The sequence below is a fragment of the Chlorocebus sabaeus genome, chromosome 22 (assembly GCF_047675955.1).
Source record: "Chlorocebus sabaeus isolate Y175 chromosome 22, mChlSab1.0.hap1, whole genome shotgun sequence".
In the NCBI taxonomy this organism is placed as follows: Eukaryota; Metazoa; Chordata; class Mammalia; order Primates; family Cercopithecidae; genus Chlorocebus; species Chlorocebus sabaeus.
In genome coordinates this window covers 100,424,435-100,488,078 of record NC_132925.1, presented here as the reverse complement: position 1 = coordinate 100,488,078, position 63,644 = coordinate 100,424,435, and the positions used below count along the sequence as shown (strand labels likewise).

At 49.2% G+C, this 63,644-nt stretch overlaps 2 long non-coding RNA genes and 1 pseudogene across 2 annotated transcripts in view; 1 reads left to right on the top strand and 2 right to left on the bottom strand.

Moving 5' to 3' along the window:
- The window catches only part of LOC140709870 (uncharacterized), a 1,889-nt gene extending 1,852 nt beyond the window's left edge, over window positions 1-37 (bottom strand). Inside the window, exon 1 of the long non-coding RNA XR_012090661.1 lies at window positions 1-37. This exon is cut by the window's left edge and continues 838 nt beyond it. This is a non-coding gene — a long non-coding RNA (uncharacterized lncRNA).
- A 25,715-nt stretch (window positions 38-25,752) lies between these two features.
- Window positions 25,753-53,336, top strand: LOC119618205 (SH3 domain and tetratricopeptide repeat-containing protein 1-like; annotated as a pseudogene).
- LOC140709869 (uncharacterized) lies at window positions 41,079-42,042 on the bottom strand. Its single transcript, XR_012090660.1, has 2 exons — window positions 41,943-42,042; window positions 41,079-41,902 (listed from the first exon to the last, which is right to left on the bottom strand). It is a non-coding gene; the product is annotated as an uncharacterized lncRNA (long non-coding RNA).
- Window positions 53,337-63,644: the final 10,308 nt, after the last annotated feature.

The following is a 63,644-nucleotide window of genomic DNA, read 5'->3' as shown; positions in this document are numbered from 1 at the left end:
AATAATTGATATTTGGTAATACTGCCACAATTTTAAAAATTTCTATTGCACAATATCAAGGTAGAAAGGAATAAGAGGAAATGCGACACCTGTTTTTTAAAATGACATTTATATCACCACTTCCAGATGTTATTCCTATGAAATCACATAAATTCCCAACTCAGGTTGTTTTTGGGCAAGAAAAACTACTTTTTCTTACGTAGTGAAAATGACAAATGTCTAATGATTTTTAGTCATCTAAAAAAAGAGTGATGGCTTGTCTAACATACTTCTAAGATTTTCAAACGAAAATATTCAGGACAGCACCGTATTAGCAGAGAGATGAGCAAGCAGATCAAAGGGAAAAAAAAGTGTTAATGACCCACATTTATATGGAAAGTTGAGGAATGATAGAGTAGGCACTGTAGAAGAGAAAAAGAAATCACATGCATTTTAAAATATGAGACAAACCAGGCTGGCATCTACTTGGGAAAATGCATTGTATTCTTCTCTATTCCATGAACCATAATCAACTTATTATATATTCAAATGTGAAAGATAAAACCAGAACACTTTCAGAAGTCACAGGAAGATTTTTTTTTTTTACGAAGGATTAGGCAGAATTTCTTTTATGTAAGAAAACAGTAATAAAGGAACAGACAAATTCAAACATATTAAAATTTAGGGAATAAAAAGAAAATAGAGTGCGCAGGGCATGGTGGCTCACGCCTGTAATCCCAGCAGCTTGGGAGGTTGAGGAGGGCGATCACCTGCGGTCAGGAGTTTGAGACCAGCCTGATCAACATATCAAAACCCTGTCGTTTTGTTGTTTGTTTGTTTGTTTGTTTGTTTTTTGAGACAGAGTCTCACATTGTCGCTTGGGCTGGGGTGCAGTGGCAACATCTTGGCTCACTGCAACCTCTACCTCCCGGGTTCAAGCAATTCTCTTGCCTCAGCCTCCCGAGTAGCTGGGATTACAGGTGCCTGCCACCAGGCTCAGCTAATTTTTTTGTATTTTTAATAGAGACAGGTTTTCATCATGTTGGTCAGGCTGCTGTGGAACTCCTGACCTCATGATCCGCCCACCTTGGCCTCCCAAAATGCTGGGATTACAGGCCTGAGCCACTGTGCCAGGCCTAATACCCCATGTTTACTAAAAACACAAAAATTAGCTGGGTGTGGTGGTGGCTGCCTATAATCCCAGTTACTCAGGAGGCTGACACAGGAGAATCACTTGAACCCGGGAGGCGGAGGTTGCAGTAAGCAGAGATGGCGCCACTGCACTCCAGTCGGGCTACAGAGCAAGACAGTGTCTCCACCAAAAAAAAAAAAAAAAAAAAAAAAAAAAAAAAAAAAAAACCCTTAGGTATCCAGATAAGAGGATACAGATGTGTCCACTGTCATAAATTCTTCACCATGCTACAAGAGGGAAATTGACATTTTGGTGAATCTTTGTAAATCACCAATTTATCGATCACACTTTTATTTCAGCGGTAGCATTGACAAAGCTAAGTCCTACAATTCCATTTGAAATTACCCTTGAAAAGAATAGACCTTTAAAACTTACCACACTCACTCTGGGGAAGAAATAAATACGAATTTTTAGCAAATAAAATACATCATTTTACTTTGCCTCTTTGGAAATAGTATGTTTATCTTTCAAGCTGTACAGATAAAATGTATCTTATAGTCAATGAAAAAATGAAACTCAAATAAGTGGAGAAGCCTTTTCAAGGTAACAAATTCAGGGAGAGGCAGTGCTGACTCCAACACCTTTCTAAGTGTCACAGCAGGCCATTCTATCCCTCGGGATACCCATCCTGTTCAGTAAAGTACTCAGTGACCACCTAGGAGGCACTGGCACTGCTCTTTGTCCTCCTGTGTGCCTTAAGTGCATTTTCATATTCAGGTTCTTGCACATCCTCTCTGGGGTGGGTTTTCCTTGTCCTTTGGGACAGTTTTTCTCTCTTCACAAGTCTGAGACAATCTAGAGAGCAGAAATCATTTCTGCCTTTTCCTCTCAATATCACCATCCCATTGGCAGACCATCAATGTGTCTCCGAGGAATAAAAACTCTGGCTGGAGGAACAGTTTTCATGACCTAGCTGTAATCACATTACGTTGTATTGTCCATTCATTTTAATGTCCTAAAATTTTAATAACCCTAAGGGGTCACCATTTTAGATGAAACTATACCAGGAGATTCCTCTAAGGCCAAGAGCATCCAGCTGCTCCCCTGAGAGACTCTACCCCCTACCTCAGGCTGTCCTTGGCGATGAGATGACCCCGGGGCTGATACTCACTAGACCCTCCAATAGACATGGCCACTGTGGGTATCCTGGGTCATTCCCAGACAGTTCTAAAATACCAGGACTAGGAAAAGACAGGAGGGTGGCTGAGAACTCAACACCCTGTAAAGTTTTCAAGTGGGGACCTCAACCTAAAGACATTTTGGTAATATGTACACTTAGGAAAGATGAAAAGAAGAGAGGCACAAAGATTTTTTTTTAACAGTAGAGTGTCAGATGATTTATTCTCCACTTTCCTCTCATGTAAAGTGCTTGGAAACAGAAAATATTTTGACCAGCACTGTATTCCCAGCACTTTACAAGGCCGAGGCGGGAGATAAATTAAAGTCAGGAGTTCGAAACCCACCTAGCCAACATGGCAAAACCCTGTCTCTACTAAAAATACAAAAATTAGTTGGACGTGGTGCTGGGAGCCTATAAGCCCAGCTACTTGGGTAGCTGAGGCAGGAGAATCACTTGAATCCGGGAGTCAGAGGTTGCAGTGATCTGAGACTGCATCATTGCACTCCAGCCTGGCTACAGGATGAGACTCCGTCTCAATATATATATATGTGTGTGTGTGTGTGTGTGTGTGTGTGTGTGTATATAATATACATTTAAAATTATTACATGTAGAGAGTATTTGAAGTCATGGGACTGACTGTAGGTAGAAACAAGAGAAGGCAAGGAAAGTTTTTATATTTATATATAATTATATAAAATTAATATATATAATTATAATATATAAATATAGCATATAGGCTGGGCACAGTGGCTTACACCTGTAATCCCAGCAATTTGGGAGGCCGAGGTGGGCAGATCACTTGAGGTCAGGAGTTCAAGACTAGCCTGACCAACATGGAGAAACCCCATCTCTACTAAAGATACAAAAATTAGCCAGGTGTAGTGGTGCGTGCCTGTAATCCCAGCTACTCAGGAGACTGAGGCAGGAAAATCACTTGAACCCCAGAGGTGGAGGTTGCGGTGAGCCCAGATTGCATCATTGCACTCCAGCCTGGGTGACAAGGGTTAAACTCCGTCTCAAAATAAATAAAGAAATAAATAAATAAAGCAAGAAATATATAGTTATATCTAAATATATAATTGTAATACATAAATGTGTATATAAATATACATTTATTATAAATTTATTGATATATGAAATATGTTTATTTCTGAGACAGGGTCTGGCTCTGTCACCCAGGCTGGAGTGCAGTGGCACTATCATAGCTCATTGGAGCCTTGAACAGATGGCTCAAGCGATCCTCCCACCTCAGCCTCCTGAGTGGCTAGGATTGCAGGCACACACCACCATGCCTGGTTAATTTTAAAATTTTTTGTGGAGACAGGTCTTCCTTTTTTGCCTAAGCTGGTCTTGAACTCCTGGGTTCAAGTGATCTTCCTGCCTCAGGCTTCCAATGTGTTAGACGTGGGCCACTGCGTCTGGTCTAATGCATTTTTTAATTTGCGAGTTTATATTATTTAATATTTTGAAGTACTGAATGTGTTGAACAACCAACTTGCAGAATTTCCGAACAATGGATGGTCAGCTCTCATGTCCTGGTTCAGATCGCCCCAGCACACCATGGCTAGAAACCTTTCAGCCAATTTCCACTTATGTCTCCCAGGGCAGGACAATGTCACTTGGCCAATCCCCACTAAGAGGGACTCCGGAAAGGCAAGAAACTATTCTGTTCTCTATAATGGAACCTGACCAGGGAGAAGGCAGCTGGGAGGGCCAGCTGGGCCCTCCAACCGGCAGCGTCCACCATCGACCAACTGCCCTAGAACTACACCGTGCTGGGCATTTGGGACACTGTTATGAGCAAGAGTTTCCATTTTTCTTCTCATGGGACCTTCATGCTAGTGGCAAGAGACAATTTTTTTTTTTTTTTTTTGAGACAGAGTTTTGTTTTTGTCACTCAGGCTGGAGTGCAATGGTGTCATCTCGGCTCACTGCAACATCTGCCTTCTGGATTCAAGCAATTCTCCTGCCTCAGCCTTCCGAGTAGCTGGGATTACAGGATTGCACCGCCATGTCTAGCTAATTTTTGTATTTTTAGTAGAGATGGGGTTTCACCACGTTGGCCAGGCTGGTCTGGAACTCCTGAGCCACTGTACCCAGTCAAGAGGGAGATTTTCAATCAATAAGTATAATTGTGATGAATACCAGAAAGAGGAATGTGTGTGATGGGGAGGGGACCTAAGTTACTGTCTCATATTTTAAGGCTTTCATAGGTAATAACTAAAAACTTAGAAGCTTAAAACAACACACACTTTTAAGCCAATTTTGGCAAACTAGGAGTTGAGCACATTTTAGCGGGTCCTGTGCTTGGGATCTCACGCTAAGCAGCTGGGCTGCATCCTCATCTGAGGCTCCACCAGGGCAGAATCCATTTCCAGGTCCGCTGAAGTTACTGGCAGAATTCATTTCCTCGGACCCGCTTGGCAAGGGCCCAGCTTTTTGCTTTCTTGCCTACGGGGCCCCTCCAAAGGTCTTTTCTCAGCACATCATCTCCCTCTGGCAGCGCCTGCAGGCAGAACCTTTCTCTCAAGTGTGCGAAGGTGATGCACTGTGACAGTGACATCCCATTGCTTTTGCTTGGCTCTATGGGTTAGAAGCCAGTCACCGGTTTTGCTCGTACCCAAGGTCAGGAAGACTATGCAAGGGCATAGGTCATTGGGGCGTCAGTCACTTTAGGGTGTGGCTGCCACCACAGAACTTGGTGAGAATTTAAGGGTTGGTAGGAGCTGGCCAGGTACAGGGGTGAGGGTGTGTCAGGCAGGGGTGAGGGCATGGAGGGGGATGTAGAGGCCTGCACCCTGGAATGTCCTTTCGCTCCCTGAGGTTTTGTTCTTCTGATCCCTGAGTACATTCCAGAACACGGTGGGGCCCTAGCAGGGGAGAGGTAGGGAAGCATGTGTTGTTCATCCGGGGACCTTGTTAGGCAAATCAGATTAGGGGCCAGGCTTTCAGTGGTGGGTGCGAGCGTGGGAGTGATGAGTGTGCAGGTGTGTGTGGGAAGAGCGATGAGGATGGGGTCAGCCCCAGCCACCATGAAGACCTTAACTGTGCATCCACCCATCCAAGCAGCCTCCCTGAGCGAGTGCCTTCAGGGTGCAGGTCCTGTTTTGCACATGGAAGTGATTCAGAATGAGACCCTGCCTTGCCTTAGAGAGGTCACACTTCTCCTTCTTCTTCTTCTACTTCGTTTTTTTGTTTTTTTTTTTTTTTTTTAAATTTGCAACAGAGTCTCACTCTGTTGCCCAGCCTGGAATGCAGTGGCGTGACCTTGGCTCACTGCAACCACTGCTTCCCAGGTTCAAGTAATTTTCCTGCCTCAGCCTCTTGTGTAGGGTAGCTGAGATGATAGGCACGCATTACCATGCCTGGCTAATTGTTGTATTTTAATTTCACCATATTGACCAGGCTGGTCCCAGTCTCCTGGCCTCAAGCGATCTGCCGGCCTAGTCTCCCAAAATGTTGTGACTACAGGCGTAAGCCACCACACCGGGCGAGAGGTCACACTTCATGCCACGTGGGTGGCAGCGACTCAGACAGCACCCCAGCTGGTGCTGGGAGTGAGGGGTGCTCAGCGTCCTAGGAAGGCAGAGGGCTACATGAGAGGTTCGGGGTGGAAGGACTGGAGGAGGATTTGAGATTTTCACCTGAGCAGCTGGGTGGATGGAGGGGCTGTTTACAGAGAATCACAAGAATGTGGATGAGCAGATTAAGGCACCAATAAAGCACTCTGTTTTGGCCCGCGGAAAATTTGAGATGCTTCCCTGTGTCCAGCCGGGGCTTTGGGAAAGGTCCCGACTGAGCATCTGACTGGGATGGATGTCTCCGACAGGGCACAGAGCATGTGGATGGTTTGTGAAGCCCGGAACGGCATGAGATTTCCTGTGGCAGTGCCCACTGCAAATAGAAGGACATTTGGCCTGAGCCCAGATAAACACAAGTTTGGCAGAGCAGCTATGGAGGTATAGGAAAACCAAGGGTGTGGGGGCCCATGAAGCAGGAAGCTCAAATAAGATGAGGAAAGAGGTTTTAAAGATGATCAGGGCTGGGGACAGTGGTTCATGCCTGTAATCCCAACACTTTGGGAGGCTGAGACGAGAGGATAGCTTGAGGCCAGGAGTTTGAGACCAGCCTGGGCAACATAGGGAGACCCCATTTCTATAAATAAATAAATACCATTTGTACTTGGCATTTCAGGCAGGGAACAGCAAACACATGAAAGCTCTGAGGCAGGAAAGGGAAGTGATTAGTGCTTGCTCCTGGTTCCTTTATCAGACCTTAAAGAGATGCAGAGATATTTCAGGTACTCCTTGGCCGAGCTCCTTCAGGGAAGGCCTAAGTTCGCTTCTACTTCCCATCTATTAATTTTTTTTTTGGAGACAGAGTCTCACTCTGTCACCCAGGTTGGAGCACATGCAGTGACACCATCTCAGCTCACTGCAACCTCCACCTCCCGGGTTCAAACAATTCTCCTGCCTCAGCCTTCCCAGGAGCTGGGACCACAGGTACGCGCCACCACGATCGGCCAAGTTTTTGTATTTTTAGCAGAGATGGGATTTCATCTTGTTGGCCAGGCTGGTTTCGAACTCCTGGCCTCAAGTGATCCACCTGCCTCGGCCCCTCAAAGTGCTGGGATTACAGGCGCGAGCCACCGCGCCCGACCCTACTTCAGTCCTAACGCCCACCATTCGTGCTTCCAAATGTTCGCTGAATGAGAAGGTGAACGAGTGAATGGCACTACGTGACTTCGGGCAGCAGGCAATCCTATTCCTTGGACCTCAGTTTCCCTTTTTGTAAAACAAGCCTGTCTCTCACTCTCTGCCCTAAAAGCCTGAGTTCTGGGCTTGAGATGAGCGCGTCTTGTAGAGCAGACTGCAGGTGGACGTTAAGCTGGGTCTTCTAGGAGGCCAGGATCCGGCCAGCTTTTGGGTCCCGTCCTCTCGCGGAACTCTGTACGCCCAATCCCAGCGCCACCCCGCTCAACCTCCATTTGTTCCCCCAGGCCCCGCCCTCTCCACGCTACGCGCTCCCCATTGGCCGAGGGGCGGGCCCTGGGCGCCCGGCTCCGCTGGGGGCGGGGCGGCGGGCGGCGGGCGGGGCTGTGTATACCTGCACTGTGTGCGTCCCGGCCGCAACCCCGCGCCAGCTGCAGCTCCTTGATCCGAGCCGGATCGTGAGCGTGGAACACGGGCCGAAGCGGCGGCAGTGGCCCCGCCCCGCGGAGACCTTGTTGAGGCTGCCGCGGCTCTGTCGGCTGCTCAGCTGCGCTCCAGTCGGTCCAGGCGCCGCAGCGAGGAGCGAGCGTTCTGAGGCGGGGGCCTGAGGTGAGACCGGGCGACGGGGTCTCTGGATCGGGCGGGGTCTCTGCCCCGGGCGTGGCGGCTTCTAGCTGGGTTCCGCAGGGTCCGAGGTCGGGATCCGGGGTCCTTTCGCCTGGGCTTTGTCTCGGCCTCGAGTGGCACCGGGGGCTTCGCTCCGGCTGCGATACCACGTGGGCCTGCGCGGGGGTCACGGTCGCCCTACGTGTGGGGTCCGGTCCCCACTGCTCCCCGGCTCCCCGCGTCTACGGCGGAGGGGACTGCATGGACCCGAGCGCTGGCTTCTGAGCCTAGATGACGTCACTGCACTCCAGCGTGGGCGACCGAGTGAAACTCCGTCTCGAAAAATAAAAACCTGGTAAAGTGTTTTACCCAGCCTAGGTACGTGTGGTAGAGCCGAATGAAAGCTTAGAAAAAGATGACTTGAGAACTAGCCCAGCAGAGGAATCAGGCGGGATGTGTTGTTACTAAGTGAAATTTGCACCTGCTTTCTCCCAGGCCTGGGCTGAGTTGTGTACAACAGAGAACTCAGGTGTTGGGGGCAGTTGACCGGTTGAAGAATGCATTGCTATTATGTGAGGAACATTGGGCTTTGAAAAAGCAGAACTGGATCCACGTTCTTGCCTGGTAACTCTAACTATCATCTAGTTTGTAAAGGAGAATGCAGTTCACTGAAAAATTCTTATGACAGTGTGGAAAGGATTGGGGAGTCTGCATTGTTTTGTGTAATATAGGTCATATGAAAGAGCATTTAGGCTGGAGGGAGACTTTTCATCTCTATAACTTTACTTTCACAAGACAATTCCATCATGATTTGAAGATTTTTGAGTCAAAATTACATTATTCCGCTATGTGTTTCGGGGTAAATTTATACATACAATTTGCTTAAATATTTCAGATGATACAAGAATGTATGTGTGGGGTAAAAGGCTGAAATTTGTATTCCCCCTTCTCTAGAAGTAACCATTGTGAATAGTTAACTCTGTATTCCAGCTATTTTTATACCATAAATACAATGTGAATATTTGAGTGTATATAGACATGTATGTTACACACAGTTTTAGAGATGGAATATTGCTGTGTTGCCCATGCTAGTCTCAAACTCCTGGGCTCAAGTGACCCTCTCGCCTCAGCCTCCCAAAATTTTGGAATTACAGGCGTGAGCCACCGCGCCTGGCCTGCATGAGTATATTTACTAATTGCTAAGTTACTCTGTTCAATACGTGTCTATTGAACTCCCCATGTGCCAAGCATTGTTCTGAATATCTTATATGCACTAATTCCCTTAATTTTTAGAGCAGCTCTATTATTGTGGCCCTTTTACAGTGAGGAAACTGAACCACAGAGAGGCTGGGGACATCGTCTAACATCACACAGCCAGTGCTGTTGGAATTGAGGTTTGAACCCAGACAGCTGGCTTCAAATCTCTTAGCTGTTATCATAGATGGCACACCCAAACCTTAGGGCCGCCTCCCAAGCCTTGCCTCCGATACGGGCTCGCCTGAGCTCTGTGACAGCCGTGTATGTGAGGTTTCTTTCCTCTTTAAGAACACAAGTCTTGGAATTGTCCCAGACCCTGGTAGGACCTCTTGAGGACCAAAAACAGGGATTCTTCAAGCCTGCCCCAAGGGCCAGATCTCTGATTTAGGTACTTGGAAGGTAGATGTAGAAGAGAGTAATTTTGCCAGAACAAAATGTCAGGATGGCTGGGCTGACCGCCAGACGCAGTGGCTCATGCCTGTAATCCCAGCACTTTGGGAGGCCAAAGCAGGTGGATCACCTGAGGTCGGGAGTTCGAGAGCAGCCTGGCCAACAAGTTGAAACTCTGTCTCTACTAAAAATATAAAAATTAGCTGGGCGTTGTAGCGGGTGCCTGTAATCAAAGGTACTTGGGAGACTGAGGCAGGAGAATTGCTTGAACACGGTTGACAGAGGTGGCAGTGAGCTAAGATTATGCCACTGCACTCCAGCTTGGGTGACAGAGCGAGACTCCGTCTCAGAAAAAAAAAAAAAAAAGAAGAAGAAGGGGGAAGGGGAATGGCTATGGCTGGGCTGACTCACAGGGAAGAGGCCCTACAGCAGCCGTAGGACCTCGGCCACTTGGGTGGAAAAGAAGGAAGGAAGAGCTTCACCCATGGCGGTGACCTGGACTGCAGAAACCACACTAAACCGTCCACATCCTGGAGCCTGGCCACCCCATTTGCTTCTCTTCTCCTTGGGTAGAGGGTGTGGGGAGCTTTATACCCTGAAGGCTGAGCAGTACAATTTCTAACCAGGGTAGGCGTTTGTCTGTCCCTGGGAATATAGACAGCATTCTCATAAGCAGCCCAAATACTCCTGAATAGCTTTTTGTAGGGTGGGGCGGGGCAGGGCAGAGGGTCATTTTGACTCATAGGTACCTTTTCCACTTTCACTGTTGATAACTGTGTTACAGATTAAAGTTTTTTTTTTGATACTGAAGAGGGCTTAAGAGAGTGAGCTATTATGGCACATCCAAATCTCTTCTAAATTATGGATCATATATGGTGAACGTTAGAAGCCATGTGTACCTAAGTTGAAAAATGAAAACATGTCTTGTATTTGGGTGACCCCGCTAAGTCTGGATGCCACTGCGCCTTGTGTGAACACAGGATGCTGAGGTGTAGGGATCAACAGGCTTTTTCTGGACATCTTGCGCTTCTCCCTTGGGGTAAAGTGGGGTGGCAGTAGGAGCGCACAGCTGTTGGGCCCCTAATATTTGTTTTACATGTGGGATTCCATTTAATGCAATCTTGGAGGTAAAATTATTTTATTGAAGATGAAGATAGAGGCTTAGAGAAGTTAAGAAAATTGTTCAAGGTCACGTCATTTGTTTTGTTTTGTTTTGAGACAGTTTTGCTCTTCTTGCCCAGGCTGGAGTGCAGTGGCGTGATCTCGGCTCACCACAACCTCTGCTTCCCAGGTTCAAGTGGTTCTCCTGCCTCAGCCTCCCGAGTAGCTGGGAAGACAGGCATGCACCACTATGCCAGGCTGATTTTGTATTTTAGTAGGGAAGGGGTTTTCCCATGTTGGTTAGGCTGGCCTTGAACTCCTAACCTTGGGTGATCCGCCCAACTCGGCCTCCCTAAGTGCTGGGATTACAGGTGTGAGCCACCACGCCCGGCCAAGGCCATGTAATTTGTTAAGTGCAAAGATGAAGTACTTGGTGAACTCAGAAGTTTGACTTCAAGGCCCTTGATCTTTCCATAACACGTGGTTCCTTCCCTGGTTGGTGGGAGTGACTGAAGAACTCAAGGAAGCTGTGTTTTGTGGAAAGAGGACCTGAGGGGTGTATGGTCTTTCCAGGCTTGGAATCTGCCATGCTGGGCTTCTGAATTGTATAGCGTGGCCATATAGAGAGAAGCCCCTCATTTAAGACTTATTCTTTGGGGGAAATAAAGGAAGGCCGCCCACATGAGACAGGCGGAGGTGACTTTCTCAGAGCTGCTGTGGCAAGGGAGTTGGCACTGTCACTTGCGTGTGGCAGAGACTGACATGCAAGTGAGTGGCGGATGAGGAGTGGGGAAACTTCAGGATGGAAAAGAATGGCTCCCAGTGGGGGCTGGAGGTGGCTCTGCAGAAGTGGGGTGTCCTATGTGATTGGTTAGGGGCATATCTGGCTTTCCCTGAATGATCCTAATTGGAAACAGGGGCCAAAATTAGGGTGGCTCTCAGTTTTGAGTCAAGTCCTGGCCACGTGGGACATAGTCGTGGTTTAGTCTCTGGGTTGTGGAGAGAGAGCAGTCTGGCTTCCTGTCTGATGTGGTAGCCTGGCTGGCCTCCTGGCTGTTGACTGTAGATAGGGGATTGGTTTCCTGAGTTGGCAGCTACAGGCTGTGGTCTGAGTTCTGTCTTTATACACATGATCAGGCATGGTCTGTTTGTATATTCAGTCCCTCATTTTTCTTGTCAGTGAAAATATCAAGTGACAAACTGGATACATTGGGAAGATTTTAGATATCTGTGTCCCCTGGAGGAAGTTTTCACATTCACATTGAATCAGAATGAATATAAACAATTGGACCATTTATCTTGAAGATTTAAAATAGGAAATCTTCAACAATACTACCTCGGCGCCATTGCCTGTCTGTCCATTGTTAGGGAATGTGTTTTATCCACCGCCGGCTCATCGTCCACCAGTTTGTGGTTGATCCAGTTCTCTATACATCTTACCTTGTGTGTATCTCATTGTTTGCTAGTGTTAGCTTTCCCCTTCCTCAGTGTAGTTTATTTGTGTAGCCTCTGTTGGTAGGAAGTTATTTGTGGAATTTGTGAATGGAAGGGACCTTGGAGGTCTGCTAGGTTGACCCAGTGATTTCAGAGATAAACAGAAATACAGGGAAATGTTCCAGCTTTTTTGGTGGCAAAACGAGGAATAGAAAGCAGTGTTCTTTGTGCCACAATGTCATTGGAAGACAGCTCAATGTGGACCTAAAATACAGAGTAACTAACTTTCATTTATCTCTGCTTCTGACTCTTGTTATCAGACATTTTAAATTGACCTAAATGTGTTAGCAGAAATATGAAAAGTCCTGACTTGTTTACATATAAGGTACTTTGTCGCCTACTCATTTGGTTGTTTTTTTCAACAGGATTGAAAAGACATTGTTATAAACTGAATGTTTATGTCTCCCCCAGATTCTTGTACTGGAGACCTAACTGCCAGTGTGATGGTATTAGGGGATAGGACATTTGAGAGGTGATTAGGGTTAGATGAGGTCATGAGCGTGGGCCCTGGTCTGACAGGATTAGTGCCCTTAGAAGAAGAGAAACCAGGCCGTGTGTGGTGGCTCACACCTGTAATCCCAGCACTTTGGGAGTCCAAGGTGGGCAGATCACTAGGTCAGGAGATTGAGACCATCCTGAAACCCTGTTTCTACTAAAAATATGAAAATTAGTTGGGTGTGGTGGCACGTGCCTGTAATCCCAGCTACTCGGGAGGCTGAGGCAGGAGAGTTGCTTGAACCAGGGAGTTGGAGGTTGCAGTGAGCTGAGATTGTGCCACTGCACTCCAGCCTGGTGACAGAGCGAGAGTCTGTCTCAAAAAAAAAAAAAAAAGAGGAGAAAGCAGAGAGCTCGCACTGCCCTGGTGTGAGGAAACAAGAAGAAAGGTGGCTGTCTGCAAGCCAGGAAGAGGTGCCTGTCCCGGAACTGTGTTGGCCGATACTTTGATCTTGGACTTCCAGCCTCCAGAGCTGTGAGAAATAAACTAATGATTAAACCACACAGCCCATGGTGTTTTTGATGGTATTTGCCGATGGTATTATGGCCATCTGATTTGACTGATACAGAAATGCTTCTAGAATACTGTATCCTGTATCTAAGTTGGTGATGCCATGAAAATAAATGTGGTAGTTCATTCCTTTATATAAAGATAGCGCTGTGAGCCCAAGGCCTTTGCTCGTGTCTTAGTTGAGCCTTGTTTTCTTATAATAGCTTCCTAATTTCTCTTTTCCCCCTCTAATTTATATTATATATCTGGATTAAATCATATATGGTATGATTTTATACTTTATGTCTATACAAACTTTTAGTGATTTTATTTCATTTTATTTGATTTTTGAGACATGCCCTTGCTCTGTTGCTCAGGCTGGAATGCAGGCGTGCCATGACAGCTCACTGTAACCCTAAATTCCTGGGCTCAAGTGATCCTCCCGCCTCAGCCTCCTGAGTAGCTGGGACTACAGGTGTGCTATCCTGCCTAGCTAGTTTTTAAATTTTTTGTAAGGACAGAGTCTTGCTGTGTTGTCCAGAGTGGTTTCAAACTCCTGGCCTCAAGCAGTCCTCTCGCCTCAGCCTCTCAAAGCACTGGATTACAGGCATGAGCCGCCACACCCGGCCCAGTGATTTTTCATTGGTAAGATCAAGGACGGGTTCCCTGGCTTGGCATTCAAGGCTCATGATCAGGGTGTGATAGGCAAATTTGGGTTTCGTGTTTCCATTCCCACCATCAGCCTTGTACTCTAGCTTGTTGTCTAAGCCCTGTTCTGAAGCCCAGCCTGAGAGCTGCACTTAGAATTTATACCTTCTCATCTCTTCATCGTCTTCGCCTATGTTCTTATCTCCATCCGGGACATCGTCTCCACACTTCTGCCTCTTTAAATCTTCTCCATCCTTCAAGATTTGAAATACTCACTTCCGTTACATGATCCCCGCTCTGACATCCAAGCTAGAATTAATCTTTCTTCCTTTGAACTCTGATAGTGCTTAATGTTTTTCATCCTTTAATTATACAGCAGTCCTGTGTGTTAGATATTATTATTCTCCCAGTTTTTCATAGTTACTTTGAAAATATTTGCTGTAGTCATATATTTTGAACATGTAATATGAGCGACATTCAAAAGGTCCTGGAGAGTGAAAGGCAGTTCTACTCCCATCACTGCCCTGTGACCACTCTTGCCAGTTTTTGTTTGTTTGTTTTTCCAAGGCAGAGTCTTGCTCTGTCACCAGGCTGGTGTGATCTCCGCTCACTGCAACCTCCGCCTCCCGGGTTCAAGCGGTTCTCCTGCCTCAACCTCCTGAGTAGCTGAGACTACAGGTGTGCACCACCATGCCCAGATAAGTTTTGTATTTTGAGTAGAGACGGTGTTTCACCATGTTGGCCAGGATGGTCTGGACATCTTTGCCTCGTGATCCACCTGCCTCAGCCTCTCAAAGTGCTGGGATTATACATGTGAGCCACTGCGCCCAGCCTATGTGTCTTGTTTTTAAAAACACAGATGTTGGCATAAGATAAACACGGTTGTCCACCAGTAAGTATTTAGGTTGTTCCCAACCGTTTGCATTAATCAATGCTGAGTTGTACATAATTCTTGCATATTTGCGTGAATATGTTCATAGGATGCATTGCTAGAAATGGAATTGTGGGATCCAGGGTTCTGCGCATTTTAAATATTGATGGGTGTTGCCAGATTCCCTTCCGTTAGGGCCATACTGTTATCTCACTGTCAATGTGTAAGGGCGTCTATTTCTATTTCCTTGCCAACAGTTTCTTCTCAGCTTTTTTGTTTGACATCACACACACACAGATAGCCCCCTTGTTCCAAAAACATGGACATTTTACATTTCTACTTAAAGTGTGTGCACACTGACTGAAGCTCTGTGTTGCAGTGATGTGTGCTGCTAGGATTGTGGCTCTGTTTCGAATTTGCTAGCCAGGCTATGGCTTTCCAGGCAGGTATTTTTTGTTTTGTTCATGCTGTTGCTGTCCTTGGGCTGTGTGAATTTCCCTCCACTGCCCAGCCAGATTTCCTTTCCGGTGGACGGGCTTAGTGTCTCATCCAGCAGCCCTGTTTCCTAGTGACCTGGGCCGAGTGTCTCATCCGGCAGCCCTGTGTCCTGGTGATCTGGGCCGAGTGTCTCATCCGGCAGCCCTGTGTCCTGGTGATCTGGGCCGAGTGTCTCATCTGGCAGACCTGTTTTCTGGTGACCTGGGCCGAGTGTCTCATCCGGCAGCCCTGTGTCCTGGTGATCTGGGCCGAGTGTCTCATCCGGCAGCCCTGTGTCCTGGTGATCTGGGCCGAGTGTCTCATCTGGCAGACCTGTTTTCTGGTGATCTGGGCCGAGTGTCTCATCTGGCAGCCCTGTTTCCTGGTGATCTGGGCCGAGTGTCTCATCCGGCAGCCCTGTTTCCTGGTGATCTGGGCTGAGTATCTTATCCAGCAGCCCTGTTTCCTGGTGATCTAGGCTGAGTGCCTCCATGAGAAGTTGCACCCAGTAGTGCATCATTTCACAGCAAGCAACACATTTTCACCACGTTTCTAGTGGGACATGCACTAGCTCTTTTCTGGGCATCAGCAGACCTGGCTTTTTTCTGGTTCAAGCAACAGCTGGTGAGTTACCAAAGACAAGTCCCATATGGCCCCTGGTCCTTTGCTTTATAAGTAGAATCACAGTCCAAGTGGGCATCACTGCCCTGGTCTCTATGCGGTGCTGAGTGTTCTGGGGATGATGGCTAAGTGTCAGGGTGCATTTCCACCACTAGGGGATTACAGGCCAGCCAAACACACAGGAGGAAAGGTAACAGCCCCGGGCAGGTACATAGAACCAGAGGAGTTTGGAAGGGTGGTTCCAAGCTCCGTGGTGTGATTGATGTGATCACAATAAACATTTTATCTCTAAGTCTTGGGCCATTGGACCAAGAGAAGAGAGAGCTGGTGTTGAGTTGTAGTCAGAGGTGCGTGGTTTGTGTGCCTGCTGAGCCTGGCTGGGACTCAATTCCATTTTACCTTCTGTTTCCACTTTTTCATGCTCCTGCTTGTTTCTCCAGAAAAAAATGCAATAAATTCCTTTCAAAAACTTTACGAAAGCCATAGATGCTTATTGAAAATAGTTCAAATGATATGGAAGGCAGAAAGATAGTGAATGTTTTTCTGTTGTGTGTTTGGATGAATGTGTCTTTGGGGTAGTCACTATTAACACTGGGTGTATTTCCTTCCAGATCTTTTCCAGTGTTCCTACAAATATATATGTACACTTTGTAAAACACAAAATAGTACCTGATAAACACTGAGTCCCCCTACTCCCACTGCGCAGTCTATGTGGACCTCCTTTCATGGTGATAGGATGAGACCTGATCGACTCCTTTTGTTCGCTGGAGTGACAGGTAATAATAGCAACAGATAACTCACCTTCAGCGAGCATTTACCATGTGGCAGGGTCTGTGCTCCAGGCAGGCTACATGAAGTGGGTCTTAAGGCTTTTTACAACAATGCTATGAGTGAACACAGTAATTGTTAACATTTTGCAAATGATAGAATTGCAGTAGAGAGAAGCAGAGCTGCTTGCTCAGACTCATGGCATGATTCCTGAGAGCGAGAACACTTTTACAACAATTGTTGTTATAGTCAGGTGATTTATGATCATTTGAAGAAATAGTGCATTCAGTGAATACATTTCAGGGTCTGGTAGAGTCTGGGAACTGTTCCTGAAAATGCACTGGGCTAGAGATAAGGGAGAGGTCCATTGGCCCTGGGCCCCTGGTGCAAGGAGGGAGGTCCCGGGGAGAGGGGGCATGGAGAGGAGGTCTCTGAACAAACCTTACAACATCTATTTCTGCCGAGTCTGGTCCGAGGTCTGGTTCTTGACATGTACACTTTTCAGAGATACTTGGTTTCGATTTTTATCATGGCTCAGCTGAGCAGCCATGGTTTCAAACTGCTTGGAGATGTGGTCTGGAAGGCCAGTGCTATGGCCATTCTTTCCGCTCCTGCAGGAGGGGAGTCATCCTGGGACTAGAGGGCTTCGCCTGTAATCAGCTATCTCATAATAAATGGATTTGATGCTGGTTTCGCTAAGTCAGGAAACTTCTCTTTTGGAAGAAAAATGGATACTTTTTTTTGGGTTTTGCTGAGGAGCCACAGGGTTTAGAGCAGGGACTGGAAGTTGGTTGAGACACACGTGAGTGCAATCAAACATCTTCCATGAAACGTGGAAATAAACGCAGTGTTTCAGAGAGCTCCCTGGCTTTGGGATATAAATATTTCTGTAACAGAATGGCACTGGATGTCTGCTGTATTTTTTTCTCTGCTATTTTGGCAAGTTTTATTTGGGTGTGTGTCTCCTGTACAGAAGGTATGACATCAGTTTTTGCCACCAAGTATTTACAGACGTTGGTGCCTCCTATGTGGGTCACTTTTGTGCCGTGGTTTCTTTGGGGAAATTGTAGGTCTCCTACCCAAAGCACATTGCCCATTTCAAGGTGCTCCTGGTTCTGAACACCTGTGGCAGTGCCTTCCATGTGGGTGAAGCCAGCCGAGAAAGTATCCCTCCCCAGGAGGTGGGGACTGGTGATTGCCTGAGTGAGGAGGCTGGGGATGAGCCCTGGACTAGAACTTGTGACCGGCTGCTTTTCTTTCCCCTCCTCTCCCTCCTATTTTTCCACCACCCCCACTTTTTAAAAATTTCTTATAAAAAATTAAGCAATTATTTTGGTTTCCTTTATTCTCTATTCCTTGCTAATCGTATGAAGAGTGAGCCTGGGACAGTGGAAAGGAAAGTTGTACTTAGCTTCAGATGATCTTACCAGCCCCGCATTGAGGGGTTTCCGCCAGGCAGCATTGTCAAGTGACCTTGTGGAGGTTCTCCTTTCAGTCCTCAGCGTTAACCAGCAGAGTCAGGTGATACTTATTCCTGGTTAACGTTGAGGAAGTTGAGCTCAAAGTGGCTAAGGGAACTTCCCAAAGTCACATAGGAAGTAGCAGAGTAGAACCAAACACAGATTGTCTCTGAATCAGGCAGGTCATCAGATTCCAAAATGGGCTCTTACTTTTTGGAGGTCAGAAAGCTGAACAGACACAGATCTTTCTTTCTTTCTTTCTTTCTTTCTTTCTTTCTTTCTTTTCTTTTCTTTTCTTTCTTTTCTTTTCTTTTCTTTTCTTTTCTTTTCTTTTCTTTTCTTTTCTTTTCTTTTCTTTTCTTTCCTTCCTTCCTTCCTTCCTTCCTTCCTTCCTTCCTTCCTTCCTTCCTTCTTTCTTTCTCTTTCTTTCTTTCTTTCTTTCTCTTTCTTTCTCTTTCTCTCTTTCTTTCTTTCTCTCTCTCTTTCTTTCTTTCTCTCTCTTTCTTTCTTTCTTTCTTTCTTCTTCTTCCTCCTCTTCCTCTCCTCCCTCTCCTCCCCCTCCTCCCCCTCCTCCTCCTCCTCCTTCTCTTCCTCCTTTTCCTTCTCCTTTCTCCTTTCTTCTTCTTTCTTCTCCTTCTTTCTTCTCCTTCTTCTTTCTTCTCCTTCTTCTCCTTCTTTCTTCTTCTTCTTCCTTTTCTTCTTCTTCTCCTTTCTTCTTCCTCTTCATTTTTTTTTTTTTTTGAGCTAGGTTTTCGCTATGCTGCCTAGGCTGGTCTAGGCTCAAGCTGTTCTGCCTTAGCGTTCTGAGTGCTGGGCTTACAGGTTTGTGTCACCACACCCAACCGAACAGAGATTTCTTTAAAGAAGACTTACAAATGGTGAAAAAATATGTGAAAAAAATGCTTAGTATCACTTATAATCAGAGAAATGCAAATCAAAACCACAGTGAGGTATCATCTCATCTGTTAGGATAGGTATTATCAAAAAGACAAAAAATAACAAGTGCTGGCGAGGATATGGAGACAAGGGAGCTCTTACACACTGTAGGTGGTGCAAACTAGAGCAGCTGGCTGGGCGCGGGGCACACGCTGACATCCCAGCACTTTGGGAGCCCGAGGCCGGCAGATCACCTGAGGTCAGGAGTTTGAAACCACCCTGGCCAACATGGTGATACCCCGCCTCTACTAAAAACACAAAAATCAGCTGGGAGCAGTGGATCACACCTGTAATCCCAGCACTGTTGGGCGGCTGAGGTGGGTGGGTCACTTGAGCCCAGGAGTTCAAGACCAGCCTGGCCAACGTGGTGAAACCCCATCTCTACTAAAAAATACAAAAATTTGCCAGGTGCAGTGGCAGGCCCCCGTAATCCCAGCTACTCAGAAGGCGGAGGCATGAGAACCACTGGAACCCAGGAGGCGGATGCTACAGTGAACAAGCCGAGATTGCACCATTGTATTCCATCCTGGGCAACAGTGAGACTCTGTCTCGAAGAGAAAAAAGAAAAAGAGTAAGAGTAAGCTAGGGCACCCACTATGGCAAACAGTATGGAGGTTCCTCAGAAAACTGCAGATGAAATTACAGTGTGATCCAGCAGTCCCACTACAGTGTAGATACCCAAAGAAAAGGAAATCAGTGTCGGAGGGGCATCCGCACCTCTATGTTTCCTACAGCACTGTTCACCATAGCCAAGATATGGAATCAGCCTCGGTGTCCAACAGCAGATGATGGATAGAGAAAATGTGGTCTTTATACACAGTAGCATACTATTCAGCCATAACACAGGATGAAGTCCTGTTATTCTCAGCAACGTGGATGGAACTGGAAGATATTACAAAATAAGCCAGGAACAGAAAGTTACACAGCACATGTTCTCTTATGTGGAAGGTAAAAAAGAGTGGATCTCATTGAAGTTGAAAGTAGACAGAGGATCCTAGAGGGTGAGAAGGGTGGGGGTAGAGGAAGATAGGGAGAAATTTGTTAAAGGATATAAAATTATAGCTGAATACAAAAAAGTTCTAGTGTTCTATAACATAGGATGACTACAGTTAAGAATATATAGTTTCAGGCTGGGCGCGGTGGCTCATGCCTGTAATCCTAGCACTTTGGGGGGCTGAGGTGGTGGAACACCTGAGGTCAGGAGTTTGAGACCAGCCTGGCCAACGTGGTGAAACCCCATCTCTACTTAAAATACAAAAATTAGCCGGGCATAGTGGTGAGTGCCTGTAACCCCAGCTCCCAGGGAGACCGAGGCAGGAGAGTAGCTTGAACCTGGGAAGAAAATGTTGCAGTGAGCGGAGATCACACCACTGCACTCTAGCCTGGGCAACAGAGCAAGACTTTGTCTCAAAAAACAAAAAACAAAACAAAACAAAAAGAATATGTACTTTCAGATAATTGGAGGAAGGGTATTGAACGTTACCAACACAAAGAAATGATAAATGTTTGAGATGGTGGATATGCTAATTACACTGATCACGTACATTACATGTATTATAACATCACTATGTGTACTCCATATGTATGGACAGTACACAATTATGTGTCAATTAAAAAAGAAAAAGCTGAACTTAGATTGGAATGGCTATGAAGTAGCTAGCTTTTTCATATTTTTGATATAGACCCTAGGCATTTATGTTAAGTAAACTACCCTTGGCTTCAGGAAATGTGTAGTATTTGAATTTTAGCGTTGCATTTTATAATACAGAGAAGTAAATCTGTAGGCTTGCTTTAGATACAGTCACAGGGTTTGACTGTGATGACTTTTTTATGTAATAAGGGGGAAATATACCTTAATAGGCATACAAGCTCATTTTTCTCCCTCTTACACATTTTTAGCTGTTGTCCAGGCATTGTGATACTTATGTAAACAGTATGCAATATCTTAGGTAGGAATCACAATTTTAAGGTAAGAATATTTAGAGTTATGTATTTTTCAAGCTTTCAAAGTGGACATTTTACGTGTCCATTATATAACTGTAATTAAATTTTCAAAAAGACAATACCTGTCTTTAATATGGGTGATGCGCTAGCACTTGGAGACAAAGTCTCACTTTCTCCCAGGCTGGAGTGTAGTGGTGCGATCATGGTTCACTGCAGCCTCAGCCTCATAGGCTTGAGAGATCCTCCCACCTCAGCCTCCCAAGTAGCTGGGACCACAGGTGTACAACACCATGCCCAGCTAATGTTTAAAATTTTTTGCAGAGACAGGGCCTCCCTCTGTTGCACAGGGTGGTCTGGAATTCCTGGGTTCAAGTGATTCTCCTGCTTCATCCACCCAAAGTGCTGTGATTACAGGCATGTGCCATTGCCTGGCCCCATATAAGTGGGATGATGACTTTAGCCTAGGAGTTCCACACCAACCTGGGTAACATGGTACAAGACCCTGTCTCTACAAAAACTAAAAAAATTAACTGGTCATGGTGGCACCTGCCTGTGGTCCCAGCTACTCCAGGAGGCTGAGACAGGAGGATAACTTGAGCCTAGGAGTCGAGACTGCAGTGAGCTCTGATCTTATCATTGCATTCCAGCCTGGGTGACAGAGTGAGACCTTGTCTCTTAAAAAAAGTTACTGGCTACCTGATTATTCATAGGAAAAAAACCTGAACTCTGCTCTAAACCTCATACGTCGTACAAAAATTAACTCAAAATGGATCATGGACTAAAATGTAAAATGCAAAATAAAGATGAAAAGAGGAGCTAGAGACTGGGAGAAACTATTTGCAAACCACATGTCTGATAAAGGCCTCATATCTATAATATATAAAGAACTATCCAAATTCAGCAATGAAACCAAATCATCTACTTTGAAAATGAATAAAAGGCCTGAAGAGACATTTCAGATAACATATAAGCACATGAAAAGCTGTTCAACATCATGAACCATCAGAAAAATGCACACTAAAGCCATATCACTATACACCTATCAGAATGCCTAAAATAAAAAGTAGTAACAAGACCAATGCTGGTGAGGATGCGGGGAAACGGGATCACTCACACTTGGCTGGTGGGAATGGAAGATGGTACAGCCATTCTGGAAAACAGCTTGACAGTTTCTTAAAAAACTAAATGTGCAATTGCCGTAGGAGGCAGCACTCACATTCATAGGCAGTTATCCCAGATAAATGAGGACTTATGTTGACACAAAAGCCTTTATGTATCTCTTCATAGCAGCATTATTTATGAAGGCTAGAAACTGGAAACAGCCCAGAGACTGCTCAGCAGGTGAATGGTTAAACAAACTGGTGCACCCAGGCCCCAGATACCACTCTGCAGTAGTTAATGACATCCTTGTTCATCAGTCTTTCAAACTAGAAACCACCATCATGCTTACTCCCCTTTTTTCCATCCTGGGTCTGAGTGGATTTCATTTTGCATTTCTTTCCAATGTATTTTCCCTCTGTCCTTTCTGCTTTTGCCTCATGCCTGATTTGAACTGTTTTAAGAGCCACCAAATTGTTTCTCTGCCTCATCATGGAATCCTTTCTACACTTCATGCCCCACATTGTCATTGGAACAATCTTTCCAAAACATGAACAAACTAACTTAAAAGAAATATCCCAGGTAGCCTTCCAAATAAGTATAAGCTTTCTGTTAGAAGTTTGACTTCTTGTCTATAGGGAACCCCAGGACTGTAGAGAGACGGATTTACTGTCTGCATTTTAAGATCAGGCAGAAATCCCTGGAGGGGCCCATGTGGAATAGTGGCACAAATACCGGTTCTAGAATCAGAAGCCCTCATATCCTGGTTCTAACACTAGCTGGATGTTCTTGGGAAAGTTTTGGTTTCAAATCTCAGTATGAGGAAGCATACCCAAGGGATCACACAAGGCTGCTGGGAGGAGTGGATGAGGGGCATGTCGAACATGCTGTGTAATCCGTGAAGTACGTCGTATGTGTGAGAAGTGGAGCTGTGTGAATAATGGTTCTGGAATCGTATGAAAACAATGGAAAGCACATTCGTAGTTCTGCCTGATGATACCACTGGGCACCTGTGCTGTACATGCCTGCAACATGGGTGAGGCCCGGGTCAGTACAGCTCACAGTTTGGTTTTCATTCAGTTAGAAAGGCCCGAGAAGACCCTTCCCCCTCCAGCTGTGGGAAGGAGGCGGCTGTCTCCTGCCTCTATTTGGTGGGATTGTCTGTGGCTCCTTAGGGAAAGGAATGCAGGGAGTGGGGGAAGAAAGCCGGTCTGACTGCTTGCTAGTCACCCTTCCCCCAGGGAGGAGTGGAGGGATCATTTCGTGGTAATTTGCCATGTCTTTCTTAACCCATCTGCTCTTAGAAATGATCAGCATGACAAAGTAAAAGACCCGTTAGGGACAGATGGGCTGTGTGTCCTGTGCGTTTATGGCTTTGTGGCCTCAGAGCTGCCAGAACTCGATAGCTTTCTGGTGAATGTTGGGTCAGCCAAGGGGCTGAAAATAGTGAGAGGTAGAAAATTCCCCCTCACTGCTCTGGTCTGGGAGTGATTACTGAGGAGAGCGGCATGGAGGGCCCAGCCGTGGGGTCCCTCTCAAGCACACCCTCACTGCAGTGGGAATGCGGGTCTCAACCTCCCTAGGCCTCCGTGATTTTCGTCTGTCACATACTCACGTCCAGCAGGGATGTCTATGGTGATGAGATGAGGGAGCATCATAGCACATGTGGCACTTAGTAGGCTTGCGGTGAGTGGACTCTGGCGTCAGTGGGACAGGAGACTGGGAGCTGTGTGTGGACGCACTCACGTGCTGGTGTCATAGGTGGACAGAGGAGAGAGGGACGCTCTGCAGTTCTCCTTTTGGTCTGTCACCCCTCCTTTTGTGAACAGAATACGTGAGTGTATTCTGTTGCCCCAGTCAACTTAGTAGGCTGATTGCTCAATTTTCTGCTTCCACTTTTGATTTCTTATGAATGGGAAAAGGAATACTTCAGTTACTTTTCTGGTTGATGGCATACATTCCTTGATATCACCTTAATGCTTTTTAATTTCTATGTATTTTGGATGTTGGAGCTTGCCTGACATCTGTGTTTTTATGCCTCACCCTCTCGCGTAACTGTTGACCACACCAGGACCAGAAAGAAGTGACCAGACCGATTGGTAGCAGGGCTAGGACTGGAATTTCCCAGCCTTTTGGCACCCAGCAGGCTCTGTTTTCCGTATTGCACTGCTCTTCCCTATTTCGACCCCTGTTAGGACAGTGGATGTGAAATGTAGCTGGGCGCTTTTGGGGGTGTGCTAGGAGTGTGGCAGATGCCTCAGACTGGCATTTTCCCCTGATTCTGAATTCTCATGGCTCAGAGTCAGTCTCTAGGCTACTGACCGGGAAGATACAGGAAGTTGTTTTGTATGACAAACTATGCCAGAGCATTTTTTTCACCCGGCAATTTATTTGGTTTGGACTGCAATAAATCTCTGATATTGGTTTCTTTGCCAATATTATTAGGGAGTGGAGCCTGACTTGTTAACTTAGCCCGATTCGTAGTGCTTAGAATCTCAGTGAGTGTGTGTTGAACGGAGCGGAAGTGTGAGAGCATCTTGGACAGTGGTTTGCAAACCTAGCTGCATCTGGGGGGCTGTGAAAAAAGCATGCGTGCTTACTCCCGACCAGTTGAAATAGAATCTGCAGGAATGGAGCCTGGGCAGCTCTAGTGCTGTTAAAAACCCCCAGGTGGTTCTGATATACTGTAAAGGTTGAGTAAAGGTTGAGATCCACTGATTCACAGTGAATTGGAGTCCTGGATCATAGACATGCCTTACGCTTTCACCAGCTTAGAATGGCTCTTGTGCTTTAGAACTGTGAAAAAGTGTTATGCAAACAAATGTGGAAATAGCCTAAATGTCACATCCTGCTACTACCTGTCATGAAGTATATTTATCAGTTTTTCACTCTATTCTGATCTCTACCCATTCCACCTTTTCCTCCTGGAACAATAATTTGACAGTTGGTTATGCAGAACCAGAGTAAGTCTAGTTTGATTGGCGGGAAACGATTTTGGGTATGAAGTACTCTTTAGGCATTTATTGAACTCTTGTTTGTACCACCGCTGTGCTGGACAGTTTATAAATATTACTTCTTTAAACAAGGCCTATGGAGTCAGGCTGCCTGGGTTTTGCTAAGTAGTTGTGTCATTTGGGACAAGTTTTTAAGCTTATATAAACCTGACTTTCATCTATGAAATGGGATGACAAGGGGTCATTATCATCTCACAGGATCGTGCAAATGTGTGTGTAAAGTGCTTAGTTTGGTGTCTAACACATAGTAACTACTCAGTAAAGTTATTATTACACCATCATCATCAAATTTAAATGTAAATATTAAGACCTAATAAATTCGTAAAAGGTACTATACCTTTACCCCTTGAACCAAAGACTACTTTAGTTTTAACTGGTTGGGTTAATTTATGCCTTAAATATTGGCCTCTTGAATACCTTGAATTTCAATTGAACGTAGCCAGAGGATTTCATAATTGGACCATTGTCTCTGGAAGTTGGATTTTTGTTTGTTTGTTTGGTTTCACTTCCTACACTAAGCATGGGGCTGTGCACACCTTTATGATGACTTCTGGTACTGGGGAATCAAAGCTTCATTAGCCTCTTTGGAGGAGATGATCTTATGCTATATGAAACACTCAGACTTTGTTAACTGTGTACCATCCAGACAAGACCAGGTGCTTCCCATGGCAGCCTGTCCTTTTCTTAGCTCTCTCATCAATCTAGCCTGTTCCTTCTATTCCTCTTTATACTAGAACTTCTCTTTGAACAAGGAATGTTGTTTTGTCACTACTAGGTCCCCAGCAATTAGTAATGCCTAGCACATACTAGGTGCCTCCTGAATGCTAATAGGTGATAATCTAGCAGAACACAAGATAAATCCGCAGGTTGAGATTTAAGCTGTGTGGTATGAACGCTGCATTGGCAAACTTATTCAATCAATTTTGTTAATGCAAGTTTAACATATGTTAGTAACTGACTTAGTTCAGGAATCATTTACTGAGTGTCTTCTAGGCCAGACATTGGGGAGAGAAAGGTAATAAAATATGATCCCTGCCTCATGCGCAGGAAGTCTAGTGTGATGGACAGACACGTGCCAATGGCTGCCATGGAATATGGTGAGCAGTAAGATAAAGGGGCACCCTGTGTGCCCTTGGAGCATAGAGCAGGGCTTGTGTTCTGGGAACATGGGCTCCATGTGAAAACACAATTTAAATTTTCTTTTTTCTTTCTTTTTTTTTTTTTTTTTTTTTTTTGAGACACAGTCTTGCTCTGTGGTCCAGGCTGGAGTATAGTGGTGTGATCTCGGCTCACTGCAACGTGCTCCCCCGAGGTTCAAGCGATTCTCGTGTCTCAGCCTCCCGAGTAGCTGGGATAACAGGTGTGCGCCACCACACCTGGCTAATTTTTGCATTTATAGTAGAGATGGAGTTTCACCGTGCTGGCTGGGCTGGTCTTGGACTCCTGACATCAGGTGATCCTCCCACCTCGGCCTTCCAAAGTTCTGGGATTATAGGCATGTATGTATTCATCCTTTTAAATATCTGCGGGTAGCACTTAACTTTAAATGGGTACTAATTAAACTATTGAATGACTTTAGTATGGATTGAATGACTTTGCTCAGGCCTCGTTTTTAATTTCCTTCATTAGAGGAAAAAAAAAAATGCAGGTTTAAAATCCCTCATCCAAACTGTTTGGAACCAGAAGTGTCTCAGATTTTTTTGCATTTTTGGATTTTTGAATATTTGTATTATACTTGCTGGTTGAGCATACTGAATTCAAAAATCCAGAGTCTGAGCTCGTCCAATGAACATTTCGTTGAGCATCACGTCGGCACTCAAAAGTTGTGGATTTCGGAGTTTCTGGTTAGGGAGACTCATCCTGTATGGGTGCTGGGTTGTTGCAGGAGTTCCAGACAAGAGGTTGGGTGACTAGGCTTTGGTTTTCGCTTTGTTACTAAACAGGCTGTTTTCTTCCATAAGCTCAGCTTTAGATCCCCCGGTTGTCAAAGAAGGGAATGGGCCATCTGATGTTTAAGGCCTCTGTTAGTTCTGACTTGGAGACACCTGGCTTCAGTTCATCTTCCTTAGGAGTGGACAAAGAATATGGGAATTTTGAAATTGTTAGTCAACATCTACAGGGTCGTTGCAGCCTGGTTTTAGGTAAAGGTCATCTTTAGTGAGCCCAGGGAGAAACAGTGGTTTAGCTGTCAGCTGAGAGGGGTAAGCGGTTCTATTAATTTTCCTCTGTGTTAGTGAAAGCATTGTTAAGGGTGACAGCGTTAGTGGAGCAGGCTGGAAAGAGGAGGAGAACTCACTGTTACAGGTTATATTGAATGTGTTTTCAGTCACTAAATGCTTTTTATGATATGTTTTTCGGGATGTCAGTGTTGTGTGATTTCTCTGTGTTAAGCACAGGAAATTTAACATCAGCAAAAAAGAATGCTCTTTCTTTTTTTCTTTTTTTTTTTTCCTTTGAGATGGAGTTTCGTTCTTGTCGCCCAGGCTGGAGTGCAGTGGCGTGATCTCAGCTCACTGCTACCTCGGCCTCCTGAGTTCAAGCGATTTTCCTGCCTCAGCCTCCTGAGTAGCTGGGATTACAGGTGCTCACCAGCATGCCCGGCTAATTTTTATATTTTTAGTACAGATGGGGCTTTGCCATATTGACCAGGCTGTTCTTGAACTTCTGACCTCAGGTGATCCTCCTGCCTCGGCTTCCCAAAGTGCTGGGATTACAGGCATGCGCCGCCATGCCTGGCCTTGAATGTTCTTTCTATGGGAATCTACAAAAGCCAGCTTTTGAGTCTAGTGGCAGAAAACCTCTTCTTCATTGTTTAGCTGTGCTGTGAGCTTGGAGGGCTTCAAGTCCAGCTGAAAAAGCTGTAGTATTTTAGGTCAGTTGGCTGTCTTGGAGAACTTAATGAGCACTGGGCTGGAGTGATACTGTCAGAGTTCATGAGCGGTTTGAGGCTCTCAAAGCCTAGATACTGGGGTCGCCCAAATATATTGGCTGGACTCACTATTTCTCTCGGGAGTCGGGGGTTGGAAAATGCTGTGGTCTTAACTCTGCTCTTAATTTTACAGTGCTGTTATGAATGGTAAGAATGATTTCATACGTTTGCATTTTGCTTTGTAATTCACAGAGAATTTTAAAATCCGTTATCTGCAGTTCTGTGAAAAAGGCAGAGCACTTTCATATCTTCTGTTTTCCCGTGATTCTCTTGTGGCTCACAGAAGCTAAGAGCCATCACCAAGGTCATAGGGTGAATGAGTCGCAGAGCTGGGAGTAGAGGCTCAGGCTTCTAGTGACCCTATTTCTTCCTTGATAGCTCGCTCTGGTGGCGCTATGTTCAGGTAACTGCGCATGCTCGGTTTGGTCTTTTGTAAATCCCTGCCCCATTTCGGGGGAGGTTCTTGGGAGGCTTCTATTCATTGTGGAGCATTTAAGTATCTTGTCCTCTCTCCTTCTTCCCAGATGCATGGGCATTTCTGCAGGCCCTCAGGCTGACCCTTGTGCGTGGGGGTGTCTCCTGCCTCCACGTTGCTTGCATGCCCCCTTCTGAAGGTGCTTTTCCCCGCATGGAGCCCCCTCGTGCTGCCTCCACACTGCAGGCTGTTCGGTAAATGTTACTAAGTCAGCATCGTTGTTTTCTAGAAATGGGATGGGGTATGGATGCCAAGTTCTTTTCTGTGTGAAGTCTTCGATTGCATCATCTTGCCTTCCCCGTGTGTGCTCCTTGAGGTTGTCGCTGTGCTGCGGTCATCTGTGTTCCCTAGGGTGCCTCCCTTGGAGTCCTGGCCGTATTAGACATGCAGTGTTCACGGCCTAAATGAGAGAAAGGCCAACAGAGTCATTAAATCTGGAAAATGACAAGTGAGGGAAAGAAATTTTTATTGAAGGCATGTGAAAGAGAAATCTTTTTAGAAAAGTTGACCTGTTTCTCAACTGGAGTTGAATTTCAGCTCAGAAAAGCAGCTGTGTGCCCAGAGGGCTTTGGGATTTCAGTTTGTGACAGATGAATTGAATTTGTTGTTGTATGAATGTGTTATCCTTTTGGGGTTTTATTAGGCCTTTCTCCCAAATGGAATCGATTTTTCGATAAAAGTCACACTTCCTTTTTGAGAAGTGTAACACTAATTGTATGAGATGGTCTCCCAAAAAATTACCTGCCAGGAACCAAACACACTGCCTGAGACTCACGGCCCCTGGTTTCTGCCTGTGCAGCTGCAGGGCAGAGAGGCACGCTTGAGCTGAAATCAAGACGCATGTCTGCATCTTCCTTTTCTTGTCTGCTGTTTCGTCTCTGAGCTAGCCTGCCTTCAACGTCTAGGAGCTTGGTGGGTGGAGACACATTACGGTATGGAGGAGGGATATGGCATTGCCACAGCCAGGAGACTCGCTGAAGTCTCTGTTCTCTTCCTGCTCACTGCTCTGACTTTGTATAAGTCACATTTGTAGGGCTGTGCACAGTGGCTTACACCTGTAATCCTAGCACTTTGGGAGGCTGACCTGGGAGGATCTCTTGAGCCCAGAGTTTGGAACCAGTCTGGGCCACATGGTGAAAGCCCATCCCTAGAAAAAATAAAAATTAAAAAATTAGCCAGGTGTGGTGGCTCATGCCTGTAATCCCAGCTACTGGAGAGGCTGAGGTGCGAGAATCACTTGAGCCCGGGAAGTCGAGGCTGCAGTGAACCATCATCACGCCACTGCACTCCAGCCTGGTCAGAGCAAGACCTTGTCTCAAAACAGACAAAAACAAACAAACAAAAACCCATGTGTAATAGTGGCAGTAGTTAACTTTTGAAAGTTTGAAGAAAAGTTTCTAAATCACCTGTGTCCATGGACAACTTACTTAGCCTTTCTATGCCTCAGTTTCCTCATCTATGAAAAATGAGAGAATATGGTATTGATCTTACAGGATTATTAAACCATTGCCCAGATTGCTTATAGAGCTAGAGCTTTTTCCTTGAAGTACATGAGTATGGCTGTCAGACATCTGAAACCCGAAACCATCTTACAACATCATTTGGATGCTACCCCCTCTCCACCCTCTTTTTCCATTTGTAAGGGACAAGGATCCAGGAAGGAAAGTATCAGCTTACAAAGGCTTTTGTTACAAATAATCGTTCATGTTCTTTCTTTTGGTATCTTATTCTCTGTTTACATTTTTTTTTTTTTATTTTTACATTTTTTGAGACAGAGTCTTGCTCTGTCACCCAGGCTGGAGTGCAGTGGCACGATCTCGGCTCACTCCAACCTCTGCCTCCCAGGTTCAAGTGATTCTTGTGCCTCAGCTTCCTGAGTAACTGAGATTACAGGCGTGTGTCACCACGTCCAGCTAATTTTTCTGTTTTTAGTGGAGACAAGGTTTTGCCGTGTTGGTCAGGCTGATCTTGAACTCCTGAACTCAGGTGATCTGCCTGCCTCAGTCTCCCAAAGAGCTGAGATTTTCTAGATGATCACGTAGATATGATGCTGAGCACTAGACAAAGATGTTGATTGAAGCGATTTAAAAAAATTTTGTCAGAGTTCAGATTTTACACCAATATTTAGAAAATCAGCAAAAGAACTTGGAGGAATGTTCTCAGGCATCCAGTTCAGCCCCCTGCGCACATTGTCATAAAATCTGAATGTGTGTACAGGGAGACGCATTCCTTTCTGTTCTCATCACAGGTCCTTCCCTGGCTCTACACCTGCCTGTCATGCGCGTCCGTGTGAAGAGACCACCAAACAGGCTTTGTGTGAGCAATAAAGCTTTTTAATCACCTGGGTGCAGGCGGGCTGAGTCTGAAAAAGAGTCAGCGAAGGGAGATAAGGGTGGGGCAGTTTTATAGGATTTGGGTAGGTAAAGGAAAATTACAGCCAAAGAGGGGTTGTTATCTGGTGGGCAGGGGTGGGGGTCACAAGGTGCTCTGTGTGGGAGCTCTTTGAGCCAGGATGAGCCAGGAAAAGGAATTTCACAAGATAATATAATCGCTTAAGGCAAGGACCGGTCATTTTCACTTCTTTTGTGGTAGAATGTCATCAGTTAAGGTGGGATAGGGCATTTGCACTTCTTTTGTGATTCTTCAGTTACTTCAGGTCATCTGGGCATATAAGTGCAAGTCATAGGGGATGCGATGGCTTGGATTGGGCTCAGAAGCATGACATTGCCCTCTTCCCAACCTTCCCTACCTTTTCCCTCCTGTGCGGTTCTCTCACAAAGTGAATGACCTCAGCCACAGCTTCTCTGCAGCTGCATCAGACTGTGGCGACAGGCGTGGTGGCTGCTGCAGGGCCTGCTGTCCCCAGGGAGCCCAGTCTTGCTTGCCGCTGGAACCTGGTCACCATTTTGCACCGAAAGTATGTAATTCTACAGAATGAGAGCCCACATGCTGGGAATGGAGGTGTCTTTATCACGGTGCTCTGCATATTTTAATCTTGGGTAGAAAGTATGGAAAAGTATGTGATACCTGTGGTTTGATGTCAGAAGGACATTGTGAACTTGACGTGGACTGAGGATGTTCAGGTGCAACAGGTACCCTGGCTTCATTAAATGAGACTTCCCCATCTCCCTGCCAGGCATGCACAGGTGTATGGCCACATCTTATGTGTTATCCTTATCTAGAGTGCACCTTGTCATCACGTTTAAAGTTACATGAAGATATTCTGCCTCATAGAGTAGGTCCCAAACGGCATTCAACACAGAAATGCACTCTTGATATTATACATGGAAAGTGCTTTCATATACCAAGTGGGAGAGCAGTCCTAAAATCTGGGCTGGAATCACAGAAGGAAGGCTTTGGGAAGCAACAGATTCCCTAGTCCAAAGCTGGTTTTTGATGAATCTAGAAACAGGACCAAGAAAAGTGAATTTGCCTAAGGCCCTGACAGTGTCTCACGGTAACATTTGAACCTAGCAGTTTCTTGACCTATTTCTTTAAATGATTAGTCATGCTTCCTCTGATTCCTATATAAACGTATTCCTCATTCATTCTTTTGTTTCAGTGAATTATTGCGGTGCTACCACGTAGCAGTATTTGAGTCAAAATGTGGCAGTGTTTATCCCTTTCCAAGGTTTTTAGTTGCACAGTTTGTCAAAGTTGTGCTAACAGTTTCTTGTTGGTTGCAAAGTGTCCTTTCAGAAGCCAATTGTGTGGTGTATTTATATTGACTGTTGGAGGTAGTTTGGTTAGAACCTACTTTGAGTGGCTGGCATGGGCCTGGGGGACAATAACAGCTGCCTGCTTCATGGGCAGAGATGAAGTAATTGCTTCCTGGGAAGTACCATCCTCCTGGCCACACTCTCCAGCCCATTTCCTTTGTGGTGGTTTCCTCGCATCTGCATGGTTCTGACTTTGTGTGAGTCTCATTTATTTTAGCATATGACTTCAGGCTGTGGGGAAGAATGGCCATTTTAGCACAGAGATGCACACAAAGGAACAACTGGCTAAATGTGAGTGAAGACATTCTTGGGGTGGGGATTCATTTCTTTTATTCTGTAACAGGCAGTCTGGGAAGCATTCTGGACATGTGGCCTGTGGCCTGCACTGTCACAGTTCCTCCCTGCAGGATCGCAGATGTTTGGAGATTGTAGTGATAACTGTTATCATTGAGAATGTCATTCTCACAGGCTCTAATAAGTCAGGATTTATTCAGTGTGAATTTGTTAAAGACAACTGTATTTCTAGCCAAATCCATGGGAGACATTTCTCCTGGCAGTGTTGCTGGGGGTATTCCCGTGGCTTAGTCTTAGGGGAGCACAAGCCTTTGAATACTGCTGAAGCTGTGAGTACCCATAGCGCACCGCAGTACTTTTGCCATACGGGGTGTTAGTCACTGATACACGTCTCAGTCAGACCTGATGGATTCTTGACCCCTTCCTTTCTTAATTTTTTAATTTTTATTTTTAATTTTTGTTTTTTAAGAGCACAACCCCTCAGGTGGCCACCATGACTCTCTGGTGTTTTCGGTTGGCTGCAGCCTATTTGCTATCTCTGGTTTCAACATATTCGAAGTCTGATGATGCTTCCCTCTGTTGTTCTTCTGCTGTGTGACCTCCACACACGCAGGGTTCAAGACTGTCAGAGCTGGGAGCCACCTTCACAACTCCCAGGGTTTCCGGAACATCCTTTATCTAGCCCTGGGGATGGAAGAGATGTCATCAGAGACGGAGGCTTATTAGGTTTACATGCCATTGATAACGAATGAGGAGGTTTTCTTTTATATAAGGGGAGCTTCTTATAATGTGCTTTAGTAGGGTAAAGAAGCTTTTGAGGTTTGCTTTCTCTGGAAAGATAATTTGTGATCCTGCTGTTGCTTTCAACAAAAATATAATTTGCATACCAGTGCATGTTGTATTACTGAGCACAGGCTGACAAATGGTTCTGAACTCGTCGTTCACTCCGCCACTGTTTCTTGAATGGCATATGTGTGCCAGCTGTAGTAGGAACTTGCTAGGCTCTAGGACTAACCGTTATGAAACGAGGGTCCTGGGGGAAGCAAATGCATATAACTATAAAGGTTTGAGGGGATATCAGAGGTGGTGCCTATAGGTGCAAACTTCGTTCATTCATTGTCCCATCTAGGAGGTTTTGTGTCTTAGCAGCGTGTTCCATAGCAACACATCCCTCTATCAAAATATTCATCATATTGAATTGAAGTTCTCTGCTTAGGTATGTATTTTTCCAACTAAGTTTAGAACTGGTTAAGGACAGGCTATGGGGTATGTATTATATATATCTACACGCACACATATATTTATATATATACACATTACCATTGTAAATATACTATATATTTATATATATACACACATATATATTTCTCCCTCTCTATATACACATACAACCCACACATATATATACACACACACATATATGAAACACACACACACACACACACACACACTTCTACTGCCAAGCACAGAAAGTCAAAACTAGGCAACAGTTCTTTGAGTGTTCATGAAAAAATAGATGTGTTAGTTGAGAGCGTCGTTAAGTTGCCAGGGGAAAGACAGGATGGATTCACAAAGGGAGATAGTGTTTTTGTTTTTTTTTTTTTTCTTTGTTTAACTCTTCAATTCGAAATAATCCAGACTTATGGAAAAGTTGCAAAAATAGTACGGAGAATTCCCATATACTCTTTCCTCAGATTCCCCAAACATTTCACCCCATTTGTACTTTCTCTCTCTGTGGATATATTTTTTTTTTTTCTGAAATGTTTGAGAGAGGAAGGTAGAATGCAGGGCAGGTTGAAAGGCGGAAGGAGAGAGGTGGGTTGGGAGGCTTTTTTTTTTTTTTTTTAATCTCCTGAGATGTAGTTTCGCTCTTGTCACCCAGGCTGGAGTGCAATGGCACAATCTCAGCTCACTGTAACCTCTGTCTTCTGAGTTCAAGTGATTCTCCTGCTTCAGCCTCCCTAATAGCTGGGAGTACAGGCACCCATCACCATGCTCGGCTAATTTTTTGTATTTTTAGTAGAGGGGTTTCACCATGTTGGTCAGGCTGGTCTTGAGCTCCTGACCTCTGATGATCCACCTGCCTTGGCCTACCAAAGTGCTTGGGATTACACGCATGAACCACTGTGCCTGGCGATTGGGAGGCTTTTGCAGTAACTCAAAGTGCTATGATGAGGGCTGGACCTGGTTGGAAATGATGAGGAAGGTGAGAAGTGGTTAGGTCTGGCATATATTTTGAAAGGAGAGTTTAAATGGGTTGGATGACAAGAGAGAGAAAAAGAAGTTTTAAGGATGATGTCAAGGATTTTGGCCTGAGTAACTGGAAGACTAGAGATGCTGTTATTGGGATCGGGAAGACTCTGGGAGGAGTCGGTTATAGCAGGGGGAATCAAAAGTGTGTTTTTGGCATGCTAAATTTGAGGTCCAAAAAGAGATGTCAAGAAGTGTTGGCCGGACGCGGTGGCTCACGCCTGTAATTACAACACGTTAGGTGGCTGAGGTAGGCAGATCACCTGAGGTCAAGAGTTCGAGATCAGCCTGGTAATTATTAAAATCGATCATTGATTTTTACTAATTAATCATATTATTGCTCCTAATACTGCAGGGGGTGTACACCTACCTGTGATGTTGTTCCTAATATCCAGGGACAGAGAGCATGATCTTAGTTTTAATATTGCAGTAGGTGTGCACTCATCCTGTGACACTGATCCTAATATGCAGGGGGTAGAGTATGACATGACTCCCAACATAGCAATGAATGGACAGCCACCCGGTGATATTGCTCCTAATATTCATGGAAGAAGCACATGATATTACTCCCAATATCGCAGGGAGGGTACAACTCTTCTGTGATATGGTTCCTAGTATCCGGAGGGGGAGAGGATGATAATAGTTCCAGTATTGCAGGCTGTGTTCACCCGCCCTGTGATATTGTTATGAGTATCCTGGAAGGGATATGACTCCCCATAGAGCAGGAGGCGTACATCCAGCCTGGGATATTGTTCCTATTATCCATGGAGAGGAGAGGCTGATATTACTCCCAATATGGTAGGGGGTGTACATCCACCCTGTGATATTCTTCTTAATATTCCAAGGCTGAGAGGTTGATATTACTCCCAGTATCACAGACACCGTACACCCCCGTGTGATACTCTTCCTGATATCCGGAAGGGGAGAAGATGGTATTAATCCCCATATCGCAGGAGGTGAACACCCAGTCTGATATCTTTCCTAGTATGCATGGGGAGAGGGTATAATATTATTCCCAATATTGCAGAAGATGTACACGGCCCACCCATGATATTGTCCTTAATATTCCAAGGCACAGAAGACGATGTTACTCCCAATATCGCAGAAAGTGTCCACCCCCCAGTGATGTTGTTCCCATGATCCAGGAGGGAAGAGGATGATATGACTTTCAACCCCTGCACCCTGCAATGCTCTCACCCTGCAACACCGACACCAGCTCAACCTGACATGGGAGCAGAGGTGCTGGCTGGGAGTGTTCATTGCTTCTCTTTTCTCCCTTGCCAGACTCAGTAGAGGAAGCTGAGACCGAGCAGCCGCAGGAACAAGGTGGGCTTTGCCAGTGGCTCAGGCTTCCTCTGGTTATGAGTTGGGCCTTGGGTTAATGCTGGGGGAGGGGACAGTGGGCATTGGATGCGACAGTCACCTCTCTGTGGTGTGGGCTGGGTGGGGGACGTCGCCTGAGGTGGGCCTGATCCTCCCGTCTACTCTGGCACTGGAGGCTGTGGGGTCCCACACTTCTTCCAATGAACATGCTGACCCCCACCTGGTCCCCGACCGAGGTGTGGCATCCTTTCCACTGCTGGGGCCCACATGTAGCTGTAGGTTCCTTTTTCATGACCTGGAGAAGGTGCAGCTTGCCCTGTGCTCTGCCTCAGAGATGGGAGGCCACGCAGCCCTCAGCGGGTAGCAGAATTCCGAGCCTTAGGTTGCAGGGGCCTCAACTGAGGTCCCTGAAGGGTCTGCTCCTTCCTGAGGGGCTGATTCAGGGAGACCCTCCCGTCTCCCCTCTGCGGCTCTGTCGCTTCCCCTCACACAGGGCCCGCATGTGGACAGCCTGGTGATGTGGATGCACCAAGGGCCCTTGGAAGTTCCCTGGGAATGGGATCCATCCCAGTACATTTGGGATGCAGGCACAAGGTCCCAGAGGAGGCCCAGGAAGCCAGTGGGGAAGGGAAGGCTGTTGTAGGTTTGCCTCGGGGAGGGGGTGGTTCCACCCTCTGCCAAAGTCACTGGAGCAAAGGCACGTGGCTCTCCAGCTGCCCCGGAGGCCAGGGTAGTGGCTGGGAGGGGCTGTGTGCCTCTGCCGGGTGGGGGAGATTTCTTAGCTAATCTAGTGTAGTCAAGTCACATTTGCCTCTAAATCATATTTATTTATTTTTTTAATTCCAAGGCTTTACAGATGAATAAGGAGACAGTTTGTATTGAAAATAGTTTTTACATGTGAGCTTGAAACAGAGAGTCTGTTTAAATCTAGTTTTTTCCTTCCCAGTAATGCCTCCTTTCATCCCAGGTTTTCCAACAGGAAATGCGCTTGTTTGCTCACCTCTGCGAGGTGGCTTTGGCTAGGAATCCACCAAAGTCAGCAGACACCAGTGGGCTGCTGGAGCAGTCTGGCCTTTGTTAACCCTTTAGGAACTGTGGGCTTCAGGTTTTCAGACCATCCAAGGTGAAGGTGGCCACAGGGGCCTGGAAGCCTTCCCATCCTCCCTGCAGGGATGGTCTGTTTCCCTGCACGGAGCTGGGTACATGGGTACAACACCCCTGTCCTGTGCCGTCGGTGGCTTTACCAATTTTGCATAGCAGCTTTTGAGCTGATCAATAGCTCTGGCTGTTGAGGATTTCATGGATTCCTGTACCCCACCGGGGGGCCCAATATGCTGACAAAAGTTACATTTGTAGTTGTAGTGCTGCATATACATGGGTCCAGTTAGAAGGCTTTGATTCTATCTAAAGGGAAAGGCATCTCTGAGGGATCTCTGAGCTGACATAGTCTCCTAAAACCATGCTGTGAGGTGGCGACAAAGCAGGACAGGAGGGTGATTTTGTAGGAGAGTCGGGCCACGGGCCTGCATGTTCTCTGTGTCCCCAGAGTTCGTACGTGCTCCAGACCCCGGGTTTGCATTGCGCATAATTCTCAAGGGCTCATGGCAAGCTGCGCCAGGGACACAGAGGACGGGGATGCGGGGATCCTGCCCCAAGTGGACCAAGGACTCACTGTTGCACTCGAATCTGTCTAGGTGTTTTTGTGACTTGCAGAAATACCTCCACCTTGCCTGGGCCTGGAGCCACAGGAGACCCTGCTGAAGGTGAAGAATGTTCTGGAACAATGCAAGACCTGCTCAGGCTGCCCCCAGGAGCCAGCGTCCTGGGGTCTCTGTGTAGCATCCAGCAACGTGAGCTTGCAGGACCCCGAGGAGCCCTCCTTCTGCTTGGAAGCGGAGGACAACTGGGAGGATCCAGAGGCCCTGAGATCACTGCTGCTGTTCCTGAACACCTCTGGATTCAAGGCCAGCTTCTGTGGCCTGTACAACCTGGCGCTGCCATGGCTGAGCAGCATGTTCAGCAGCTTTAGCGACGAGGAGGAGCTGACTGGGCGCCTGGCACAGGCCCGAGGGGCGGCCAAGAAAGATGGCCTCCTCATGGCCCTGGCCAGGTTCTGCTTCCTCCTGGGGCGGCTGTGCAGCAGGAGGCTCAAGCTGTCCCAGGCCCAGGTGTACTTGGAGGAAACACTAGGGGCCCTGGAGGGCAGCTTCGGGGACCTGTTCCTGGTGGTGGCTGTGTATGCCAACCTGGCCAGCATTTACTGGAAGCAGAACCGGGAGAAGAGTACACAGGTGGTTCCCAATGCCATGGCCCTGCTCCTGGGGACGCCTGGCCACATCTGCAGCACCGAGGCGGACAGGGAGCTCCTGCAGCTGGTGCTGCAGTGGGCGGTGGGTGGCCAGAGCCAGCAGGCCTAGGCCCGGGCCTGCTTCCTGCTGGCCAGGCACCACGTGCACCTCAAGTAGCCTGAGGAGGCCCTGCCCTTCCTAGAGCAGCTGTTGTTTTTGCACAGGGACTCGGGAGCCCCAGACGCTGCGTGGCTCTCAGACTGCTGCCTACTCCTGGCTGACATCTACAGCCGCGAGTGCCTGCCCCACCTGGTGCTGAGCTGTGTCAAGGTGGCCGCATTGAGGACACAGGACTCGCTGGCTGGTTCGCTGAGGAATGTGAACCTGGTGCTCCAGAACGCCCTCCAGCCCCAGAGCCTCCCCACCCAGACTTCCCACTACCTCAGGCGAGCGCTGGCCTCCCTAACCCCAGGCACAGGCCAGGCGCTGCGCGGCCTTCTCCACGCCAGCCTGGCCCAGCCGTACAGCCACCATGGCTACCATGGCCCAGCCATCACCTTCATGACGCAGGTGGTGGAAGCCAGTGCTGTTGCCGGAGTCCGTGCCATCATGGACCCCCTGGTGGCCCTGGCCTGGCTGCATGTGCTTCATGGGCACAGCCTGGTGGCCCTGAACATCCTGCAGTCTGTCCAGGATGCAGTGGTGGTCAGCGAGGACCAGGAGGGTGTGATTGCCAACATTGGTGGCTGTGGCTCTGAAGAGGACGGGACGGACGAGGCAGGCAGCCGAGGGCTACTACCACGCCCTATGGGTGGCTTGGGACCTGGGCCAGCGGAGGAACCAGGCAGTGTTGCTGGCCAACTTTGGGACCTTGTGTCTGCACGCGGGTGCCAGCAGGCTGGCCCAGCACTACCTCCTGGAGGCTGTACGTCTGTTCTCGAGGCTTCCCTGTGGGGAGTGTGGCCGGGACTTCACCCACATACTCCTGGGCTACCTCTTCACCCGCCAGGGCCCGGCCCAGTAGTGCAAGGGCTACTATGAGTGGGCCCTTCTGGTCGCCGTGGAGATGGATCACGTGGAGAGTGAGTGCCCCAGTTCCTCCTGTGCGCTTTCTGGGGCCACTGGGGTCAGGGCACACCTGGGGTTTGTGATTCGGAAACAAGTGGTGGTTTTTCCACCATCGAAAGCGCTGAGTCATGGCCAGCAGCAGATGTTGGCAAACGCCCTGGAGACAGGCCGTTCCCATGCAGGGCCAGGCCCTCTGTGCCCTACTGAGGCAGCCAGCTCTTCCCGGTTTGCCCAGGGACCATCCTGCCTTGAGCACGGAAAGTCCTGCGTGCTGGGAATCCCTAGACATAACCCTGGGATCAAGGCATGTTGTGCTGAGCTGGGACTTGGGGCCCCTCCATGACCCAGGCCCTGAACACCAGTTCTTGTGCCTGTGTTTGCTTGGTATCTTGGCAGCCCTGTGCACCGGTCATTACACTTCACAAAGGACACAGGGTCGGGTGATTGCCTAAAGCCACAGAGCAGTTCACGCAAAAGCAGCTCACGCCGAGTGTGCCAGGCCCCACCCACAAATGGGGCTTGTGACGTCCTCGGGAGGGAGGTGCTGAGCGTGGGAATGTGAGCTTCAGGCCAGAGAAGCCACAAAAGGGTGAGTGGCGTGGTGGCGGGGCAGCACTTGGCCCCGGGTTAGGGAAGCCTCTTTAGTCTGGGACCAGAGGGTTGAGAGCATTTAGTCAAGTAATAGGTGATGGATGAGGGGCTGGTGGTGGGGGAGGGGCTGGTGGTGTAGCCTGTGTGAAGACCCAGGGGTGAGCGAGTGGGGGTGAGTGAGCGGGGATGAGTGGGGTGTGAGTGGGTATGAGTGAGTGGGGTGTGAGCGGGGGTGAGTGAGCGGGGATGAGTGGGGGATGAGCGGGGATGAGAGCATTTAGTCAAGTAATAGGTGGTGGATGAGGGGCTGGTGGTGGGGGAGGGGCTGGTGGTGTAACCTGTGTGAAAACCCAGGGGTGAGCGAGTGGGGGTGAGTGAGCGGGGATGAGTGGGGTGTGAGTGGGTATGAGTGAGTGGGGTGTGAGCGGGGGTGAATGAGCGGGGATGAGTGGGGGATGAGCGGGGATGAGAGCATTTAGTCAAGTAATAGGTGGTGGATGAGGGGCTGGTGGTGGGGGAGGGGCTGGTGGTGTAGTCTGTGTGAAGACCCAGGGGTGAGAGAGTGGGGGTGAGTTAGCGAGGGTGGGTAGGGTGAGAGTGGTGGTGAGTGAGCAGGGGTTATGCAGGGAGGTGCAGAGTTGGGAGTGGGTGGATTGGGTGCTGGATGGTGAGAAGCTCTTCTGGAGAGCTAAGCAGGGCCTGGGGCCTCAGGCTGTGGTTTGGCCTTTTTCCCAAGAGCACTGGGGAGCCATGGAGTGCTATCGAACAGTCAGTGCAGACTGAGCAGTGAATGGACAGTAGGTGGGCAGGGCTGTCTGAAATCTAGGCCACAGAGGATAGATGAGGAAGTTGAGTCCAGGGAAATGGCTGAGACAAGGGATACTGCTGAGTCCCCTCTGCCTTGCAGCGCTTTGTCATGGCATAGTGAGACCACTCAGAGGTGCCTCCTGTGGCCTGGAGCAGAGCTCCAGGGGATGTGCCCAAATCTGAATCTGCTCATTTCCCAGCACAGGCCTGGCACCCACTCCTGGCCCTAGGAGGGATGAGATTTTGGAAAGGACCGTGTGAAGGGGCGCCGGTCCCACACATCTGCCCAAGGAGGGTTGGGGGGTTCAGACCCAGACTTCTTCCCCAGGAGCATTCTCTGACTGGAAGGAGACCCTCCAGGAACCCAGCGCCCCAGCCCCCACTGCAGCCTCCGATGGCTCCTGGCACAATAGCCTGTGGTACCTCCTCCTACGAGGCCCTCCCCTGGGTGCTGGGGGATTCAGACCTGGAAATGCAGGCCAGGGAACGGGGATCATGCTTCCCTGTCTCCCCACCCTGCGCTGAACGGTCGAGGAGACCGAAGGTGGGGCTGATACCCCACATGCTTCCTTGGGATCATTTTTGAGTCACTTTCGGTAGTTTGTGTCCTTCTAAGAGTTTGGCTGTTGTGTCTGGATGGTCTGGTTTGTTGGTGTACAATTGTTTGTAGTGTTTTCATGGAATCCTTTTATTTCTGTCAGGTCGGCAATAATGTTTCCTCTTTCATTTCTGATTTTAGAAACTTGGGTTTGTAATTGTTTATTTTTTTTAGAGATGGGGTCTCATCATGTTCTGCCAGGGGGGTCTTGAATGCTGGCCTCAGCGATCCTTCCCCCTCGGCCTCACAAAGTGCTGGGATGACAGGCGTGAGCCATGGTGCTCAGTCTCTGATTTTAGTCGTTTGTGCCCCATCTTTGTTTTCTTGGTCAGTCTGGTGAAAGACTTGTCAATTTTGTTATTATTTTCAAAAAACCCACTTTTGGTTCTGTTGATTATCTCTTTTGTTTTTCCATTCTCTGTATTTTTACTTCCCATTTCCACTCTCACGTTTATTGTTTTCTTCCTTTTATTCACTTTGGGTTTAGTTCATTTTCTAGTTTCTCAAGGTGGAAAGTTAGGCTTTTGATTTGAGATTTTTCTTCTTTCTTTGAATGTAGACATTTACAGTTATAAATTTCCCTTTCAGCACTGCCTTAGCTACATCTTGGTGTTTTTGATACACTGTGCTGTTTTTTATTTTTTTTAAGTTTTGCTCTATTACCCAGGCTGGGATGCAGTGGTGCAATCTTGGCTCACTGCAACTTCTACCCAGGTTCAAGTCATTCTCATGGCTCAGTCTCCTGAGTAGCTGGAATTACAGATGTGCACCACCACAGCCGGCTAATTTTTGTATTTTTTTTTTTATAGCGACAGGGTTTCAGCATGTTTCCCAGGCTGATCTCAAACTCCTGGACTCAAGCGATCCTCCCACCTCGGCCTCCCACCTCGGCCTCCCACAGTGCTGGGATGAGAGGCGTGAGCCACCGTGCTGGCCCAGGCTGTGCATTTGTTTGTATTCTTTTCAAATTAATTTTCAGTTTCCCTGATGGTCTCTTCTTTGACTCACTGGTTGTTTAGGAGTGTGTAGTTTTCACATATTTTTGAATTTCCCACGTTTCCTTCACTGTCGATTTCCAGTTTCGTGCCAGTACAGCTGAAGAACACCTCTGCTTTGGTCTCAGTCCTTCTCCCTTCACTGAGGCTCATTTTGTGGCCTGGCACATGGTCTGTCATGGGGAATGTCCCATGGGCTCTCAAGAGGACTGTGTATTCAGCTGTTGTTGGGGGGCATGTGTGACAGATGTCCATTTGGTGTACCTGGTTTCCAGTGTTAATCTTCGGAATGTTTCTGACACTAGAAAATCAGAAGCTTTCCACCATTCCCAGCGCCCTGGCTTTGGGAGAGGCCAGCGAGCCTGTGGGTTTGGAGCCTGGTTGCATGAGAGAAGCATGTGTGGAAATGCCAGGGGCCGGATTTGAACCCCATTCCCCCAACATGATGACATGTGTGGCAGACATGACGCTTGGCTTTGCTCTCTCAGGGTTCCATCTGCGACAGGGGCTACTTGTGCCCCTGGCCTCATCATCTCAGGTTAAAGGCGGCCTTGGTCCTGGCCAGAGGGGCTTTGTGAAGCAGAAATAGATGGCATGGTGCAGGGGCCGAGCCTGGCCAGGACCTCGGCCCTGGGAGTTGTAAAGAAGGCTGGCCTGTACCATGAGCATCTGCACCAAGCTGTGCCCATGTCACGGTGTGCTCGGCGTCTGCCCTTGCACAGGTGCATAGCCTGTCTGAGCTCAGGCTCCCCACCTATGGGGCCCAGGTTCACAGAGGTGTGAAAGAGGCAAGCACGGCGCAGGGGCCTCCGAGCACAGCCAGCCTCGCTTCGATGCTGGGAGGCTGACGTCTTCCATTTTGTCTTCTGCCCAGGCCAGCTGCCGGCCGTCCAGTGGCTGTGCTACTTCTACAGTGTCGTCATGCCGAGCAAGACCCAGCGTGTCATCTACCACGAGTTCCAGCTCTCCCTTGCCCGCAAGGTGGCTGACAAGATGCTGGAGGGAGCAGCTCCTAGAGACCACCAGTGAGCTCTACCTGTCCCTGGGCACCGAGCGGTGAGGGCTGGCTTTGCAGCGGTGGGGGTGTGGAGGGGGGCAAGAAGGTTGGAGGGGCAGGGCAGGGAGGGGGGCACAGGGAAGCTGGCCCAGGGCCTCATCAGCCCCTTTCCTTTGGATCATTTGGTTCCTTGACATCAGATGCTTTGAGCTGGTAGGTCTGGGGTCGTCCCAGGGCTGCTGCTGGCTCATGAGTCCCAGCTTGAGCCTCCCTTGTTGGGTCAAAGGTCATCTCAACCCCAGCAGAGGCAGTACGTGCACTCTGGGCTGTTCTTCCTACTATGGTGGCTTTTGTCATCTGACCTGTGCCTGCCCCGAGTCTTCACTCCTGGCCTTCCTCTGTCCCCTTAAATGTGACCACAGCAGCCATCTGTGGCTTCTCTCCCACAGAAGACAGAGCCAATTGTGTCACCTGCTTCCCTGGGGCAGGGTTTCAAGGTCTCACGTCGCATATGTGGCCTACTCAGCTTCCCCCGAGCATCCTGACCTGGTGGGGTAACCATGGCCCTGGCCACCCCACCCACAGGGCCTGGTGACAATGCTGCAGTCACACCCCCTCAAGTGTCAGACTTACTGAGAGAGCAGGGAAGGAGCCAGATTCCATGGGGACCCGGGAGACTGGCTCCAGTCTTGGCCTCAGGCTCACAGAAGGAAAATGGGCCAGTGTGCTAGAGCCATGCTTCTCAAAGTATAGTCCCTGGACGAGCAGAGCAGCATCCATGTCACCTAGGAGCTTGTGGCAAGTGGGAGTTCTAGGGCCTGCCCCAGGCCTGTGGAGCCAGAAGCTCTGGGGGCAGGGCCAGCAAGCTGTAAGGACAGGCCTCCGGGTGACTGTGATGCCTGCACACCTTGAGAACCATCGGCCTAGATAGCCTCTGAACACTAACGGCTCCTGGTGCGTCTGGAGAAGACACAGGCCATGTCTGGGAGGCAGGGGAGATGGACGAGCACACTCCTCCTGCCACAGGGCAGCATGATGCTCGATTCCCTCAGAAGGATGTCCTTCATCTTTTCCACGCCGTGTGTGTTCACCCTGGCCCTCCCAGCAGCCTGGGAAGGGCAGAACACTGCACACACTGGAGGGCCCTTCCCAGTCCCCACATTCCAGATTCATCTCCACGGGAGGAGGCAGACTGGTTCCAGGAGGATGAGAGCCCTTGTTCTGACACCTGTGTCTGATTCCAGTGATTCCAGGACCTGCAAATCCTCTCTGGACTACACCAAACGAAGTCTGGGAATTTTCATTGACCTCTAGAAGAAAAAGGAGGCGGCACATGCCTGGCTGCAAGCAGGGAAGATCTATTACATCCTGCGGCAGAGCGAGCTGGTGGACCTGTACATCCAGGTGAGTGGCAAGGGATGCAGGAGGACCCCTGTGCTGTTCACTCTCTGTCCATCCACCCATCCATTCATCCTTCCATCATCTATTTACCTGTTCATCCTTCCATCCATCCATCCATCCATCATCCATCTGTCCTTTCATCCATCCATCATTCATCCATCCATCTATTCACCCGTCTATCCATCCATTCACCTGTCCATCCACCCATCCATTCATCCTTCTGTCATCTATCTATTTACCTGTTCATCCTTCCATCCATCCATCCACCATCCATCCATCCATCCTTCCATTATCCATCCATTCACCTGTTCATCCATCCCTCCATCCATCTTCCATCCATCCTTCCCTCATCCATCCATTTACCTGTTCATTGTTCCATCATCCATCATTCCACCATCCATCCTTCCATCATCTATCCACTCGCCTGCTCATCCATCCATCCATCCATCCATCCCTCATCCATCCATCCTTCTATCATCCATCCATTCACCTGTTCATCCTTCCATTCACCTGTTCATCCTTCTATTCATCCATCCATCATCCATTCATCCTTTTATCGTTCATCCATTCAGCTACTATCTATCCACTCGCCTGCTCATCCATCCATCCATCCATCCATCCATCCCTCATCCATCCATTCACCTGTTCATCCTTCCATTCACCTGTTCATCCTTCCATTCATTCATCCATCCATCATCCATTCATCCATCCATCATTCATCCATTCTTTTATCGTTCATCCATTCAGCCACCATCCATCCACCTGTTCGTCCTTCCATCCTTTCATCCATCCATCCTTCCATCATCCATCCATTCACCTGTTCGTCCTTCCATGCATCCATCATTCATGCATCCATTTATCCATTCATCCATATATCCAGCAATCTATCATCCATCCATCCTTCCCTCATCCATCTGCTCACCTCCTGTTCATCCTTCCATCCATCCATCATTCATCTATAAATCATTCATCCATCCATCCATTTATCCATCCATCCATCCATCCTTCCATCATCCATGCATTCATCTGATCATCATTCCATCGATCCAGCCATCCATTTATCCATCCATCCATTTATCCATCCATTCATCCATCATCCATCATCCACCTGTCCATTCATCCATCCATCCATCCCTCCTTCCATCATCCATCCACTCACCTTCTGTTCATCCTTCCATCCATCCATCATTCATCCATCTATCCATTCATCCATCCATCATTCATCCATCCTTTTATCATCCACCCATTCACCCGTCTATCCATCCATTGATCTGTTCATCCATCCATACGTCCATTCATCCTTCCATCATCCGTCCATTCACCTGTTCATCCTTCCATCCATCAATCATCCATCCATCCATCCGTCATCCATCATCCATCAATTTATCCATCCATCATCCATCCATTTATCCATCCATCCATACTTCCATCATCCATCCATTCACCTGTTCATCCTTCCATCCATCCATCATCCATTCATTCATCCACCCATCCATTCATCCACCCATCCATCATCCATCCATCCATCATCCATCCTTTCACCCATCCATCCATTCACGTGTTCGTCCATTCATCCATCATTCATCCATCTACCCACCAATCTACCTATTAATCCATCCCTCCATTCATCTATCTGTCCATTTGTTTATCCATACATTCGTCTATCCACCATCTATCCATCCACATGTACATACATCATCTACCCTCCACCCATCAATACATTATCTACCCACGCATACATACATACAGACATACACACATCATTCCACCCACCCACCCACCCACCCATCCATCCATCCATCCATCCATCCATCCAAGCATTCATCTATCCACACACCCTTCCATCCATCCATGTGTCTACATCTCCTCATCCATTCATCCATCCATCCACTCATTCCTAAGCCACCGCTGAGCACCTGTTGTGTGCCTTTTCCCTCCCTCCAACTGGTTCCCTCACATCCTCCCCCGGTGGCCAGCATCTTCTCCCTGAGGGCAGAGGCGCGGCCTCTCACAGTGCACAGCACTTGCTGGTATACAGCACATGCTCAAATAATGTGACCACTCAATTAACACACAGAAGAACTCGCTCCAAGTGACATGTGGCACATCTCCTTATAAAATGAATCTATCATAGTGGCTGTTTTCAGAGGCTTTCCCAAACACAGTGTGATCTGGAACAAACGGTGAAGCCCACGAGACTGATGAAGCTTTCATTATTGAGCACCTGCTGTATACCTCCTTGAGCTGAGGAGAGGGATGAAGAGCTCATGGCCAAGAGGGGACCGGGCCCACCCACAAACACTGCTGATGTGGCAGGGATGTGGCAACGCAGAAAGGAGCCAGGGGCTGGGCTCCCAGCAATCTGGGGGCCACGGAGACTGGTTTGAGTGCAGGGGGAGTGGGCTAGGGCAAGCCCTGTTGGTAGGATTCACAGGTGTCGGGATCCTGGGCTACAGCTGCTCAGTCACCTCCTGGCACTCAGGAGCATCAGTTCATTGTCCTCATGCCAGTGGTGGGGGCAGCCCTAATGTACAGGGTCTGAAAAATGCTCAAGTGTACCTGTACTGTGTGAGAGGAAGGAGCCTGGCAAAGGTGCGCGTAGCCACCTCGCTAGGTGTGGGCCTTGAGGGAACTTCTGTCTCCTTTCAGGTGGCACAGAATGTGGACCTGTACACAGGCAACCTCAACCTGGGGCTGGAGCTGTTTGAGGCAGCTGGAGACATCTTCTTCATTGGGGCCTGGGAGCGGGAGGAAGGCATGTCCTTCTACCGGGTGAGCTGGCCTGTGGGCTGATGTGGGTGGGCCTCAGTGGGGCACCTGGAGGGCTGAGGCACAGGTGTGGCAAGGTAGAGGCCTCCCAAATGGAGGCAGGGCCACCCATGCACATGATGAGTTTCCAAGTGGTCTCACCCGGAATGATATTGACCATGCCCCTGCCCGGGACAAACGCTCAGGGCCTGGACGTGACAATGGCTCTACCCTTGTACCTGATGACCTCAAGCAACTATGAGTGGGAAGTCCTGTCCCCACCTTCCAGATGAGGAAACTAAGGCTCAGAGAGGCACAGGGACATGTCAAAGGACACACAGCGTATCAGTGGGAGGCCTAGGTCTGCATGCACCCCGAAGTGGGACGGCTTCTCCCTTCCTCCGAGCTCACGGTGTGGCTCAGCCCTGGGCACAGATCAATGTGGTGTTTTTAGAGCAGAGAGGAGTGCTGGCTCCCCCAGTCAGACCTCCAGTGCCCAGGTGGGAGAGGCTGGTCTGAGGCTGTCGGGTGTAGCTGGATGGGCCTCAGGTGACTCTTCAGCCCCCAACTTGGATGTCTGAACTGTGTGTTATCCCAGAGCACAGAGCTGTGTCGAGGTGCAGGGATAACACACAGAGCTGGGGTGTGGGAAGCTCCAAGCACGTATTTGAGCTCTGAGGAGGGCGCTGGGCAAGGTGGGTGCTGCGGGAAAACTGACCCCACCTCCCTGTGGGGTAGGACTGGGCCCTGCCCCTGGCAGTGACTACGGGCAACCGCAAGGTGGAGCTGCAGCTACAGCTGTGCCACAAGCTGGTGTCACTGCTGGCCACACTGGAGGAGCCCCAGGAGGACTCGGAGTTTGCCTACATGGCCCTAGCACTCAGGATCACTCTGGGTAAGTCCCCTGAGCCCCCGCCCTGCCAGGACCCACAGTTTGCAGAGCCCAGCCTCCAGGTCTGCAGTGCAGGAGCTGAAACAGCTGCTGGATTTTCCTGGTCTCGTGTCCAGGCAGGCAGATCTGCCCAACTGGCTTCCCCGTCTGGCTGTGGGGCACAGCCCAAGGTCTCTCACGCAGTGCGGAGCTCCCTGCCTGACTGAGCTCTGCTTCCTCTGCCTGTTCCCGCTGCCGACCACAAGGGCCGCCCAGTGTGCCCTCTGCCTTCTAGACATGCCAGGCATCTCGTTGGTCCCTGTATGTGCCAGGCTGAGTGGCACATTCCCTTTCTCTTGTGCCCTTCCCACCCTTATCAACCACATGGCTCTCTGGCTGATGAAATCCCAGTTCCCCTTCCAGAAGTCTGCCCCTTAAGGCCGTGCATCCCCTGGTGCTGTGCCAGGGTCGTCTGTCCCCCTCCAGAGACAGGGAACCCTAGGCAGGCCACATGCCCCAGCGCCTTGTGCCCCGTGGCCCAGTACACAGTAGGTGTGCAACTGACTCCCCAAGGTAGGGGGCTCTGATCATGACACACCCAGGAGGAGTCGGATGTCACGTCTGTGGGATGCCTTGAGCTGGGGTGCCCGGGAGCACCTGGACTGCATGGCTTTTGGGCTCCCCTGGTTAAAACCAGTGAGCAAAGGCAGGTGGCTATGTGTAGGCATAGAACTGGGCCATCCAAGTCCGACTTTGCCAAAGCCTCTCAGTAGACAGGGGCAGGCCTTATTAGTTCTGCTTTGCAGATGGGAAAGTGAGTCTGGGAACCTGGAAGGGAATGGCCAGAGCTGCCCAGGTGACCACAAGTGCCTGGAGACAAGCCAGGTGTGCTGCCTGGGGTCTGCATACCTGCTCCTGAGGGGCCTGTGCCCTCCCTGCCCCAGGGAGCCACATCCTCACACCTGCCCCTTTGGCCTGCACCCCAGGGGACCGGCCTAACGAGCACGTGGCCTACCACCGGCTGGATGCCCTGCACCACTGGCTGGGCCATGGCAAGCTGGCGGAGCACTTCTACCTCAAGGCCGTTTAGCTCTGCAACTCGCCGCTGGAGTTCGACGAGGAGACCCTCTACTAAGTGAAGGTGCACCTGGTGCTCGGTGACATTATCTTCTATGACCTGAAGGTGGGTGGAGAGGGACAGGGCTCGGGGTGTTCCTGGCCCCCTTGGAGTGGGATCTCCACCCAGACCCCAGAGGCCTGGGTTCCAGCCTTAGGAATGGCCCAGTGGCCTCCCTGGAGCTCTACACCCAGCTGGAGGAGCCGGCAATGTTAGTGGGTAAAACCCAGCTCCCCAGATGGCCAGGCCCCACCCTCAGGAACTCAGTCTCAGCCAGGGAGGCTGACACATGAGTGGGCAATGGTGGCCTCTGGGTAAAGAAGGGGGATTGTAGTCAGGGGGGCCCTCCTGGAGGAGGTGACACCAAAGCTGAGTCTTGACAGTCAAGTGTCAAGTTGCATTTAAGAAAGAAAACAGAGTCGGGAGAAGGACATTTCGGAGGATGGCATCATCCTCACATTGACTCCACGTTGCAAGATCCAACCCAAATCCTGGCATCTCCTCTAGGAAGCCTGCCCAGGGTGCCAGCCTGCACTGAGCAACTCCTTCCTGGAGTCCCGAGACACCTTGAATCTTCACACCACCCAGGAAGGGTGGGTTGGACCAGTATCTTACCATTGGGTTCACAGACAGGGAAACCCCAGCTCAGGGCAGGTGCAGTGGGGCAGGACCCCAGCCAACCAGGCTGAGGCCTTGCTGGGTCGGGTGTGTCTCGAGAGGAGGTGCTGTGCTCCCTCTGCCCCAGCCCTGCAGGGGTGGAGAGCTGGGACTGGCAGACTCAGACCTGGGGTGTCTCCACCCCTCTGCCCAGCAGGCACCGCCCCTCCTCAGCATTGCACCGGCACCGCGTCAGTGCTCCTTATGGGCTGAGGGGCCAGGGCACTCCAGTCCAGGGGCCGAGATCTTGGGGGCCTTAGAACAACATGAGGAGCTGGGGCAGCCCTAAGACCCTGCCCTGTATCCCCTACGACAGGCCTGGGGCTGCCCGGGAGGCCTCAGCCCAGTGCTGGCGACACCTGATTGTCAGAAGTGGTCCCTGTGGCCTCCCAAGTCCCAGCCAGACATGGAGGTGCCAGGTGTCAGGCCCAGAGGGACGCTGCTCACCGCTCAGGGGCTCGCCTGGGACCCAGGGGGACGGACCTCCCAGAAGAGGCCTTTATCTCTCTTGGTCAAGCCTGCCGCCCACTCCGCCTGTCCAGGAGAAAGGAAAGGGCCAAGTAGTACCTGAGACGCCAAAGTCCACGGTTGGGGTCGAGGGGCAGAGGCCTCCTTCACCTCCTTCCCATGCCCAGCCCTCCTTTCCATGCACAGTCCTCCTTCACCTCCTTCCCATGCACAGCCCTCCTTCCCATGCACAGTCCTCCTTCCCATGCACAGCCCTCCTTCCCATGCACAGTCCTCCTTCATCTCCTTCCCATGCACTGTCCTCTTTCCCATGCACAGCCTTCCTTTACCTCCTTCGCATGCACAGCCCTCCTTCCCATGCACAGTCCTCCTTCCCATGCACAGCCCTCCTTCCCATGCACAGCCCTCCTTCCCATGCACAGCCCTCCTTCATCTCCTTCCCATGCACAGTCCTCTTTCCCATGCACAGCCTTCCTTCACCTCCTTCCCATGCACAGCCCTCCTTCACCTCCTTCCCATGCACAGCCCTCCTTCACCTCCTTCCCATACACAGTCCTCCTTCACCTCCTTCCCATGCACAGTCCTCCTTCACCTCCTTCCCATGCACAGCCCTCCTTCACCTCCTTCCCATGCACAGTCCTCCTTCACCTCCTTCCCATGCACAGTCCTCCTTCATCTCCTTCCCATGCACAGTCCTCCTTCCCTTGCACAGCCCTCCTTCCCATGCACAGCCCTCCTTCCCATGCACAGTCCTCTTTCCCATGCACAGCCTTCCTTCACCTCCTTCCCATGCACAGCCTTCCTTCACCTCCTTCCCATGCACAGCCCTCCTTCACCTCCTTCCCATGCACAGTCCTCCTTCACCTCCTTCCCATGCACAGCCCTCCTTCACCTCCTTCCCATGCACAGCCCTCCTTCACCTCCTTCCCATGCACAGCCCTCCTTCACCTCCTTCCCATGCACAGCCCTCCTTCACCTCCTTCCCATGCACAGCCCTCCTTCACCTCCTTCCCATGCACAGCCCTCCTTCACCTCCTTCCCATGCACAGCCCTCCTTCACCTCCTTCCCATGCACAGCCCTCCTTCACCTCCTTCCCATGCACAGCCCTCCTTCACCTCCTTCCCATGCACAGTCCTCCTTCACCTCCTTCCCATACACAGTCCTCCTTCCCATGCACAGCCCTCTGGGCCTCATCGTGACTATGTGGTCAGTGCAGGCCAGCTTCCCACAGGGAGGCCCCCTTGGAATTCCCCAAGGGCGGCTGTCTTTCCAAGGCTACACCCTCCTCCTTGTATAGGAGGCTCTGGACCCAGGGCCCAGAGGAGTCGGAGAAAAAGCCGGGCTGGATGGAGCCTGGAAGGCTGGCAGAGAAGCAGGGGTAAATGGACATCTTTGCCAATTGCCTCTAAAATGGGGTCCCCTTTAGTCTACACGTGAGAGTGAGCCCTGGAATAGGGTGGATTAGGTGTGTCCTGGCTCAGCCCGCCACTCACTACCTGCTGCACACACTACAGGCACATGGAAATGCACACGCAAATGCGCACAGGCACAGACACACGCACACACACAGGCATGCACACAGGGACATGCACACACAGGCACACAAACACGCACAGGCACACGCAGATACATATGCATTGGCTGGCTCCTTCCTGTTTAGTTGGGAAGCCCCCACCCCTTCAGGAAGCCTTTGCTTTCCACACCCGGCTGAGTCTGGGGCCTCCTGGGCTTCCCTCTGCCACAGCCCGGGCCGCCCTGTGTGGTCAGTGTTCACTCCCAGGGCCCTCAGACTGGAAGCAAGGACGTTAGCCTCAACCATGCACCCAGCACAGAGTCCAGTGTTCGGCTGGGCCGGGGGCACTGGATGAGCAGTGGCGGTGACTCGGGGCCTTCTCACGCCCCTGCTCCGTGTGTGGGGCGGGGCAGTGAGGGAATGGACTGCTGCATCTTGGACTTTGTCATTGGCCCTGGGAGCCATCTTGAGATGGTAAAGAGGGACAGGCCAGGCATGGGTCTTAGAGAGGTCCCTTAGGTGACCCCCATGTGGAGGAGGTGCCTGGGGAGAAGCCGGGTGGGGCATGGGAGGGTCAAGGAGGAGGTCTGGGAGACGGCATCCCAACCCAGGGATGGTGAGTTTGAGCCAAAGATGCATTGACAATGGGAGTGGATGTCTGGGGAGTCACACCCCGTCAATATTTCAGGGAACATGGCCAGAGAGGACACCTGAGAGATGGTTTTGTACCTGGCCTGGCCCCTGGAGGGCCTGGAAATGGTCAGCATGGACAGGGGCCAGAGGGGAGCCTGGGTCACTCAACGCTGTGCCCTTGTTGTGGGTTGGAGCCACGGGTCCTGCATGGAACTCTCAGAGCAGGCAGGATCTGCCCTGACCTCAGCCCATGGGGAAAGCAGCCACTGCCTGCAGAGAGGGTGGGACTGGCGCAGGAGGCTTGGGGTGAGTGGGGCGTAGGGACAGTCAGGAAGGCTTCCAGGGGTGTCAGGGTCGTCCCCACCTCCTGCCGCTGAGACCACAGCAGTGTCACAGGCTTCGGGGCTCATGGGGTGAGCCAGTATTGGTTGGACATGTGGAATGACCTGGAGACAGGAACGGCCTCTGGGAAGACGGACTCTGAGTCCCCCTTTTGCTGACCATGACCTTTCCCCTTCAGGACCCGTTTGATGCAGCTGGGTACTACCAGCTGGCACTGGCAGCCGCCGTGGACCTGGGCAACAAGAAGGCACAGCTGAAGATCTACACGCGGCCGGCCACCATCTCCCACAACTTCCTCCTGGACCGCGAGGAGTCGCTCTTCTTCTACCAGAAGGCCAGGACCTTCACCACAGAGCTCAACGTCCGCAGGGTCAACCTACCTCCTCTGCCACTCTGCGGATGGGCCCCCTGGTTGACACCAGCCACCCTCGCTGAGGACAGCATCCGAGGGAGTGGGTTTTGTGCAAGGAGGATGGTCTCCTGCCTCTCCTGGTGTCTCCCGTGGCTCATTTTCTGGGTAATGGAGGCATGAAAGCAGGGTTCAAATAGCAATAAATGTGGTTTTTTTGCAATAACATACCGAAGTCCCCAAGGCATCCTTCCCTGTGTGCTTCCTGGGCTGTGTCTAGGGGCCAGCTCCTTCTCTGGTGGCAGCCCTCTGATCTTGGGGATGAGAAGGACCCTGAGTCCAACAGACCTGGGTCAGGTCACCATGAGCCTCAGTTTCCTCAGAGGCCAGAGGGGAGATGGTAGTGGAACTCCCTGGGCAGCTCCCTGCTCTCCCTGCTCAGAGCTCTTGCTGTAGGTCTCGTGCCACCCTTGCCTTTAACCTTCAGGCCACTATGCCCGGATGTGGGGGCTGCTAGTGTTCTTGTTCGCCATTGAGGAAACAGGCACAGAGAGGTTAGGTGTCTGGCCCACCGTCACACAGCAGGTAGGGACGGAGACGCAGAGCCCAGTTCACTGACCACCACACCACCATGCCAGCCTGCAGCCAGGAAGGTGTTCCCCATTAGGACCCAAGGTCAGCTCCTGGACCTCTCTTGTGGTGTCAGGACAGCCACAGGCCAGTGAAGGTGGGCCCGGGGATCCCTCTCTCAGTGTCCTCTGCTCCCAGACTTGGTTGGGCCGAGCCTGGCCATTCCCACCTCTGGCCATTGGTCAGCCCTGCGGGAAGTGAGATGCAGGGATCTCTGTCTGTGTAGACGCTGCTACCCAGTATTGAAAGCCTTACCTGGGCTGCCCCCCAGCCGTCCCCACGTACCCCTCCCGTTCCGGCCCCCGGCCCTCATCCCAGTCCCAGGAATCCCAGGTTTTCCTTCTTGGAATCTCTTGGCCCCAGGGAACACAGTTCACACGGTCTATTTGCCAGTTTACACAAGAAAACCGAGGTTCAGAGACTATGGGTGTTCTACGTGATTCTCACGTACACTGCACTCTCCCAGGTCCCTCTTTTAAACACTTTAAATGAGGTGACTTTCACATCGCATGCACTTAACTATTTCAACGCGATTAATGTGGTGGCATTTGTGCATTCCCAGTCCTGTGCAACCACTCACGCCATCTAGTTTCAAAATGTATTCATCTCCCCAGAAGAAACCTCCCAACCTCACTAAGTAGTTACGGCTCCTTGGTATCCCCCAAGCCCCTCGTTTAATAGAAGGGGAAACTGAGGCCCGGAGAGAGACTTGCCAGTGGGCAGAGCTCTGATAATAAGGAATCAGGCACCCATCTGCTGGTTCAGTCCTGGGTTGGTTTTCCACCCAGCAGAGCTGACAGAGCCAGGAGGTTCTGGGACCCCATACTTGCAGCCAGAGCCGAGCCCTTCCCTGAGTCTGCCCACCAGGGGGCAGCAGAGAGCTTTCCAGAGCCGGCCGAGGGGCTGGTGGGAAGCAGCGTGTCAAAGCTGCTGACAAACCTCAGCTGGACCCCAGATCGCTGTCTCTGTGGGTTGGGCTTGGGAACTGGAGAGGAGGCCGCATGATTGGAAACGTGAAGACAGCACGGCCTGGCTGGAGCAGCCGGAAGCGCCGTCACATTGACTGAGGACACAGACATGCTGCACGCTGGGCCAGACCTGCAGCCATTCTTCTCGGGGTGGGGCCCGTAGGTCCGGGTTGCTCTTGGTCCCCGACCTGCCTCAGAGTCCGGGGGGCTTTGGAACTCTGCCTCCCCATCTCCACCCACCCTGGCTGGTGCCATGAGGGGCCTCGATCCTGGGATCCTGTTCTTCTTGGGCAGCAGAGACTGGGGGAACAGAGGAGATGATGGGTCTTCAATCCCCACATTCAAACCCCAGCCCACCACTGACACTCTGGGGGTTCGGGATGAGGGAGTTGGTGTCTCTGAGCCCCAGTTTTGTCACCACTAAAATGAGGCCGACATACTGGTGCAGAGTGCCAGTCCCCGGGCTAACAGAGGCCTGTTTCCTACTGACAAAACCTCTTACTCCTAGGAACAGCTCCAACAACCACACACTAGAGAACACTCAACCCAGGCCAACTTGTCAGAGGCACGTGAACCAGAGTGACTCCATCTTGAATGGGGGCTGGGTAAAGGGAGGCTGAGACCTGCTGGGTCGCATTCCCAGGAGGTTAGGCATTCTTAGTCACAGGATGAGACAGGAGGTCGGCACAAGATACAGGTCATAAAGACCTTGCTGATAAAGCAGGTTGCAGTAAAGTCGGCCAAAGCACACCAAAACCAAGATGGCCACAAGAGTGACATCTGAGTGTCCTCACGGCTCATTATGTGCTAATTATAATGCATTAGCTGCTACAAGACACTCCTACCAGTGCCTCGACAGTTTACAGATGCCATGGCAACATCTGAAGATTACTCTACATGGTCTCAGAAGGGAGGGCAGAAACTCTCATTTCTGGGAATTGCCTACCCCTTTCCTGGAACACTCGTGAATAGTCCAACCCTTGTTTAGTGTATGATCAAGAAATAACCATGAAAATGGGCAACCAGCGGCCTTTGGCGCCACTGTGCCTATGGAGCAGCCATTCTTTTTTTTCTTTTTTCTTTTTTCTTTTTCTTTTCTTTTTTTTTTTTTTTTTTGAGATGGAGTCTTGCTCTGTTGGCCGAACTGGAATGCAGTGGCATGATCTTGGCTTACTACAACCTCCACCTCCTGGGTTCAAGCGATTCTCCTGCCTCAGCTTTCCTAGTAGCTGGGATTACAGGCACCTGCCACCACGCCCAGTTAATTTTTTGTATTTTAGTGGCGACAGGGTTTGCCATGTTGGACCAGGCTGGTCTCGAACTTCTCACCTCAGGTGATCCACCTGCCTCGGCATCCCAAAGTGATAGGATTCCAGGAGTGAGCCGCTGCGCCCGGCTACAGTAGCCATTCTTCTATTCCTTTTCTTTCCTAATAAACTTGCTTTCACTTTATGGACTCTCCCCGATTTCTTTCTTCTGTGAGATCCAAGAAACCTCTCTTGGGGTCTGGATCGGAACCGCTTTCCAGTAACAAACTTGCTTAACCTCTCAGACCCTTCGTCTCTTCATCTGTAACCAAAGACAAAGACTCCCCCGAGGTTCCAAAAGTGTGGAGAGAACGCATGGGAAACGAGGGGCACAGAGTTGGTGTGCAGAACCAATATCACAGACTGGGTGTCAAGCCACTGTCATACTGGAAGTAATATCATGCTCTCCCCCACAAGTTATGAGGAACAATATCACAGGGGGGTGTGTACCTTCTCCGGTAGTGGGAGTAGTATCATCATCTCTTCCTTTAGATGACAGGAACGATGTCACAGGGTGGGTGTACACCCCGTGTGTTTTTGGAAACAATGTCGTTCTCTCTTCTAGGTTTTACGATTCACATCACAGGCGGGGTGTACACCCCTTGTTATATTGGATGGAGTCTCATCCTCTTTCAACATGTATCTTTAGAACAATATCCCATGGGGGTTGTATATCTCTTCAATATTGGTAGTAATTCCATCTTCTACTTTCCTGGATATAAGAAACAATATCACAGGAGGGGTGTACACCCCTTACAATGTTAGTAGTAACATCATCTCTCCCCTGTGGTTATTAAGGACAAAATCCCAGGGTGGCTGTACGGTTCCTACTTTATTGGGAGTAATATCATCCATTCACCACCTGGATATCAGGAACCATATCACAGAAGAGTTGTCCACCCCCTTCGATATTGTCAGCCATGTCATCTTCTTCCCGCCTGGATATTAGGAACGATACCCCGGGGTTGGGGGCGGTGTACACAAACTGCGATATCGAAAGTAAAATCAGCCTCTTTCTCGCTGGATATTAGGAACTATATCACAGGTGTGTGTGCACCTTCTGGGATACTGGGAGTACTGTCAGCCTCCAACACTCTGCATATTAGGAGCAACGTACAGGGGGAAGGGTGGTTACACCGCCTGCGATATTAAGAGCAATACTTTTCCGTTTCCCCTGTATATTAGGAACTACATCACAGGGGTCTGTACACCTTCAGCGATACTGGGATTCATGTTATCCTCTCCCCCACTGAATGTCAAAAACGATATCACAGAAGGGTGTACAACCCCTGCGATATGGCCAGTAACATCATCGTCTCTACCTTTGGATACTAGGAACAACATCACAGAGGGTGTGTACACTCCCCTGCAATATTGGGCATAATGTTATCCTCTCTTCCCCTGCATATTAGAAATGATATCCCTGGAGGTGGAAGGTTGAGTACATTAAGAACAACATCACGGGGTGGGTTTACTCCCCCTGCGATGTTGGAAGTAGTATCATCCTCTCTTGCCTACAATATTAAGAATAATATCACAGGAGGGGTGTATAGCCACAGTCCCTGTGTTATTGGGAGTAATCGCGTTTTCTCCCACTCTACATATAACGAACAATATCCCAGGGTTTGTGTACATCCCTTGCGATATTGGGTATATTGTCATCGTCACCCAACGTGGATATTGGGTGCAGTGTCTCAGGGGGGTGTACACCTTCTTCGATATTGGGAGTAATATCATCGTCTCCCCTCAGGATCGTAGGCTAAATATCGAAGGGGTTTTACAACTCGTGCGATACGGGCAGTAATACCATCCTAACCCCACCTGGATGTTAGGAACTATATCACAGGCAGCTGTGCATTTCTTGGCATTTTGGGAGTCTTATCATCCTCTCCCATCTTGGATATTATGAAAAATATTACAAATGAGGTGTACACCCGCTGAGATATTAAGAGTAATATTGTGCTCTCCTCTTCGGGATATTAGGAAAAATATCACAGGAGTTGTGTAAAAGCCCTGCGATATTGGGAGTAATATCAATCTCTCCCCTTGAATATAAGAAACAATATCACAGAAGGATGTAACCCCCTGGTGATACTGGGAGTCATATCATGTTATTTGGAACAATAGCACAGTGGGTGTGTAAAACCCCAGCGATATTGCCACTAGTATTATCTTCCCCATAAAAGGATATAAGGAAAAATATCACAAGGGGATGTACACCCCTGTGATATTGGGGGTAATATCCTCCTCTCCCTGGCTGGCTATTAGTAATATCTTCCTCTCCCCGGGTGGATGTGAGGGAAAATATCACAGTGGAGGTTAACGCCCCTTGCGATATTGGGAGTAATAGCATCCTCTCGCACCCTGGATAGAAGGAATAAGATGACCGACAGGATGTACACACACTGCGGTAGTTTCCATTATGGCATCCTCTACCCCCTGGTTATTAGGAATAACATCATAGAGGAATGTACACTTTCGGCGATATTGGGAGGAATATCATCTTCTCCCCAACGGATAACAGGAAGAAGTCTATTAATTATTAATATTAATAAATATAATAAAAATTAATTCTAATCATCGACATTAATAATGACTATAAACATACGAAACATTAACACTGATTAAAAATGTTAATGATTAGTATTCATAATTAATAATATTAACACTATTAATAAAAAAATGATATTAACAACCAATGTTTCCTAAATCACAACTAACTGATGCTGCCAAAAAAAATTATTAAAAATTAATATTAATAAATAACATAATTATTAAAAATTAATTTTTGGCGTCCATCATCATCTATTTAAAACAATTATCAATATTAATGGTAATATATTAATTGATATTATTATTGAAAATTATTACAATCGATTCTTGATATTTAATAATTAATTATATGATTGTCACCTGAACAATACACTGTAGGTGCACACACATCTGTGAAAGATTTCATTATTTGCAGACGAGAAGATGATACTACTCACAATATCCTAAACAGGTGTGAGACCACCATGGCTCCCAATAGCCAAGGGGGGGAGAGGGGGTGGCTATTGGTCCCCACCTCGCGGGGGGTGGCTCACCCCCCTGCGAGGTGGCTCCCAATAGCCAAGGGGGGGAGAGGGGGTGGCTATTGGTCCCCACCTCGCGGGGGGTGGCTCACCCCCCTGCGAGGTGGCTCCCAATAGCCAAGGGGGGGAGAGGGGGTGGCTATTGGTCCCCACCTCGCGGGGGGTGGCTCACCCCCCTGCGAGGTGGCTCCCAATAGCCAAGGGGGGGAGAGGGGGTGGCTATTGGTCCCCACCTCGCGGGGGGTGGCTCACCCCCCTGCGAGGTGGCTCCCAATAGCCAAGGGGGGGAGAGGGGGTGGCTATTGGTCCCCACCTCGCGGGGGGTGGCTCACCCCCCTGCGAGGTGGCTCCCAATAGCCAAGGGGGGGAGAGGGGGTGGCTATTGGTCCCCACCTCGCGGGGGGTGGCTCACCCCCCTGCGAGGTGGCTCCCAATAGCCAAGGGGGGGAGAGGGGGTGGCTATTGGTCCCCACCTCGCGGGGGGTGGCTCACCCCCCTGCGAGGTGGCTCCCAATAGCCAAGGGGGGGAGAGGGGGTGGCTATTGGTCCCCACCTCGCGGGGGGTCAGCCTCTCCCCTCCATGGATGTTAGAAACAATATCCCAGGCTGGGTTTTCTCCTCCTGCTCTATGGGGAGTCATATTATCCTCTCTCTTCCAGCTCATTAATAACAATATCACAGGGCAGGTGAACATATCCTGCGATACTGGAATTATTATCATCCTGTCCCTCTCCAGATTCTAGGAACCATATCAGAGAAGAGCTGTACCCTGCCTGCAATATTGAGAATAGTATCATACGTTTCCTCCGTGAATATTACAAGCAATATTTCCAGGTTGCTGTCCATTCGTTGTTATGTTGGGAGACATGTATTCCTCTTTCCCCCTAGATATTAGGATTAATGTCACAGCGTAAGTGTACACCTACTGCGATATTAAAACTAATGTCATGATCTCAGTTCCTGGATATTAGGAACGACGTCACAGGTAGGTGTCCTCCCCTTGCGGTATTAGTAGTAATAATTTGATTAATTATTAATAATCAATGATCGATTTTAATAATTATCAATGACCCTATTAATTAATGAGATACGATTATTAATTTTCGATAACTATTTTACATATATGATTTTACACGCTTAAAATTAATTATTAATTTTAATATCATTTAACAATATTATTAGTTCTTGATATGAATCATTATTTTATTACCATCATCTCTTAGTAATGATTTAAGCAACATTAATTGCTGATATTATTATTTTATTATTAATAATAGATATTACTATTAATTATTAATACTAATCATTAACATTTTTAACCAGTATCAATTTTTACTATCTTTACTATGATTATTAATATCAATTATTATTATTAATTTGTATTATATTTATTAATATTAATAATTAATAGACTTGTTCCTGATATTCGGCAGGGAGAGGATGATATTACTCCCAACATCGAATAAAGTGTACACCCCTCTATGATGTTATTCCTAATAGCCAGGGGGTAGAGGATGACATTATTGAAACTATCGCAGTGGGTGTGTATCCCTTCGGTCGTCTTGTTTCTTATATCCTGGGTAGGAGAGGATGATATGACTCCCAATATTGCAGGGGGCATAGACCTCCCCCGTGATAGTGTCCCTAAGACGCATAGGTGGACAGGATGATGTTTCTTCCTATTTCGCAGTGGGTGCACACCACCCCTGTGATATGATTCCAGAGGAGGACACAGGCTTTGGGGAGGAAGCTGTCAGAGTCACCCAGTGAGCTGCTCATAGCTGGAGCCACAGAGCAGGTGAGGAGCCCTGGCCACGTCCCCGTGTGCGCTGAGAAGCTGGGGTCGGGGCACACCCCCAGAGGCAGATACAGTGGACCACAGGCCATCCTCCTGCCCAGAGGATGCTCAGGTCCCAAGGGACCACCAAGGCCTGCAACCCAGGGACACACCACCTGATCCTCATGCCCAGGCCTCCTGGACCAGGCGATGTCCAGTACAGGCAGGCAGTCTGGACTTGGGGCTAGGACAGGGGTGGGTGGTCCTGCTAGCCAGGCCTCCTTCTCCCTACCAGCTGGGCTGGTGGCACTGTAGTTTTGGTTCCGGCAACATATTGCTGCCCACTTTGACCACACGAATCCCTGGCTCCCCGGTTAGACCCAGTGCTGTCCAACCCACCTACACAGGCCCCACATACCCAGTGCCCACCAGGCTCCTGTCAGCCAGGAGGACCCGTGCTCATCCCCTGAACTATCTGTGGGAGCCTGCATCCCACAGGGACACACATCTCGGGGCCAACCTCCATGGGGTCCTCTTGGTTGTGGTGGCAGGGGTTGGGGGGGAGTTGACCTCCAGCCCTCCCATCCTGGTCACTGTGTTTTGTGGGGATCATTCAGTCCTGGGCCCAAGTGCAACAGTCTTCCGGTTCAGGTTTGATCTGGATGGTAACAACACGTGAAGTCATTCACACAAGGATTGGCTTCAATATAATGCATCTGTGGAGGACACAGATCAGCCTCCAGACCAGTTACACCTGGTGACTTAGCCAGTGCAGGCTGGGGAGTGGAAAAACTGACCCCTGACCTCCCCACCTACCCTGCCCACCAGATGTCAGTAGCGGCCAGGGATCCCTGACTTCAGGCAGAGGCAGACAGCACAGTTGCTGCCTCCTTTGATCCCATCCCAGGGCCCATAGGGTCTGGAGAAACCTGGCAGGGGCTGAGTTGGGAGAATCAGGCAGGGAGATGCCAAGTAAAGAATGTGAGGGACTGGGTATGAGGGACACTGAGGGCACAGGGTCTGCTTCCCCTGGGGAGGTGGCAGTGAGACATATAGTAGCCAAACCTCCACAGGCACCACCCTGCTGCCAGGCACACGAGGTTCCCATAACAACCCCAGCAGCTGCAGGAAGGTTCTTCATCAACAAAAGGGGAGGACGCACCCACATCCACATAGGCATTGGTGCCCACACACATCAGAGAAGAAAATTGCTGTTGTGCGCAAGGTGTGGGGAAAGGGGTAATGTCCCCTTCCTTCCCGTGGTGGGTCCAAAATTACCTGTTCCTGCCAGCACCCCCACCCCCAACTCCACAAGCTGCTGACCTCCACCACAGTGACATGCCACGTGCCAGGAACAGCTCAGCGGTACATCCCAAAGGGTGCTATCCTGGAGTGGCTGTGCTGGGCAAGGGACACGTTTCCTAGTCACAGAGGTTTTCTTTCTTTACCGCTCACCAGCCCTGTGTCTCCGTTTCCCCCACTGTGGCAGTGTAAAAATCCCATCTTGAAGACTAGGAACTCAGAAAGGTCACCACACCTGGTGAAATGGGGGGTGAACCTCCCTGTCTTGGACCTCTTGCTCCAGGACTGATGTCCATTGGGACATGGCCAGGCCAGCATCCTGGGGAGGGCTGCATTCCCTGCTTGGGGAACCTTGCTCCCAGTTAGGGATCACTGGAGTTGAGGCCCCTAATGGATTGGGGGAGGCACAGGGGTAGAATGGAGGTAGCCCCATCATATGGGCCTGTGTAGACCCCAGAAAGCCAGCACTGAGTTCAGACTCTTGTCTGAAGCTGGCCACATGAACGTATTTGGGCTTTGGGGTGTGATGAGGGCCTGGGGTCAGGGAACAAATTGTTCTGGTTTGGACACACAGAGGTTCTCTGAAGCTCTCTCAGGTACAGGGTATGTTGCTAAGTATATGCTTTTAAAAACCCTAGGAGGAGGGGGCACCTAGAAGGGGTCCTGAAGCCAAGGGCATGGTCCAGTCTTTCCACCTCCCCAGCTGAAGACAGGCTGGAGGACAATTCTCCAGAGTTTCATAACAAAGTCATATATTTCATAATTAAACATAAAAAATAAAATATTTACTGTAGTTTGTAAATGAAAGAGCAACAAAAATGTTGCAAACTTTTAAACATCAAACCTGTTGTATAGCTCATAGTGACCCTCGTATTAAGCTGTGGTAAGTTCCAAGTTGTATTTCACTGTAATTTTCTGAAAACTAGGTGAACAGATGAAAAACAGAATTCAGTTTTAAAACAAGATATTAAGATAATGTTACTGGTTGAAGGTGTCCAGGTTCTTGGTGCCTTGAACAAAGACTTGGGCATAACGCAAAAATGGAGCAAGGAAAGAATGAAGCAGCAAAGCAGAGATTGATGAAAAATGAAAGCACACTCCACAGGGTGGGAGCGCCTGAGCACAGGGAGCCCGTTACTGAAGTCTCTGGGGTTGGAATCCCCTCTAGAGGTTTCCATTGGTTACTTGGTGTGCACCCTATGTAAATGAAGAGGAGGAAGTAAAATTACAAAGTCGTGTACTCAGTGTATGCCCTGTGTAAATGGAGAGGATATTTCCTGTTATAGCCCAAGAGTTTCCATTTGATTTAGTTCTCCGAAGTCAGGGTGAATCGGCCTTATGTTCCTGCCTCCAGACCCTTTCTCCTGCCTCCGTGGAATGGATGGCAGGACATGGAAAAGTGTTCTGTCCAAATGACATGTCCCAGGGCACTGGCAGCTGAGGACGAGAGGGAACCAGTTGGTGCCACTGAGGAACGC